Source organism: Leguminivora glycinivorella, chromosome Z (assembly GCF_023078275.1).
Source record: "Leguminivora glycinivorella isolate SPB_JAAS2020 chromosome Z, LegGlyc_1.1, whole genome shotgun sequence".
NCBI classification, from domain to species: Eukaryota; Metazoa; Arthropoda; class Insecta; order Lepidoptera; family Tortricidae; genus Leguminivora; species Leguminivora glycinivorella.
The window spans coordinates 20,135,416-20,193,575 of NC_062998.1; the positions used below are offsets into that span (position 1 = coordinate 20,135,416).

The following is a 58,160-nucleotide window of genomic DNA, read 5'->3' on the forward strand; positions in this document are numbered from 1 at the left end:
AAGCGAGCCCGCAATCGGTGTAATCAGATGGTGCGTGCAGCGAAGCGTCGGTTCATTCACCACAATGTTTCTTCTTCCTCTATGGCCGACGTTTGGAAATTCCTCAAAACACTGGGCCTAGGAAAACAAACAAAAGGATACGATGGCACTCCCTTTACACTTGATGAGCTCAATAAACACTTTTCTTCTGCTCTTTCCGTAACTGACGATATTAAGACAAATACCCTCTCATTTATTTCGTCCTTACCCTCATCTTTATCTGTTTTTTTCTCTTTTTTTCCAACTTCTCAAACAGAAATAAAAAATATTGTTCGAGCCATCAAGTCAAAAGCCGTTGGGTGTGATGATGTGAGTCGTTACATGATAGCCTCGATTCTTGATTCTGCGCTTCCTGTGATTACTCATATCATCAATTTCTCTTTAGTAAATGGCGAATTTCCTGCACTCTGGCGGAAAGCTTTTGTAATACCTCTTCCGAAAACTAATAACCCCACTCTACTTAGTAATTTTAGACCCATCTCAATTCTCCCTTTCTTGTCGAAAATCGCTGAAGCTGTTGCCCACAGACAACTTTCTGATTTTATTTTCTCCAACAAACTGTTGAGCCCGTTTCAGTCTGGTTTTCGACCAAGCCACAGTACTTGCACTGCATTAATCAAAGTTACTGAAGACATCAGACGTGGCATGGCGGATCAATTGGTCACAGTACTTGTCTTGATCGATTTCACAAATGCTTTTAATACTGTCGATCATGACATCCTCCTTGCTCTTTTGAATCACCTTAAAATATCCTCTTCAGCTCTTAGTTGGTTCTCTGCTTATCTTGGGGGCCGCAAGCAAGCGGTGCGTGTCGGTCGGACTTCGTCGGACTGGTGCGATCTGGCCACTGGTGTACCCCAAGGAGGTATTCTCTCTCCACTTCTATTCTCCACTTTTATTAACTTTATTACCCCAGAGTTTCGTTGCGCATACCATCTTTACGCCGATGATCTACAGCTCTACGACCAGTGCAAAGTGACCGATGTGTTGGCTACCATAGAGAAGTTAAACGGGGACCTCTCTCATATACAGCAATGGTCGGGAAAGTTTGGCCTGTTTGTAAATCCCGCAAAGTGCCAGGCCATTATCATCGGTAGCTCTAAACAACTTGCCAAGCTAGATCTACAGACGATAGGTCCAGTGCACTTCAATGGCACTCCTATTCCTTTCAGCTCGTGCGTTAAGGATCTGGGAGTGCACTTGGATAGCACTTTAAGCTGGAGACCGCAGATTGCCGAAATCAGTCGGAAGGTTACGGGCACTCTTCACGCACTCAACAAGCTCAAACACTTCTTGCCAGTCAAAACTAAAACACTGCTAGTTAACACCCTGATTTTACCCATTATCGACTATGGTGATGTATGCTGTCCTGACTTGAACGAGGAGCTTCTTGACAAATTGGACCGACTCCTTAACAATTGTATCCGATTCATCTTCTGTCTTCGAAAATTTGATCACGTGTCCGCATTTCGCTCACAGCTCGGCTGGCTTCCCATTCGTCAACGGCGTAATATTCGCATGCTCTGCACTCTTTATTCTATTCTTAATGATCCACACTCCCTGGATATCTAAAATCTCTTTTTAATTTTTCTGATGCTTCGCGGGTCCGTCAGTTTCGCTCTACCGGCAATCTCACTCTTTCTATTCCTCTTCACCGTACGGGCTTCATGTCATACTCTTTCGCCATTCAGGTCATCCGCCTCTGGAACGGTCTACCACCTAACATTAGGAAATTACCCAACAAATACGTTTTTAAAAAATCTGTGCGCGACTTCTTTGCTGGCAGCTTAAGGTAGAATTGAATGTTATCTTTCTGACAGGTTAGTAATATTATATATATATATATATATATATAATTTATATATATGAGTACCTATGTATTATATAACCTATCGTTATTTATGTAAAAATAGTATGTAATTGTATGTACGTTAATATATTATATGTCTAAGCTTTTGATTGATATTTCAAAATTGGTCTCTTAATGCACCGCCTACAATCTTCTCTGCTTTGCCCAAAGGTTGACTGGTAGAGAATGCCTCATGGCATTAAGTTCGCCTTTTGTACACTAAGTTGTTCTTTTGTGCAATAAAGTTTAAATAAATAAATAAATAAAGCAACTTTGAAGAGATGTATCTGGCTTCGAAGTGTTTGTGGCAAACGTACAGTTTGCCGATTTCATCTGATGCCAAACCTTCGAACAAGTTGAATACTGCTGACATAGTTTTCTTCCACATTATCACTTTTTCACTCGCTGCTGGCATTTTGTGCAGCATAACGTCCTTTCGTTTACTACTGCTATCACAGCCGGGTATACAGCACTTGCGAAGCATTTTGAAGATCAAAATGCCAAGTAGCACTGAATATCACAATTATCACGGAGAAATAAAGGTACGGAAATTAATCAACGCAAACACTTCACTACTCGACGCAAAAATTGTAATGATGAAAATTATAACGGCGAGATATTTGACACCTTTGACAGTGCTGAGTGACAAGCGGTGGGGAGAACCAATAGGAGAAGACTTTGTAAACGTCAATATCGAAATTCTCTACCACCTCAAGGTCATCGCTATGGCCACATTTCGTTCTTCGTAGATGAACGCCCGTGGGTCTACCTCTCAGACGAAGGATACTTATCCAGTATCCTTTGTTTAAGCAAATACTATGTAAACTCTACGAGTTAATACGTGCAGCTTGGTGCCAAAGTTGGCAACATGCACACTAGCGCTCCTAGCGGCATGAGTTGGTCGAAATAGTTTAGTTTCATACAGTATAAAATTAAAAAAAGTCACATATTCTTATTTTTTGTTTTATTCCGTCTAAAAATGTAAAAGTAGATCAAGTAATAGCATTTTCTATTTTAATTTACTAAAATAAAAGTCTGAACAACTACTTTGATCAACTCGTACCGCTAGATGGCGCTAGTAAAATTGTTGCCGTTCCAATGTATGGGAAACGTCAGAAGCTGCACGTATTAACTCTAGAGTTTATATAGTATTTGGTGGTCTACCTCAATGAGCTCAGACGAATGATCCTATAGACACAGTATAATAAAGAGTACTATAGACTTGACAGCTACCACTACCGAACGAGATGGTCTGTGGTTATAATAAGAGTGACAGAGAGCAAAATGTTGTTTTTTGTTTTGTCTTAGTTTCACTTTTCCGCCGCTGCCACAATCGAGTTTGTGGCAAACAAATAAGTACGTGACATGTCAAGCTTATTATCCGCCCAAATTACGTAGGTTGTTTATGGTAAACTGTCAGCCATTTTTAAAGAACTTCTTAATTTCGCTCCATTATTCTATATCTGTCCCTTACGGGTGTACGCTTACGTCAAGTCTATACAAGCCTCCCTAAATGCTCCCTAATAAAAAATCGTGTGAAACGCATATACTCATCCTTGACTTCCTTATTAGTAGTTTGTGCGCCCGCAGTTCCAGGAATTGACTGTTCGTGTTTCTATGTAATTCACACGTGCACTCTCTCACAATTAGTGGGTGCGTGGTATCCTTTTCTATCACGATGAGTAAGTAAACTTCGCAACTTCTCTTTGTCTTGGATTTTTGCTCGCTTCGAATTTTTCAACTTAAAAGTCTGGCAACTAGGATTTATGACCAATTTTTCTCAGGCAACCTTATACTACTTTATTTGTAATTAAGTAAGCCTCATTTTAAGACTAGCCCGGATTGGTTAACAAAAGGGTGCAACAACTACCATCAACTTACCTGTTTGACAGCGGCTGCCAGGTATTAGGCACTGGTCCCACGGCGAGCTAGCAAACTATGAGCTATCGGCTATTTGTGCGACAAAAGATAGTCGCTCCCGTGTAAATAAAAGTGACAGATGTATTATAGCTGAGCTATTGACTATTTTATAGTTCATCGCTCAGCTATAATACATCTCTTTCTTTTGTTTACACGGCAACGACTATCTTTTGTCGCATAAATAGCCGATAGCTCATCGCTTTACTAGCTAGTGGTGGGACCAGTGCCTTAGGGACCAAAAAAATGTAAGAGACTGAGGTGCTGCATATTGTGTATAGAGTACACTTTCTACTGGAGTTTGTTTCATTTGGTAAACACGTCGGTGAAATTAGTTAAAAATATTAATTTTTCAAAGATTTTAAAAAAATAATCTTGACTATTTTTATTGAGGTTGCCATAGTAAGACATGTTCAGAAACTTATTTTATTTAATAAAATATTACTTTCATCTGGTTAACACGTTGGTGAAGATCGAGCTTAGTACGGATCTTCGCTAGTTTCTTATCCCTTTAGCCCCACTCAAGCAAAGACGCCCCCGACAGTCGCTGCGTCTGCGATGACGGATGGCAGCGCGACAGTCATCGTCAAATTAACAAGCTAAGTGCCAAAATGTGTACACAATGTGACACTCGCGACGTCGCGGCATAAGACTATTCGGACATGTTTGGGGAATTTTTATTGTAATTTAGATACGTTCTGTACCCTCACACATACCCTTACCCGAGACGAAGACATATATAACTCCATGGTGATTACACATTTTACTTCGACAGTAACTCTCTATAATACTCGATCCTCTTTGCCCGAGATTAAGGGTCTCGCTCGACAGACGGACGGACAATCGACGGCAGGAATCCTATGAAGCGACTGCACTCGACCCGACCCTGCTTTTAATGGATACGAGTTGATGGTGCCGATGTAAGGGACCGGCCACATCAGACCGTTGCGTGTCTCGGGGCGCGCAAAGGGCGTCCGCGCCACGCCACCTGAGTGTAATTCAAAAAGCGTCTCCTCAGTACATTTTGTATAGGAAGGACGTAAGGCGCGCCGCCAAGCGGCGCGGCGCGCGCCCCGCCGCCGCCACGCCACCTGGGGCGCGTCTTACGTCTTTCCTATACAAAATGTACTGAGAGACGTTTTTTGAATTACACTGAAGCGGCGTGGCGCGGACGCCCGTTGCGCGCCCCGAGACACGCGACGGTCTGGTGTGGTCGGTCACTTACATCTATCGGAATTAGGTCATTAATACAAATCATTCTATGACAGGCTTTTATTCAGTATAAATTTAAAGAGAACTTTATATGGGTAAAACATAATTTGATTACAAATTATCATCAATCGAGTTAACATTTGTCATTAAAATACATTAGGTTGTCTTAGGCTGCATGAAAACTAAGAAATAGTATGCATCAGCAAATCATTAGATATACAAACAACGCTCGTTAAAATAGAATTACATATAATATCATGCCGTCGGCACTAAATACCTAGTCAAACCAAAATTGAAAATCTAAATTAAAAAATGTTTAAAAGGCACTTTAAAAATAAGGTGGGTGATACAATGATTAGATGATTGGTAAAATTAATAAATCCTTCGGTCCGTTGTCAATTTCTCTCGTCGCACTTCAGTTACACTTAAAATAGTAAATATTTATAATTTTATTTTATTAAAATACATATGTACACATGTTAAAATTCAACAAAGAACAGTCCATATCTAGCTACAACTATAGAAATTTCTATTGGATTCTATTATATTATTTAATCTGTATTTCAACGAATTACATCTAGGTATGATTCGCTAGTCATACACTTGAACATTATGTATGTAGCTTGTACATCCGAGCAGGAAACGTACTCCGCGCCGCGGAGCCATCGCGCGGGCGGCGACAACTAACCGATCCAAATGTTAAAATAGTGCCTCTATCACTACTGCGTTCATGCTAAATAAAACTTGGTATATAATCAATCATATGACCTATTATTGCGCCATAAAACAGTGAATTCATAAAAATGTGTTCAATACATTAAAAAATATATAAATAAAATTGATGATATGAACTCAATGCCACGAGAGAACTCTTAAAAAACTGCCCTTGATATCTATATTTAAAAAAACGTATACAAAACGTCCACTTGTTTACTGTTAATACCTCTTTGACGATATAAATTTAATTTTACATCGCAATAGAGACGTGAACGCTCCGCCGCGAGTCGTTGAAGAAGATGCCCCTTGTCACTGCACTTCAGATACCACCACGGTCAGATAACTCCACCACTCCCTAACTAAAAGGATCAACTCCTCACACCACAGAATTCATTTTATATATATATATTTACTCATTGATTCAGTCCACAAATTTGAAATAATGTCCACATTTTCACTACACGCCACATTTTGCGAGACCGCAACATGACGAGTTGGTATTTGTTTATGTTCTGTTCACTAGGCGTTACATTAATTAAACGTTCTTCCAGTTCAAAATATTATTTAGCACATTTGAATTTGTTGAAAGTCTTTCTTAGTGAAGCACTGTATAAAGTATTAAAACAATTGATACAATATATTACTGTTCCGGTTGCGATGCAACATTCGGTCACGTCTTCATAGGACAAAATCCTGATCCCTGGTTATGCACGTACGATGCATAAACCCGGCGTGTAATGCGGTACCAATTATAACTCGAGTACTACTGTCTATGGGGAGAAGCCAGTCCTCATTATGTCTCGCACATCACATACAATCAGTTGCGAGGGCGCCCCCGGCCGCGGGACCCGTCGCGCTCCTGTAACACATAAAACAAACACTTCATTTAGGAAAAATATACTTTGCAATCAAGTCGCGCCTTGTATCAAAATTTCGTTTTAGGTGGAAATTTATTTTAACAAAGAATGTTTTCTTCATACCTCTATTATCTTCGCTACCCAAAGGTTATCTCAGTTATCTGAAAGAAATGCTCTTTAGCGATAATACCACCCATTGTTTAACCCTTCGATGGTCCTGATATCGACAGAGCGGACAGAGTACCAAAGGTGTAGCTCTAACTCTACACAGACTTATCTTACTCATTTTTGTATGTCTGTCGCTAATATCAATAATATATCAGTGTGAGCTGTGCCTGTGGAATATTGTACATATTAGAAAAAGTCGCTACTATGATATGACAAATGGTAAAAAATACAATCTTTCATCGAAGCTTACGCTACATCAACTTCTTAGATTACGGTTCGTTACAACCAAGTTTTATAATACCATGTTTCTAGAATGTTGCAATGTTAAAACGGAGTAGTGGTAAAATTACAAAAATACCAATTTTCAGTAAATCAAAATGCCAAAATGAGATTGGCCTATTACATCCAATATCCGAAATGTATTAGTTTCATAATAGCCAAAATTCAAAGTGACACTGTCAGAATACCTATTTTTTTACAGTGTGTTTTATTATTTTTTCTACTCCCGAACTGTTATTCGTCATTTACAGGGTCGTGCATCTTTAAAACCCTACATAAAAGTCTATTCCCAAAGCCACCGTCCGCCGGCTTTTAGCGCATGCAGTATCGAAAAAACTGAAAACGTATTGTTTGGCTCTGTAACCATGGCAACGCATTGTTATAACGACACTGCGCGCGTGCGCGGAAATGCTTTGGGCAGCTGAGCTGACAGTGCAAACCTTTGCTCAAAATCCAGGAAACAGTGCGAATTTCACGAAAGTTATTCAAGAAAACTAAGTGCACGGTCGTAGAAAAAGTATTGTATGCAACGGTGTTTAACTGAGTCAAAAAATACACGTGGCGTCTTAATAACAATTTTCGGCTTCGCCTCAAATTGTTTCCCGCGCCACTCGTCTTTTTTGACCTCCTTTAAACGCCTGTTGCATAAAATACTATATTATTAACTTTAGTATTCATTTAGTTAAATAATGCTAACTATTTATGATAAACTGTAAAAATAAAGTTATCATGGATTCTGCATTTTAGGCATTTTGAGAAAGAAGTTTGGTTTTACCACAGAATATATAATAGTACAAGTACAGAAGGCCCACTGCTTTGATGTTCACGACTTGCCGCCTTTATAAATGCCTACAACATTCTTACAAAGAAACGAGCCGCACGTGCGCGGCGTCCGGCGATAGGGTTGCCTATTTAAAACGAATTAATACTCAGATAAAATGTTACACTATAATATTCAGGTCTTGGGTACTTTCTAGGTAATATATATTGTATTTATACATTTTTGTTTAAATTCCAACATCACAAGACTTATCGAACCTTTCCGGGGGACTTAATTAATAGTAGATCTGTGTAAAAATGTCCATGGTATATATATTATTCACGATATTCATTTAACTAAACATAATTAGCCATTACACACGCGGACACTAACCTTAAAAAACTCGCGACGTAAATTAACAATAGAAAGTGCGAACGTGCGTTCCGTGAGAATGCGCGCCACCCTTGATTAGGCCGCGAACTCGCGGCCGCCAGCATGTACTTGTAGCGCGGCGATAGAATCGCGGAGTGAGCCGCCCCTGGTTTTACGTTAATTTGACTTTTAGACATTTTGGCGCTACCAGGGGCGGCTCACTCCGCGATTCTATCGCCGCGCTACAAGTACATGCTGGCGGCCGCGAGTTCGCGGCCTAATCAGGGGTGGCGCGCGTTCGCACGGAACGCACGCTCGCACTTTCTATTGTTACTTTACATCGCGAGTCTTTTTTTAAGGTTCATATGCGATGTACGCGTGTGTAACGGCTAATAATGCTTAGTTAAATAGACATCATGAATAAAATAGGACAATCTAACACATATCTACTATTGATTAAGTCCCACGGAAAAATTCAATAAGGCTTGTAATTTTGGGACTTCAACAAATATATATAAATAGCATATATACTTAGAAAGTACCCAAAACTTGAATATAATAATATAAACAATGTTCTGAGTATTAATTCGTTTTAATCCATAGGCAACCCTATCGTCCGACGCTGCGCACGTGCGGCTCGTTTCTTTGTTAGAATTTTGTAGGCATTTAAAAATGCGGCATTTCGTGAACATAAAGCAGTGGGCCTTCTGTACGTGTACTATTATATATTCTGTGGCGCTACGGTAATTTGAGAAGTAGGTTGAAGTCATTTCAAGTCACAGACCACCCAACTGGGTGCCCTCTATTTCGCCTATCATTAATTCGCATAATATGAATTCGCATAACAAATTTGGCATAACATTGAATAAGCATAATATTAAACATGCATAATTCTTATTTCGCATAACAATGAATCTGCATAATTGAAATTTAAATCATATAAAAGTTTGAATGCGCGCTACACCGATCAGTAGCGCCTAGCGCCCAAGTATACGACCCGCTAACACTGTTCATGTCCGTTCGGAAAAAAATCTTAAATAATTAAATTTGGTTGCAAAGAATGGTCTCTTGCAGCATGAAGTGGTGTGGCAAGTCTTCTAACACTTCCACATATAAAAAAAGATGGAATAACATTCCACAGTTGTCAAATTCATTATTTTGTTGAATATTGTTTATTATCCGCGGAGTTCATTTTATTCTGGTCAATATGATTGTTACTGAGCGGCGCCGAGGTGTGTCCATCCCTTTTTGTCTAGTTAAGAATGCGATATGCTATCCCTTTCACGTAAACGACTAGGGATGGGGTCATGTTTGTTTATGTCTGTTGCGGGAACTTCGTACTACCGTTCGTACCATATGCTACCATTTTATGAAATATAAAAGAAAGCAGATTTGTAATTGAGAATAATTATCTAGAATCTGTAGTTTTATTTAGTTGATTGATTAGTTTAGAATATTTAGTTGGTACTTAATTTAACTTAGTAAGTATAAATGCATAATTTAGTTATGAAGAGAAGTAGAAAGAGTATTACTGAGGTACTATCAAAATCATCCTCCTTGCGTTATCCCGGCATCGGCATTCGCCACGGCTCATGGGAGCCTGGGGTCCGCTTTGACAACTAATCCCAAGATTTTGCGTAGGCACTAGTTTTACGAAAGAGACTGCCATCTGACCTTCCAACCCGAAGGGTAACTAGGCCTTATTGAAATTGAAGGTCATCATCATCATCATAATCAGATATTAAATTTAATCTAATTTTAGCAAGTATTCAAAGTCGGAAAAGATCACGAATGTGACATTCTCCATAACAAACGTCCATGGGCTACGATTGCCACCAATGTTTCACATGATGACCTGATGATGAACTTGGAAGAAGTGCTCAGTGTTGGTTTGTGATAGGCTTGTGTCGTTCACGAACTATGAACTGTTAGGAATAAAATCCCATCAATGACCGAAATGAACTGAATCTTACCATGGTCTGAGAATCGGTCTTTGCTCATTTAGTTCAGTATAGGATCGGCGAGCGCGAGCGGTTGGGATCGAGAACGAATGTGTGACTGCGCCGACCGAGAGCGAGAGCTACTTAGCAGAGCAACAAAAAAAGTCAAGTTTTCATATTAAACTTCGGTTACTTACAACCTTTCGGCCCGGAATGTTACTATCTGTGGACTATTCGTATCATTTTGACACTATTCGGTCCCATTCGTTCTGATCTTTCCGACCGCAGTGGTCGCTGGTCTGGCTGAACTAAATGAACAAAAGACCTAAAAGAGCGAACTAGTTCGTGGGAGCGATTGAACGAGATCGGAGCGCTCCGATCAACGAACGAAACGGCACAAGCCTAGTTTGTGATCGGCATGTGTTGTGTGGGTTTCTTAGAATCCTCTAGGTGGGCAGTTAGGTCTCCGGTTCTGAGATGGTGCTGATGATGAACTTGGAAGAAGTGCGAGGGAGTTCAGTGATGGTTTGTGATCGGCATAATATATGTTGAGTGGGTGTTTTAGAATCCTCTAGGTGGGCAGTTAGGTCTCCGGTTCTGAGATGGTGCTGATGTGATGGTTTGTAATCGGCATAATATATGTTGTGTGGGTGTTTTAGAATCCTCTAGAGTCTAGGTGGGCAGTTTGGTCTCCGGTCATGAGATGGCGCTGATTCTGATGATGAACTTGAAAGAAGTGCGAGGGAACTCAGTGTTGGTTTGTGATCGGCATATGTTGTGTGGGTTTTTAGAATTCTCTATTGTCCCGGATTTGTAAGTTCACATTTTTGACACATTTGTTTTGAAGTATGTTGCGATGTGGCTTAGACGTATCGTTTGCCAAATCTAACGATTAATTTCGAATTGGTTGAATCGATTAGGCCCTATTATGTATAAGGAGGCGCTTAAACAAATATACGATTTCTATCAACTTACTGAAATGTCATTTGAATCGAAATACAGACTCTGCCACAGCACTAGTTTAAAAATAAAAATGAATGATAAATGACATTATAACACAGAATATATAATAGTACAAGTACAGAAGGCCCACTGCTTTGATGTTCACGAAATGCCGCCTTTTAAATGCCTACAAAATTCTAACAAAGAAACGAGCCGCACGTGCGCAGCGTCGGACGATAGGGTTGCCTATGGATTAAAATGAATTAATACTCAGATAAAATGTTATACTATTATATTCCAGTCTTGGGTATATATACAGTATTTATATATTTTTGTGTAAGTCCCAACATCACAAGCCTTATTGAACTTTTCCGTGGGACTTAATCAATAGTAAATCTGTGTAAGATTGACCTATTTTATTCATGATGTCTATTTAACTAAGCATTATTAGCCATTCATACGTGGACATCGCATATAAAACCAGGGGCGGCTCACTCCGCGATTCCATGGCCGCGCTACAAGTACATGCGGGCGGCCGCGAGTTCGCGGCCTAATCAGGGGTGGCTCGCATTTTCACGGAACGCTTGTTCGCACTTTCTATTGTTACTATACGTCGCGAGTTTTTTTAAAGGTTAATATAGGCTAATAACGCTTAGTTAAACAAACATTATGAATAAAATAGGACAATCTTACACAGATCTACTATTGATTATGTCCCACGGAAACGTTCAATCAGGCTTGTGACGTTGGGATTTAAACAAAATACTGTATATACCTAGAAAGTACCCAAGACTTGAATATAATACCATAACATTTTATCTGAGTATAATTTTTTTTTAATACATAGGCAACCCTAGCGTCCGACGCTGCGCACGTGCGGTTCGTTTCTTTGTAATCATTTTGTAAGTATTTAAAAAGGCGGCATTTCGTGAACTTCAAAGCAGTGGGCCTTCTGTACTTGTACTATTATATATTCTGTGATAAAACTTTAAAAAAACTCGCGACGTAAAGTAACAATAGAAAGTGCAAACGTGTGTTCTATGAGAACGCGCGCCACCCCTGATTAGGCCGCGAACTCGCGGCCGTCAGCGTGTACTTGTAGCGCGGCGATAGAATGGCGGAATGAGCCGCCCCTGATAATAAGTAAATCCTGCGTGATAAATTAATATCGTAAAATACTCACTAACGAAGATCCGCAAAAATGTAACATGTGTTAGATTAAAAAAAAAACTACAAACTAAAACTAAAATCTAAACTTATAAATAAACTATAAATAAAAGACTTGCCCCAAATCGCCGTCCACTGGCAACGTGCCCAGAAGGCTGGCAGCATTGCCACGTTGTATGGCAATGCTGATCCGCTGTGCCAGATATGACCCAGCCCTCTGGTCACGTGTCAATTCCACAAGCTTGCGGCTGCATTCTTTGAAGACCCTGTGGGCGCCTTCCCCCCAGGGCCCCAGGGTCTCAACCCCAAACGGCTCAAATATGCAACCACTATTAATGGTTGCATACTTGCGCCGCTTGAGGAGTTCGGCCGAATTGGCCGCCGAGCCAGCCTTTAAAGCGGTGCGATGGAGATGGGACAGCGCCAGAGTATCAGCACAAGTGGCATCCCAAACTAAGGGCTGTCCCATTTTCCATGGCACGAGCGTCATGCCGTCGGGCCTCTTTCCGTCATCGCGAGCGAGACCGGTCGGTTCTAATACGGCCGGTACTCCCGCACTGGCTAAGGCCCGACGGATGACGTCGTTGAGGCTCGCCGCAGGATAAGCCATGGTGGCCCAGCTGATCAACTGGGTCACCACAGCGACAGCGATGCGGGGTAACACAATTCACTCCCAGGCGGAGAGCGACCGAGATGCGGAAAGTGGAGTCGTCCAAAAAGGTACCAATTGCCACGGACGGCAGAGCCTGAAGCCACTGCCCAGACTCCCACTCGAAAGCGGCAAGGAGACGAGCACGCTCTTGAGGGCTGGTTGCCGTTTGATACAGGTTATTGCGTACCAGCCTACAAAGCGGCTCGTGTTAGATTATGTTTAAAGTAAGCGGAATATTGTTTTTAAGTACTTGATTTTGTTAAATATTATTAAAGGATTTTATTTAAAATTTCATTAGGTTGCGCGAGTTTACGTTTTGTGGACGCTGTCATGTGTCAAAAAGAGGTTCTTACAACTCTGGGACAATAAGTGGGCAGTTAGGTCTCCGGTCATGAGATGGAGCTGATGATGAACTTCGAAGAAGTGCGAGGGAACTCAGTGTTGGTTTGTCATCGGTATATGATGTGTGGATTTATTAAAGTCCTAGAAGGAAGAAGTGTCAGACGGAACTCGTTGATTTGTAATAGGCATATTTTTATGTTTAGTGGTACAAGATAGATTTGTGATTGAACGCCCACGAACTGTGAAATACATAATTATGTGTGTGACTATATGTTTTTTTTTTGTGCTAACCTAATTTTACACATGTGCTGGAATCATAATCAAATCGTTGCGCTGATTGACTTGTTAATTGTAGGTACTGTGATACTTCATACACCGTGATTTTTTTTGTTTTCCTTTAAATTCGGCACGTCGTATGGTTCATTTATATTAACCGCTTGGTATATCGCTTTATTAAATAAATAAATTGATAAATTAATTACTAATAATTGATAAAGAATATACTTACATTGCAAGTTAAATAAAAGCTTGTAAAAACGCCTAACTTGCGCATTTCTTACCATTACTTGTAGAAATAATACTTATAACTAAAGAAATATAAATAAGTTTGAAAAACTGCCATAGTATTTTATTTGTTGCAAAACAAATTCTCCACAGTACTGGTACCGGTACCATTGTCTATAATAGACGTGTCCCATCCCTACGGCTACGCGTGAAGGCGCGCCATTATTTGAAACGACCAATGGCAGCACCGTGCGCTCCCGCCTCGCCCCGCAAGGTTTGGTTTGGTGATTTGCGTCTCGATTAGTCTCGAACAATATCGCTTGCATTAGGCTTCTAGTGGGTGTTCTGTGTTTCAAGTTTTAGACATTATGAGACTTAATCTGTTTTGGAATTGTGACGTTTTAGGAATATGGTATTATAAAATTTGGTTGTAACGAACCATAATCACTTGGTACAGTAGAGTTCATAAATATACATATATTTAACCAAAAGACCAAAATCAGGATCTGGCCACTTTCCTCCTACCAGAGGAGCTTCGAAGCAGCGCTCGTTCAGAGCATACCTGCAGCTATCTTTAATCATACAAGTTGTCAAACACTTTTAGAGTTTTTTTCACAATACTAATATCTATTTGAGCTAAATACTTAGGTACTTAGATCTTTTCACTTATTTACAGGTAGGTACAACAATGGCTCGGCAACCCCCTACCACGTACTGAATGAGGATGGGCCAGACGCGACGATAGCATCTCAAAAGCCAGTGACAATAAACGGCCCCACGGCACCTGACTCTATTCTGCCGATGCAAGACTGGGTGTGGGTGCGACGCGGCTGCCGAAAAACAGAAATTGCCTGCTCCAGTGTCTGTGGTGTATGCTGGTGTGTGCACTAACGGAGCTCCCTTCGAAGCTACCGTCGACGACGATGATGATGAGAGTGTTTTAGAGATAGAAGATAGGTAATTAGGAATTTTATTTAGAGGAATAAACCTTCCGTACACAAACAAATGTATTTATTTTTTTATTGTCCATCTTTTCCTCTCCATTTTTGTAGAGAATTTTATGAAGATTACTTGTTTCTTAGAACATCTTTTGCTACGTGACACAGTTTAAGAGGTATTCACGAATAACTAAAAAAAGGTACCTTTACACCCCCCTCCACCCGTTATCTCCACCCCCACCCCCGAGTACTTTGAGTATGTGAATTAAGAGACCATTCCCTACAACTATGCCAAAATTCGCTTATACACGAATTATTTCCCCCGACAGGCAGTTAAGTGTTCGTTGGGCGTGCTATAAAGCGTGAGTGAGTACTTAGTAAATAACTGCATTATAACATACCTTGTGATGAGGTCTGTAATTATTCGCGTCGCGGTCACGAAAACCATGATCACGATTGTCTCTTCCATCGCGGTCATCCCTCGGCTCGCGATGGTCGCGGTGATCGCGGTGATCACGGTGGTCTCGATGATCCCGGTGATCACGCTGATCACGGTGATCGCGTTGATCTCGATGATCGCGGTGGTCCCGTGGGTCCCGATGATCGCGAGGATCACGTGGCTCACGATGATCCCGTTGATCACGATGTTCGCGCATGTCTCTTTGGTCGCGAATCTCGCGGCCGTCACGCCCGTCGCGAGGATCGCGACCGTCTCTACCGTATTCGCGATAGTTCCGGAAACCACGGTTCGCTTCTTGCTCATCGCGAGTATTCTCTTGATTATTATGATGGAGTGGCACTTTACGCGAGTCTTCTTCCTCTTGGCGTCTCTCATAGTGAATGAAATCATCAAAAATAGACGTCGAATGGCAATAACTATGCATTATTCTCAGTACTTGCAAGCCCTTCGCGTGGGGCACCTCTTGGGTGTCGCGAGAGTTCGTCACGGGCTTGTTCTCATTATTTTCTAATTTGATATGACGAAGTTGCACGTTTGGAACGTCTTTAACATAGACCCACCTGACACGAAACTGCCCTTTCCACTTGTCTTGAGACCACACGCTAGAATTGGAATTATAGTCGACAGCGCTTATCATGCGCGCCATACCACAAAAATGGCCACTACCATTCACAGAAAAAAACAAGTACACTAAACCACCCTCCCGTTCTCGCTCACGGAACGCTGAATCCAGGCGCTTGTTGCCATGCTCAGTACTACACCATATCTCATATTTGATACTGCGATGAATATCATCCTCCGAATAAGATTTTATTACGAAAAACCTAGCTTGAGGCGCGCTCAAGTCGAATTCTTTTGGATTGTAGTCATTCTTGACCTTTAACTCATCCAGCACCGGATGCGGGATCACCGCAGTCTGAGGCGCAACGGGAGGAGCAGCCTGAGGCACAGACATGGCGGGCCTCGCCTGGTGCTGCGGCGGCGGCGGCGGGCCGCGGGGCGCCTGTGCCCACACCGGCGGCGGCTGGTGCTGGGGCGGGGGGCCCCTCTGTAGTGGCGCCGCGGCCGGTATTGGAGCAGGCGCCGACGAAGGGGCTGGGGCGGCGGCGGGCACCGCAGGCACTGGCACCACAGGCATCGGCATCGGCATCGATGGTGGAACCACCGGCGCCTGTTGAGGAGGCGGAGGCGGTGCCGTCACGACTGAGGCGGTTTTACCCGCGTCCCAGGTTCCAATATCCATGTTGTGTTTGCCCGGCACGATCGGCGGTGGGGGCATGCCGGGGCCCTTCTTCTTGAGGCCCGTAGTCTGGGAAGTCGGGGCAGGTTTAGCCGGTTGGCTGGCGATTGAAGCCCATGTCATCTTTTTGGGTTGCGATCCTCCAGACGTGTCCTTGAGCTCCACCCCGCGCTCCTTGTCCACCTTGTGTTCGCCGAGCGACAGAGTCTGCACGCCCGACTCCACCGCCTTGACGCCGTCTGGCACGTAAAGGCCGTCCGCTCTGTAGTAGTCGTCATATTGTTTAGCACGACCTATTTGGCCCCAAGTAGAATAATCACCATTACCATGAAAGTAGTTAAATGAGGAAGCGGGCTGTCCGAATGCCGCCGTGGAAAAAGGCGTCGTTGACGGCCCAAACACGCCTGAAATTGTACAAAAGTATGCGTAAAATTTGTGGATAAAAGCAGCTAACCATTCGAACGTCAAGTGATAACTTCGCGATGTGACGTTGACGATACATCATAGGAGAAAACCAACAATCATCTACAATAATTGTTAAAATTTGTCTTTGCCGTTCAATAGGTTAAAATACGTAATTTTATGTTGTCGTCTTGGGTCGTCGAGTTCGTTTTTCGTCACGCTCCTAAATTTGTCCGATTCTGCTTTCGTCAGCCATTCTTTATTCGTCACGATCGTCGATGGTCTTTCTCAACTACAGTCAATTTCGTTATTCATATAAATCTTAATCCGTCTCGTTCTTCACTCGTCATAATCTTCTTTCGGCATGTTAGCTGTTAAATCTATGTTTTTCGTGTTTTTTCGCAGTCTTAGGTCGGTACCAACTTAGAATATGACCAAATACGAAATGACGAAAAACGATTGAGTCGAAATAAGAAAAAAACCAACAATTCATTATGGTCAAAGACGATAATGACTGCAGGCTAATTTGACGAATGAAGAATGACTGATGAAAGCAGAATCGGACAAATTTAGTAATGTGACGAAAAAGGAACGAGTCGACCCAAGAGTATACCATTTTATGATTGAAGTTTTCGTTGTAACGTAGAAAAAGCTCATATCAGAGAATACTAGAGGTAAAAGGACAAATTAATCAGATGTTTTTTTTATACACGGTGTAACATGAGGGAACCGAAAGATTTTTACTACGCATTTCAGAGGGCAAAATAAATATAAAATGTTATACATATAACGTCAAGCAAACTTCGCCAAACAAAATTTTTTTGTGTAATTTTTATTTTAGTTTTTTTTTATGTATTTTCACATAAAAAGTATATTTTATTCATAAAACTGGGACTTTAAATAAAAATTTACATTTATTTTCTAAACAAATACTTTTTTGCAATGAGTAGATATGTCGAAAAATAACCCATCAACGAGGATAGTTAGATTATGTCCGATATTGTCATCATCGCCATCAAAATAGCGTTTTGTTCTGAGAAATTATAAGTAGTTGTTATTTTTTTAAATGCTTATACAATACGATTAGCATCAGTTAACGATTCGGTTTTAAATCTATCTTGCTCGCAGTTATGCGATCCCGATAAGAGCCGAAACCGAATCGTTAGCTGATTTAAATCGCACTGTTGCTGTAACTCTGAAAGTATGCGAAATCCAGAAAAGTTTATATGACATTTTACTCTTCAAATACGCTGTTTAAATTATTCAGTTTCCTCATGTTACACCGTGTATATCTCTTCAAACCTCTGATATTTGCCAGCCCCATTGGACAAGTGGTGTTTAAAACATGCCACTTGAATGATTATACATATTTAATCATTTAAGTGGCATACGCATACTATACAGGGTGTATTTTGATAGCGGGTCAGTAAGGGCAGCTATGAGATGCCGTAGTCCTACGTGAAAATGGTCTAAGGGGACCATCCATCGATTTCAAATTGATGAAAAATGGCATTTACAGATTTTGGAAAAAACATACAGGTTGCGAGAAAAAGGGCATTTTAGACAAACTTTTTTTGACGCCAATCGATCCCATTCCTATTAAGGATCAAAAGCTTGTATGGGACCAAAAAAAAACTTCCGCCTAGAAAAGTCACAAATCGCGAAAAACTTTTCCCATACAATTTGTATGAATTTTTTTTCCACATGGTGTTTTTATGATGCTAATCGATTCCATTCCTATTCAGTATCGATAGTTTCTTTAGGCTCAACTTGCGGTAATGTACTAAAGAGCCACAAATTTAAGAAAACTTTTTCGATATTTTCCCCAAATGTAGCCATCCATCAATTTGAAATCAATGGATGGTCCCCTTAGATCATTTTTACTGAGCCGCTATCAAAATAGATATAGTAAGTGGTGACTTATAATGTAAATCGAATAGGTACTAGCTACCATCCATTCCATAAGAATCGTGAGGATTGTATCCTCCAAGAAAAGTCATCGGTTCTGTTCCATTGGTAGACCATGTCCCATCCCCGACTCCAAAAGCTTGATAAGGAAGAGCTGTTGTACCATAATAACCTGAAAATAACAAAAGTCATTTCAGCACTCCACCCGAGTTTCTAGTCGATTGAGTAGTCTATGTTTATAGGGTGGAAAATTAAAATAGGTTAATAAAAGCAGCAAAATATGCAAGTAGCTAACAATATGTTTCTGATCATACGAGTACCTACTGGTGTCATCTGCCTGTAATAACCATAACTTTCCATCCTGTAAATGCATATTTTATAATCTAAGGCATGACTGACTGTCAACAATAAATTTTATTGTCTAGCTAAAAGCCAATTTAAAAAATAGTGACTTTATTTTCTAAACAAATCAGTTATTGGGCGTCTCTGCGAAATTAATTTAGATAGCATTTTGGTTATGTTGCTGCAAAACACCTACAGCTCGTGTGCATGTGCATTGAGTGAGCACCTTCCGAAAATAAATAAAAAATATGCTGATCATTTAGTAAAAGTTCTAAAACAATTGACAACGTTTCAAAATTTTCAATGTCCCTAAATCGAAAACCATTTTGAGATATACGCTTGTAGATCACATAAATCATTTTTTAATTTTTTTTCCGCATTTTTAGTATAAAAAATCTTAAAAATAGTTTAAAGGGGAAGTGACGTCAAATAGCTGATTTAGAGCTGCCACTATATCAAAAAAATCTTCCAGTTGGGATGTCACTTGAGTTTGACAGTGAAACTTATCACAGTTCGTAGCAAAGATATTAAAAAAATCATGGCTTAGTCTATGATTCGTAGTCATTCACTAGTGGTTGACAGTGACACTTGACAGTCAGACATACCGGACTGTTTAAGAGGACTTCCGGTTGGGGACTTCCGGTTGGGACGCCATCTTAGCGGTTTCGTGTCGTGAATAATTTATTTTTCTTTTACTCATTAATGTTGTTTAAAGTGTAATATTGATAGCTTATTATGCAGTAAACTAATGGTGTAGTGAGAAGCTGATGAAGAATTGTTCTCGAAACGCGTTTAGCCTCTTTTTTGTCGTAAACGGCCGGTAGTCCACGTGCTCTTGTAAAATCTAGCTATCAATTTACAAGTGCTAAGTCACCGTACAATGTCGTATTTACCGTACAAAAATTACTAATATGTGACAATCCATCACAGAAAGGCCCTTATGGCAGGTATTGAGTTAGGCACAGATCCTAAATCTGCATTAAATAAGCTATCTAATACAAAAAAAATCATGGCCCTAGGCCACGTACTTTTTTTTTTAAAAATCATCAAGCATACACATGCTAAGTATTGCACTTTTGAGAAAACGTGAAAAGAAGTTTGAAACTCACTTTAAGGGTGTTCCCATTGGAAGTTACATAGATGACGATTGATTGTGTATCTCAAGGTACATTTCTTTGAGAATCAGTTGTGATTGTGTTTCATCGACTTCCAGATCATGAAAAATCGAGCTTTGATTAGGGCAAGTCGCTTATAAGAAAAAAATTAGGAAAACATATTTTTTTGGCTTTTCTTCTAATATGTTGCTATCTGAACTATAGTACATAGTTATATATGTTTCAACTTACATTTAAGGATAGAAATAAAATCCCAATATGTATATTTTAATCAGAATATCACAATTAGAATATTTAACATCTGCTCCTATAATAATAATAATTTTCGTATAGAGACTTCTAAATTATATTTAATCAGTCTACACATTTATAACTAAAGTGTCAGAATTATTCTGCATGTCTTATTTTTTTATTTATAAATTTTTAAAGTTACATAAAAATCACAAATTATTGACTCCCATACATTTGGGAAAAGGGCCCTTATGACCATCACAGATAAAAATTACTCATTGCTAATGTATTTTATTATTTTAGTTACTTATCTTGTATTATAACAGAATACCAAAGAAAAAATGTTATATGAAGTAAACTTAAAATCTTGATCATTAATCAGTAATTCTCATAAAACGTTTATTATAATTATTAATTCACACAGTACCTACCAGATCGATTTGTAATTCTTAATATTTGTTTTTTAATTATTTAAGACACTTAGTATATCGGAAGAAAACACATCTTACCACCGATAATGTCACCAATAAGGGACCATTCATAAACTACGTACCGTCAACTGCTGCAACATTGCCACGTGGCATCAACTGTGCCTATAATTGCATTTATAAATAAAGTGTTTGTTTCCTTAAGTTGAAGCCACGAGGCAATGTTGCAGCAGTTTACGGTAAGAATAAACTTTTTTTATTTTAAAGTGACGACTAGGTACCTAAATCGGGTAATTTTAAATTAGGTATCAAAGTACTTCATTGAATCGTACCTATATAACATAAACTAACTTATAAACAAAAGTTGTAAGTAATTACAACATTTTTTAACAACAGTTTTCATATTTTCGAACGCGCTCTGGCATAAGGGCCCTTTTCTACTAAACTTTGAGCTGAATTTTAATATAGAAATACTTAACGGACACTACTGAAACCAAGCTACAATTGCACGTCTATTCGTATATTTTACTATTTTGCATAAATTCAAAAATCGATAATTTCGAACGATTTTACAAAAACGTCGATATCTCCGTAACTAGAAACCGCCATAAGGGCCCTTTTCTTATGGATTGTCACATATTAGCTCATATCACCTTGACACTGGCGAAATAGTCCCAATGGACTGAAGCCATTTAATTTTAAAAACTGAACTGAACTGACTTCCGGTTGGGACGCCATCTTAGCGGTTTCGTGTCGTGAATAATTTATTTTTCTTTTACTCAATAATGTTGTTTAAAGTGTAATATTGATAGCTTATTATGCAGTAAACTAATGGTGTAGTGAGAAGCTGATGAAGAATTGTTCTCGAAACGCGTTTAGCCTCTTTTTTGTCGTAAACGGCCGGTAGTCCACGTGCTCTTGTAAAATCTAGCTATCAATTTACAAGTGCTAAGTCACCGTACAATGTCGTACTTACTGTACAAAAATTACTAATATTAGCTCATATCACCTTGACACTGGCGAAATAGTCCCAATGGACTGAAGCCATTTAATTTTAAAAACTGAACTGAACTGACTGTTTAAGATGACTGTTAAAACTTTTTTTTTAGGAATGATTTTGTCGTTTTCTTAGGTGTATGCAAAGAGGATCGAGTATTAAAGAGAGTTACTGTCAAAGTAAAATGTGTAATCACAGTGCATAGACTGCCATCTCTCGACACAGGCTTAAAACTTTTGAACCTCAGTTTTGACAATTTGGCCCATATTCTTAGCTTGATATGTTTTAAAATGTCAAATATTAATATTAGCGCCATCTAGCCGAGCGTACCCCAAAGGTGTATCGCCATCTAGCTCACCGTACCTTTTTCTGTATGGTTTTGGGGTACGTTTTTTTCTTAAACTTTATCGGTCTATACGAAGTTATATAGGTCTTTGGGTGTATGAAACAACACATGTGACGTCACGTCGTTTGTAACTTACGCTCTTTCTGCTCGAAGCAGTAATAAAAAGGGAATTTCTCATTAAAATAGCAGTTTTTGGAAAAATAAAAAAATACGTGTATCTTTTAGTATTGAGTTCTTTCAAACCAAACAATAAAAAGTAGTACTCAAAAATATGAAATGTCAATTGTAAAATGAATCTCTGAATTTGTAAAAAGATAAATCAAAAGATACATTCATTAATGGCCGCGGGAGGTGCGAGATAGATCACGTCTTTGTCTAATTGTATTAATGACATAAGGACAGTCTATCTCATACTCCCGCGGCCATCATGTGCTAGGCCTGCTGGTGCTCACTCAGTTCTCACAAACTACCATCGAAAACAGTGATTGTATCCATTTAACATATAATATTTATATTATATAGTAACATTTAGTTAAAAATATGCCAACTTATAAATTGTCACCTGGGCCATTTTTTTTAAAGTTGTCCACCCCACTTTTTTTGTAACATGGGTATTTTTTACGCGATTCATACTCAGAATCGCGAGGTCTTTCTATCCTGATAGGAGAAAAAAAATGTCCCAAGATTTCCATACATTTTTCAGATCTTCCATTCCATTACAACCATATGAACCATACAAAATGTATGAAAAAATGATAACGGAATGGGAAAAAACCTTGGGACACTTTTTTTTTCTATTAGGATTGAAAGAGCTCGCGATTCTGAGTGGAAATAACATAAAAAAATCCAAATCCAAAAAAAAGTAAGGTGGACTATTTGAAAAAAAATGACCTAGTGACGTATTTCATTTTTTACAAATAGTTTCTTATGCTCACTCAATCCTCGCACTTTTGAAAACCCGAATTTTGATGAAAAACATAAGATTTAGACCGCTATGATATATGTATCGTTTAGTAAAAGTAATATAGGAAGTAATAGTAAAAGTAACCTGACACGTTAGTAGTTCGTTTTGTATTTTACAAATTCCCATATTACTTTTACTAAACTATACACACATAATAGCGGTCAAAATTTTATGTTTTTCATCAAAATTCGGGTCTTCAAAAGTGTGAGGAAAGAGTGAGCATAAGAAACTATTTGTAAAAAATTAAATGCGTCACTAGGTGATCTACAATTTATAGAGGTAAGTTGGCATATTTTTTACTAAATGTTAGAATATAAATATTATATGTTAAATGAATACATTCGCTGTTTTCGTTGGTAGTTTGTAAAAACTGAGTGTGCACCTGTTAACGAGTGTATCTTTTGATTTATCTTTTTAAAAATTCAGAGATTCATTTTACAATTGTTTTAGAACTTACTAAATGATCAGCATGTTTTCTTTTTTTTCGGAGGGTGCTCACTCAATCCACACGCACACCTACAGATCTGCTGGCCTATACTAAAAATTCGATTGCTCCATGCATGTCAATTCTCGGCAAGCCTCAACTCAAGCCTCCAGAATGAGCGAGCAACATTGGTATCTTATTCTGCTGCATAGCTGCGTACCCTGTCGAAACTTGCCACGTTTATAAACCAGGCATAATAGCAACATTTTGAGCGCGGTTTTTCCTTTCAGTATTCTACTCAATTTCTTTCTGATTTCTTCTGGGTATAGTTTCTTTAAATCTATACGCTACATTCAAGCTCCGTACATGAAAGTAGATTTTCAAAGACAAGTCCATGTAAGAGACTCTACTATAAAGGATAGTTCCCGCAGTATGGCAGTATATCTGAAGAGAAGAGGACTTGGTCTTTCTTAATCACTCCCTATCCCAATCTACCTTTTACTTCGGCCGTTAAAGGCCACAAACATATTAGGATTATAGTTGTCAATGATTTTTATGGAGTGGACGCCAGCTTAACCTATAGTACAGACTTCATTTAAGTCACGGAAAAGTGACGCAAATGAGACATTCTCTGGGAGGTTAGGGTGAGCATCCACCAGAGCTAGGAATTATGGAATGGTGCAAATATCACATTCTTGTTGTTGTATCTCGGCTCCGCTACCTCAACTATAATAAATGCTCACCCTTAAAAATAAATGTCAGTGGCATATAAAGACTATAGCACAAAAGTATGTACCTACCTGCCGCGCTGTAGTGATCGGCCGCTGACGAGATGGGTGGTGCGTAGGACGGTTGTTGCTGATGGCGCCATGACACCTCCGCTAACTCGTCGCCTCCAGATTCTAACTGTTGCTCTTTCGGTGCATTTGTCACTATAATGTTAACAATTTACATGAATTAATGCAACAAATCGTAGGAAAATTGTCAAAATATGTATACAGATATACATGTGTCATCAATATCATCAGTGAAAACATAGTGATAGTAAAGATAATAAAAAAAAAAAGTTCGATCGCTTTTGGCAGATTTGTACAAAGTGGGAGACCAATATGAGTAAGCAAGATTGGTGATAATGAGTGTCCAATGAAGATAGTAAAATTAAATGTCAATACAACACTTTCAATTTAGAATAGAAGGCGACAAGGCCTAGCAAAACAGATAATTTTAATTAGTATTGCTGTGATTGATATGTTTTACCTAAAAATATATGTATTTTATGTTGCGTTGCATAATTTTCATTCATTTTCATTCGACTGTTAGTTTGTTTCCTCACTTGTATAAATACCTAACAGACAGAGTGTTTGGCACATGAACCAACAATGCCACGGTTCTGGAGATACAACATTTTTATTTTTCTTCCTAAATCATATTGTCTCTAGTTAAATGTCTCACTTTGTTGGTTAACAAGATATGTAATGAAACTTAAGGTAAAAGTACCAGTGCTCAAAATGCAGATGCCCAATAGATTTATTGACAATAACTAAGATTGAATGTGGCATCCTCAGGTACACTGTCGAGCACTGGTACTTTTATGTTACTTGTATCTTTATACAAATAACTTGTGTTGTGAAACATTCTTAAGGCAAGAGACAAAGTGAGACTGTACATTCGCAAAGGCAATATTATAATAAAATGTTGATAAACCTAACTGCATCCCAATGCATGCACAAAATATCTTGACTTTATTTATTAGTATTTATATAAAAGTATACATGGTATAAACATAAATAGTCATTCTAACAGGAAATATATATCTCTTACTACACCGTCATGCATGAATTCATAAGTTTCATAACAAATACAAACAAAATATGACTGTGCATCTCAACAAGTATTTCAATACAGCAAAAAACATGTGTTTGATATTTTTGTAAATAAGAATTTGTAGACATGAGTTTTTATAAAATAAAAAAATTATAATAATATGGACTAGCAGTCTGGCCTAGTTGATATTGACTCTACTTTAAAAACTGATGGTCTTTTGATTTAATCCCAGCAAGAAGGTATAATATTCATAATAATATTGAAATAAAATAAAATGCTCACTCAAGTGTAAGAGATGCACAGTCCCTTGCATACAAATAACTAGCTAAATATGCCAATGCTTAGCCTGCTAACTCAGCAGGGCAAAACTATACAAAATAAACATTCAAATCTTAAAATAAACTATAACATATTTAAATAACAGCTAAAGGAATTAAAGGAACACTGAAGAAGTACACTAACACCAAAATATATACTATTATCACATTACTAAATATAAGCTTAGTGGCATCTTTTGCTTTGGTTTTAATATAAAGTATAAAATTATGATAACAATCTACCAGAATCAGAGGTTATACAGACAAGATTATTGTCTTGAAGATACTGTCTATAATTCTTTATACTAGGGAAAAAGACCGCTTAGAGGCTTGTTAAATTGAGCAAAAGAGCTTAACCTCATGAATTAATTTCTACATAAAACAGATTTGATTTCAATATCACTACTAATGACTATTCAATTAAATTACATTATTTTATTTTTAGCCAAAGATCTGAAAACATTGAAGAGTACTGTAAAATGAAAAGAATTCTGCTCTTCAGTGGCAACTTTACCACATACCACTGATTATTGAAGTTTCAATATTAGAATAATGGGTTATTAACTAAGAAAATTACCTAATGAGATTAAACGACTATGCAGTTAATCTAGCTTTATAATTTGAATTTCTATGTAATGCCTTCATTGATGAAGTACATAACTATTTATTTATTCTGATTGATCATGTTTTATGATAAAATATAATTGCTAATAAATATGGTGAAAGCTCAAGATTAAGACGCCAATGACGTGCTCACAATGACGAACACCGGACACAAAGCCGACCGGTGAGAGACTCCTACGGAGAAAACAGATGCAACGTCATACTGATACTATCTTTACCTTGATTCCCTTGGCCTTTCATCCGCTTTATAGGCGAATAACATGAAACAAAAGACATATACAAACATAAGTATATTGATAACAGTTTCGGTAAATAATTCAACGAGAAAATATCGTAACGCTAAATACCTGATCTGACACGCCTGCTGACATTGGCCACGATTTTACTTATTTCGAGCACTTATCTAGTCTTTCCTCACAACAATATCAAAATAAATCACATGAGTTTCACTACACAGAGTCTGATGCGCTCAAGAGTCAATAAAGAGCTTATATTGTCTGTAAAAATAAAATCCTACCGATGGTTTGGATTCCGGAAAGCGGATTCAGGCATCCAGCGGATGGGCAATTAGCAATGGCCGCCGAGTTAGGGTTGCCTACATCAATATTTGAATAATAAATAAATTCTTTATTTGCAAAAGTTTGCTTTTGTATGTTATAATGTGGTTATAATCGATGTACGAGTGAAAGATTTAAGTAAATGCAACTAAATTCTCGTCCTTATTATACGCAACAACTTTTCGAAAAATTGGTTGTCTGTAAAGTCGTTTACGGACGGTAGTTTAACGTGATAACGTCAAACATTACAGTAGTATAGACAGGGGCGGTCCAAGGGGCGGTCAGAGTATAGCAAAAGGGGCCCGTTCTGGGACTTTTTTCACGATTTTTTATTTATTTATTAAAAATACACAAAAGTTAACAGTATTTCACCAAAGCACTTATGTGGTAATATAATTATGTACATGTTAAATTGACATAAATAAAAGCAAACACACTTAAAAGTTAAACTATGGTTATTACATTAATTACCTAAGGAGTGTAGAGTCTATGAACCTTAAGAGTTTTCTGTAAAACACACCAACACTATCAGCAAATATGTCAATATCGTCTGTCTCTAACATGATGCGGTTAAGAGCAGCTCGGGCTCGAGCGGTGCGCCGGCCGCCGCGAACAGGCGCCGCCGCCGCCGCGCCGGCACCGCGCCCGGCATGCCAACCACCACATTCGCTCTTGGCACTTGCAGCCCCATTCTCTCAAGCACGGATGCGTCATCTACTCTATGGTGAAACAGTTGGCGGTAATGCATAATATGCAGCAGTTTCCGTCTGGTTTCTAGAGTTTGAAGACCAACCATTCCTGTTACGAATAGAGATGGATACATATATGGGTAATATCCGTACAGTCGTTTGTAAATAAATCCTCTGCAAGTGTTTTGTTTTAGAAAAATGCATTAAAATAGCTCATGGTTATATATTTTTATAAATTAGCAAAAATTTTATAATAACATCAATTGCGGTAAAGTTATTGTTTATTGAGTTAGACGCATTTTTTCTAGTACTTGTGCAAATTTTTTAAAAACCTACTAATTTAGGAGTTAGAGTGGTGCAAAGTTGCAAAATTTTCCCGTAGCATTACTAAGGCGCCAGAGACAGAAAGCGATAAGGCGCCAGAGACAGAAATCGACGGAGCCCCGCTTATTACAGAAACTGCACAGAATAGGAGCCTTCGGCCGTTTGAAGATACCTAACGAACCTAACCTATACCTATATAAAAATCGTCATTTTGTATCCTAGACCGTTTGCGAGACACGCGTTAATTTTATTAAAGTGCTAGTGCCATTTACTAATCTTAGAACCCTAATATCTCAGTAAATATTAATGGAGAAGAAAAAGTTTATATAACAAAACATCCTTATTTAAACGTGTTCTATATGATTTATCAATATTAACATAGGTCATATTGGTAAAAAAAATCATCGTAAATTTATTAAGTCTCTGGCGCCTTAGTAAATACTATGGGAAAATTCGCAACTTCGTACTGCTCTAACTCCTAAATAAGTAAGTTTTTCAAACAACTTCATTCTATAAAAGATGCTAATTTTAATGCAATCTTTCATGTTTTTAAATTACAAACACTCAAAAATAATAAACACGGGCGCGCTATCTGTCGCAGCTGTGGTGCTTTACTCAGGCCACACGCTACAACCATACCGGCTCAGCCACGACATTGGTCTAAGCGCGACAGCGGCGAGCGGCGGCCATACATTGAAGCGAGACACAGCGATGGGACTTTTCATTCGCACGTATGGCTGCCGCTCGCCGCTGCCGCGCTTAGACCAATGTCGTGGCTGGGCCGTACCGAGCGCATCGATCAGCCGCTTAGTTCCAACGCGCGCCAATAGATGGCGCTTAATCTCCTGAGTCCCCGCGTACTTGTACAAGTACAAATTAAATTCGAGTTTTGAACTCTTAAACAAATAAAAGAAAGTTCCAAATTCAAAATCGGAAAAATTGGCCCGGGACTCAGGAGGTTAAGCTATATTGGGAAACGGGACAATGACGTCATCTTTTTCGTGCATGCTGCCCGTAGTAACGAGTTATTAGACGTTATCACGTCAAAAGTACCTAATCAACTAAATTTAAAGAATCCATAAAATTATAGACAAAATATCAAAATTTCATGATACAGTGATCCTGCAGGTCCTGCAGGCCCTGCAGCTATAATAACATATGTAGTATCTTCTTAGAGAGCGCGCACACGGGCAACTGTTGCCGGCGACTTTTTGGTCGCGACCATGGCCTAGTCTGAAAGTGCGCACACGAGGCGACGCAACTTTTCATACAAATACGAAAGTCGCCGAGCAAGAGCAACTGTTGCCCCCGTGGGCGCGCACCCTTAGTAGTCTGTGATAACATCGTAACAACATTATTTCGTCAGCAATTAGAGAGCGCGCACACGGGCAACTGTTGCGGGCAGCTGTTGTCGCGACCATGGCCTAGTATGAAAGGGCGCACACGAGGCGACGCAACTTTTCATACAAATACGAAAGTCGCTGACAACTAGGAGCTTGCTGCTGCTTGCTGGTCGCCGAGCAACTGTTGCCCCGGCGACCGGCGACTTTTCGAAGCGACTTTTTTGTTGCGACCATGGGCTAGTATGAAAGTGCGCTCACGAAGCGACGCAACTTTTCATACAAATACGCAAATGTAAAACGCAGTGATTCAATGCTCTTTGCAAATACGTAAGTCGTCGAGCAACTTTGTCGCCCGTGGGAGCGCACCCTTATTTGAGCCAAACTGCAGGATTCCACAGCAATGTCAATGTCAAGTCTTGTCAAAGTCATTTAATTAAAGGCGTCAAATACATGTCAAATAGTCCTAATAGGCGGGAACGGCCGGAAGGCAGAAGGCACGAAACAAAAGCGTCGGGAACCTCGGGAAGCGAATTCGCAAGCTGTACGTGGTGCAAAATAGCTTAGAGTTTTACTTGGAATAGTGAATTAAATAAATAACGTGTTTGTAAGACTTAAACATTTAGTTTTATCAATAATTTACTATTGAATATGACGCGATCTCATAAGAAAAACAACACGTCAAGTACGACCGATGAATCCAACAAAGAGACAGCTAAAAAACGTGTTGATAATTCCTGGTTACTCTTAGCTCCAGGTAAGTTGTATTATGTATGCAAACACACAAACAAAACTTGGTACCTACGTTAAAGAATCATAAAGGAAAATTACGTATTCTACCGGTATTTGACTATTGATTGAATACGATAAAGATGAACCATTTAGGTTGCTGTATTTGCTAATAGATTATCTTGTAATTTTTAGACGTTTTATTACAAAATTCTGAGTTTGTAATTGTAACTCTACCACACCCAGCCAGCAGAAAGCCTAGCAAGTATTGTTTGGACGAAACTAACAAGAAAATATATGAAGTCGTTACATTTAATGAGCCCCACCGATGCTGGTTCACTGGCCAAACTGTCAAGTCTGATGCTAGCATGTTTATGTTGACTCCCATAAATCCTATATTCCTGGGTAAGTTTTAAATATGCATGTATATAATATTAATAATATAACATTTCATTAATCTTCACTAAAGTTGATACAAGATAGCCAGATTAGTGTAATTACTAGGAATTGCAGTAAATCTGTTTATATTATGTCTTTGGATTGAATGCTAGACTAAATCAATATATGGTCAATTATTTGACTGTTGGTTTGGATTTTAGGGTCCCCCCACACCTAGCGTTTCGCGAGCGTAGCGTCGGGCCAACTGTATGAAAAAAGACCACGACGACACAGCCGCGAAGATGTCGCGCCGACGCGGCGTCAGGCTTTGCCATACTTGACCCGATGCTACGCTCGCGAGACGCTGGATGTGGGGGGACTCTTAGCCAGCAACAGCTGGTACAGGCCTAAGTAAACTTGCATAAAAAATGATTGCTTGCACATATTTTAGTACCATACTAGGTCTACCAGACCATTGAACTGCCATTTAAGATTTTGTTGTGATTACTAACTTTTTTATATGCAGGATATTTTGATACACATGTTATTTAGTTGTCAATAATATATAAAGTGATTTTAACACATTGACAGAGACAATAAATGGTGCACTATTCCAGAAACTAGTCATTGTCTAGTCTATAACTGTTATCTTGTATTGTGACCACCTACTCAGCAAAGTTCACAAACACCCACCAGGTGGGTTCCTGGCAGTTAATTTGTGTTACCAATAAAGTTAACAGATAATTTATTTTCAGTTTTGCCGCATGTAAGGGAGCAATGCCAGAGCAAAGCAATACCCATTGAAGATTTGCTATCAGAAAAAGGACTTAGCAAGCTTTTTGCCTTCATTGCTGGTATTGACAATATTGCAGATCTAAAGGTGATATTTCTTTCTGGTACTAGTATGCTATATGATGACTGAATAATGATATGATTAAACAATAACATCTTGGTTATAGGTTATGGTGACCATTTTCCATCAGGTGGACCATATACCTGTTTGGCACCATGGTATAAAAAAAAATCTTGGGTTGTCCCATTAATATTTTGGCAAGACAATAGACATCTGTCCCATTTTGCTTTCTTCATCAATTCTCAATGATATTTTGCTTGTTTGCAGGGCCCTGAAGATTTACAAGCTTACAAGTATAATGAAAGTAAAACTTTGTCATGGCTTGAAAGTAAGGTGAAGAAATTGGCTAAAGTATTGAGAGCCAAGAAAATTCACGTTCGGTCAGGTGCTGCCTCTGCTACATTTGTAGCTAGTACTGCCAATGATGATACTGTGGATGACGGTATGTAATCTGCCTAACAAAAGTTATCTTTACAGACTAGTTTATTATTACTCCTGAAAATACTGCAGTTTATAGCTGAATTATAATGTAGCGTTGAATACAAAACACCATTTTTTTCCAAAATTTTGCTATATCATATTATATTACACCCTAGAGGGTGATATATATGGATCTATGTGTACTAATTTCAAAAAATAAACATACTGAACATGGTGTTGGTAATTCATGTGTGTAATTTTCAATATTTCAGACTTTTTCCTGAAGTATGCTCTAGGCATAATAGGTGAATATCTTGAAGAGGACATAGTGGACATATTGGAAAAGAAGTTTGATTTTAAGCCTGACATGATTGAATCTTTAGGACAGAAACGAAAATCCGAAGTTGCAGAAAGTAACAACAAAAGAGTAAAAAGTGAAAATACTGAAGACAGTAAGCTGATGACTGCTCTTTCACCACTTCCAAATAATGTAACCAAACAGAAACCATTAACTGCCAAAGAAAAAGCTCGACAGAAGGCTGCAAGTGGTACAAAAACCATATCAGCTTTCTTTACTAAAAAATAGCATTATCTTGCTTGAATAAAGTAATCACCATTTTAGTTTGCTTATTGTGCTTTAACAAGAAACTGGTAAGTACTCAATATCTTATGCCTTTAAACAAGAAGAGTGTACATACATTCCACAACACTTCTCTTTCCAAACTGACTATATGTATGTATATTAGTATATTACCTACTAGGTTCTCAGAAACGACTAGCTGAAATTTGTCTCCTAGATATTTTCTGTTATATGTTTTACAACCCTTACATACATTACATACCCTCACCTTAAAATATACATATTTCTCAATGTAAATTCAACAATACAAGAACCCAGCGAAAAACCGGTATTTGTGGTATTCCTTTTATTAAATAAACATAATTGACTCATACAATAAATAACTTAAATTTCAGCTTCATATTCTCTACGCTCTACATGCACATTTTGGAAAATTGGTCACACAACTCCTTGTGTTTCGGCCACTGTTGCACCTGACATTCCCTGGAATAATAGAAAAGTTTATCGTAAACTACCTGGCGAGGCCAGATAATGTACAAATGAATGTGGCTTTCCACTACAGAATGGAGATTATGATTCAAGTGCAATAATGACCTTCGTACCTTAGTCTGAAATGCTGATGAAATCAGTATTATTGCATATGAAGCATAAGGACCATTTTTAGAAAAGTTTGGAAATCCAATTCATGCCAAAAGGTATGGATATCAACAAATGATTTTTATACTAACTACTTCTAGTCGTTAGGTATATAAGTTACCCCACCGCGAACATTTCTTGCTGGCAGACTCGCAGCACATGGCCAGCGAACTCGCGTCACGTTATCGTGTGAGTTCAGTTGCTAGTTATTATTAATTACTAAAGGAGATAGTCAGTTCAAGAGGATCAGTTGGCCTCGGCTGGGCGGAGCTGGAGCCGCGAATAAAGGAAATCCCTTCTGAGAGCCCTATGTCCCTGATGGGGGATAACAGGATATTATCATCATCATCATCATCAATGGAGATAGTTACCGGCCGCAGTACCACTCGGTCTTGCACCGCGAGCACTTCTTGCTGGCGGCCTCCCCGCACTTGGCGCACTTGGCGCCGCCGCCGTCCAAGGCCAGTGCGGCGTCGCTGGTGTACGAGTCGAGGAGCTGCTTGGCCATTTTGCGCGACTCGTCGCTGCCGTCCATGTCGAAGAGACGGAGCTGCTGCTTGGCCATCGTTTTGGTGCGTTTGTGCACTTGGCGCATGTACGAGTCTTTTATCTGAAGAAGAAAAAAGATTGTACTAGAATTAGTGATATTTTTCAAGATCCCATGTCTGCCAGGCCCAATCAAAACAATAGAAATTAGTGCCATAGTTCGAGTGACGTGAATCAAATCTGCGCTACGCGTCGCTCTTTTAAGCATGTTATCCGCAGTAGGTGTATCAGCAGCGCCGGCCCGTGCACTCGATCAGGGTAGAGCGGGTTTGAGTTTCGGCGCCCTTGGGAAGAAGTTATTTTCATAGTATTGCCGTAATTTGAAGATTAACGCAATACCTACAGAATTTATGGATTTCATCATACAGAGTACGAAAGGGACAATGGTTGAAATTTCGCAGTCGCACCCTAGTATGGTTGTGGGGCTGAACGTGGATATCATGTACATAAAATAACGAACAAAATGGAGTACTATAGTGGCCAAGTCAGGAAAGCAGACTTGAAATGAAAACGCGAGCGCGGAATTTTTCCTAAGTAACTAAAAGAGAACTGATATAAATAGTGAGCGCGAGCGAAGCGAGCGCGATTTTTTTTTTTCCTATTGACGCAATTTATTAAGACTCAACCCGCTAGCGGGGAAGCAGCGAGCTTTCAAGCTTTGATCAACTGCAGACCTGCGGTCTTTGGCATATTTTAGGGTATTTTGACTTCACAGCGCCTATGTTCCCGACTTTTAGGCCTTATATTTCGCCATCAATATTATAATTAAGACATTAACTGCGAACTCGATCGTCACCGTCGGGATGCCCATTTCGGTATTTTGCCACTAAGTGCCCTTCGGGATCTTAGTCCTTTGAAGTTCGCTCATCATCTCCTGTGATTCACAAAATTGCGCCTCTCTGAGACGTTTTGCGCCTTTGGCTTTATGAGGAACTCCGCTATGGACTATCGGATAGACTCATAATTTTGCATTTGGATAACGTAACTTTGTCGTTGTGCCGCACAAAAATGTGGTTCGTCAAGGGCTAAAATTCTCCTTTTACGGCGCCCTAGCAACAGCGCCCTTATGAATGTTGGTATATGTTGACAACTTTCCACAACCTGAATTACAAATCTAGATTTTTAATAGCTGGATAATTCCCGACTCCTCTCGCCGGTTTGTGATATGTGTACGCCCACGCAATGTATTTTTCTTTGTATGGATTTTTCCATATTCTCGATTTTGGCGCCCCCTTACCATGTGGCGCCTAGAGCGGCCGCTCCACTCGCTCTACCCTTAATCCGGCCCTGGGTGTATGCACGTTTTTAGGGTTCCGTACCAAAAAGGTACAACAGGAACCCTTATGGTGCGACTCTGTCCGTCTGTCTGTCCGTCTGTCACATTGTTAAATATCTCGAGAATTACTTATGCTATCGATATGAAATTTGGAATAGTTATAAACATTGTGAACCTCTACAAGTTGAAATTTTTTTTTTTTATTAATTAATATAAATGATAGAAAATGGCCAAAATGAAAGGGGGGCAAACTGAAAATTTCAAGTAACTAGGTCAAGTGGGGTATCGTTAGAAAGAGCTCAAACTGTACATATCAAAACAATTTTTTATAATTTTTTGGTTTTGGAAAAAAAATGTTTTTTGAAGGAAAATTAAAAAAAAAATACCGTTCCCCCCCCTTATCTCCGAAGTTTACCAACATAAATTTATGAAATTTTCACCAAACATGGCTATTATAATGAACATTACAGGAAAAATAAAATCGTACACGTATCTTGAAAACTTTTTTTTTAATTCATAAAAAACCTTTCAGATTTACATTTTCAATTTCAACACCCTTGCGGGTGTTTATTGTACCTGTGTTTTTTAACAAAATAACAATGAAATTACCTGCTTTCAAATAGAGGAAAAATGGTTAAAATCGGTTCACGCAATAAACAATTATTTCATAAAAATCATCCTCCATACTAGCTCGCACGCATTAGTTTACTCAATTTGCCGATAGATGTCGCTGTACGTTGAACGCTCATTTCCTACATCGCGTTTTTCCTGATATAATGAGGTCGGTTCAGGAGCGTCCTTGCGACATGTCGTAAGTCGTAAACTATTGAAGTCGAATAGTCTTGATTTTATTTGGACGTTGTCTAACAATAAAATTGTATATTAAAATATTACTTGTTATGTGGGAAATTGAGTCTTGAGGGATTTAGTCAAATCTGTAGAGTTCTATGAATAACATTTTGATGATTCAACTATTGAAAGTTTGTACGGAACCCTCGGTGAGCGAGTCCGACTCGCACTTGACCGGTTTTTTTTTATTTGTTTATACGATTCTACTAGTTATGACATTACTAAAAATAAATATAACACATCAAAAATATAAACTAAGAAACTAGAAAAAAAAATAAAGCCACTGTCATATACGGGCAATTTAAACGCGATCATTTTGGCGCGCTCGATCGAGTGTTATCTGACGTCCCACGTACGCCGTATTGGAAGCGAGAAAAGAATAACTCTTTCTCATTCCTACTTACAGACGATAAGAGTAACATGACGTCACGTTGCGTTTTGAGAATTTGTGCGGGAGTTTAAAAAAGCCGCTTTTTGAAAATTTAATTTCACTATTAAATTACGATAAATTTCAAAAGTATTTTGTATACGTATGTTGTTTAGCGATAAAGATTACAAATAAAAATATTTTGGCTATTTGGAGTTACGTGCATATTCCCTATTATATGTATTAGGGCCATACCTGTGGCACGACCTCTATGAGTGTGCAGCCCGGATTCTTGACGTTGGTGCGACCGTTAATGTTAGAGTAATCACCCACGGAGAGGCGACACAGGAACTGCTTCAGATCGCCCAGCGGCGGCACTTGGTCCAACATGTTCTCAGTGAGCCGCGCTTGCAGCTGGGAAGACAAACAAAAATAAGTGGACTATTTAGGTTTCTGAATTCTACATCCCAGCATAGATTAAATATAAGAAGATCATACCATCCCATACATTAAAATGCGACCGCCTAAGAACGCGCACGAAGACTTTTTATGTGGCGCCATCTATGTGGTGTAGTGTATGCGCGTTCTTAGGCGGTCGCATTTTAATATATGGGATGGTATGATCTTATATTTAATCTATGATCCCAGTGTCTACCTAATACCTATAGGTAGTAATAGATATGCAAGTATCTACATAATGATCGAATAGATTACTGAATATAATGGTTTTATTAACTTCGGTGAATCTGATGAGAATGTTCAGCTTGCAAAGCAATCTGCTTTCTGATAGCTGATGCTGGAGTCGCACAGCACGCAAGCACATCAACCCTCGCTATTCTTGCTGCGTGCCGCGCCCGTCCCAGCCTCACCCGACAGAAGGCGGTGCGGCGGCACTCGTCGACGGTGTACTGGTGCGCCAGCCGCGGCTCCAGCAGCAGCTGACGCAGGCACAGCCAGAGCTGCACCTCGGTGCGGTGCATCTGCAGTCGCTCATCATCAGACGGCTTCGCCCACCGGCCGACTGAAACAAGGCAGTTTTAAATAAACGCAATACCGATTATTTCATCATGATTCTCAACATGTTGCCCAATGTTGGTTAATTTTTGTTAGGACCTTTGATATCATTATCACTAAAAAATATTTTCTTAAAAACTTGATCAAGCTATTCAAAAATTACGACAAAAAATAGACAATATGTAATAGTCACAGTTGAAAGTCTGAAGCTCGCCGGCCTCAGTGGTCCTGCGCCACGGTTCCTCGTGCAGCAGATGAGCCAGGATGGAAGGCACGTCGTTCGTCTTGTAAAGGCCCGTAGCAATGGAGGCGCCCACACCGGCTCCCTCCATGTGTTCCGCTATGTACCTATACAAGAACCAACGCTGTCAACGTACTTTATGAGAAAAATATAGATTTCGTGTACACATCGCCAAGAACGTTTGTACCTAGTTGTTAAGATTAGCGTTCATCAGCATTCGCGTTCTTCCGAATACATGAATATCGTCCCACTTGGGTGACAATTTTGGTGTACTAGGGGTTAGTTTACTACGTACCTTAGGGATTTGGTACTGACCGCACGATAGTGATGCAACGCATGCTGATATCAAACTGCAGGTCTCTCTGCCGGCGCTCGAGCTCTTCCGGGGCAGTCTCACATTCCAGCTCCTTCGCGCTCTGGGGCTTCAAATATCCGTTACTGTAAATATTGTATGCGACATGATCATGTCTCGAAAGTGCGAAATAAGTCAGTATTACACGTATTTAATAATAAGTATTTTGCGGCGTACGAAGTCTTAGACAAGTTAATAATGTATGGTTATGAACCGGTCACAAGTCTCACTTGAGAAGCGCCAGCAACGCCGTCAGCTGCTCCACGGTGTACCCCAGCAGGTCGACGATCACGTCGCTCAGGCACCGGGCGCCGTCCTCGTGGTACAGGACCGTCTCCAGGAGCCCGACACACGCTGCTTCATGGTACAGCTGCTCCAGAACAGAAGGCAAAGTATACTTGTAAGTATGTATATCGGTAAGCAGGAATTTGTCACACCCTGTGTAAGGACTGTAAGGCAGCTACAGTCCAGCCGGCGTAGACGCCAGACGCCGACAGATACGCAGACTGTCGCGCCAATACGCAAGAGCGATAGAGATAGATAGCTACGCATTTGGTTACGTACTCTTAACCGCAGATTACTACTTTGCATTTTAAAGGTAGAATTCCACCAAATTTCTGGTATACTAAGGGCTACTGAGCTAGTTTCCGCCCATTTGAATTTGACAAAATTCGAATATAAAACCGTACAGGGCTGCACTGATAAGAATCCTAATTGTTTTGAATTAGGTAACAAAAACTTAAATTTCACAACAGGCATTATTAAAAATGTAATACTTATATAATTTTGCTATTTCGAATGTATTTATTACAAATTATTATATTTGCCAGGAGTGGCACTGAAACCTGAGTAGTTTCATGTGCTCTGCCTACCCCTTCATGGGACACAGGCGTGATTGTATGTATGTATGTATTTCGAATGTTGAAAACTTATCGTAAGGGGACGGGAACTACCTAGCATAATAATCCAACCCCCAACCTACATAGTACCAGGCATCATATAGCTTGGTAATAAGTACGAGAGTATCAGAGAGTACCTACTTACTAGGAGGAAGTGGCCTTCTACTTGGACAAAATCATGGGCTGTAACGAAGTGATAACTTACCACCATGTAAATACCAAACGTACAAGAGGGTGCTGGCTCCAGTTTCAGTATTTGAGGGTAAACTTTATACCGCCATATTTGGATACATATCGCTTCTTGGACTAGAATTGGTAACTGAAATGATAAAGTAGCTGTCGGTTTCTTGCCTCATAATGAATTGTTTCATAAAACGTATATTGTATGTTTAAGTAAGTTTCCAAGTTCATTACCTTTCCAGAGGAAATCAATGTCTCTTTAGTAAGTTCTTCTTGCATAGATGTCGCTTCTAACACTGCTTGCTGATTTAGTTTCTGAAGTCGGATGTGCCAGTCAATCCACCTATAAGTTGAAGATGGCTTGAATGTATTCGAACATGGTGATTCAATCAATCTGCACTGTCGCTAGCATAGAAGTAGGTCGCTAGTGAAATATTTTACTTACACTTGATTTCCTATGCTATCGATACGGGATGGTTCAATACTGTCCACGAACATATCTAGTTCACCTATTTCCAATGCACTAAGCTGAGGATCCTTATCAACCATTTTGCAATCTTTTACTATGGTTTTTTTAGGATAACGATCTACACTTCAGTAATAGATCAAGTAGAAAACTTGATTAATAATCAAATTCAAGGTTCCCTTGTAAAATTAAGTAACTATAGCAACGTTTGCTCGATAATTCAAAATACGCGCCACCGGAAGTGCACAATACAAGTGTTAAGTAAGTATTACACCACACGATGTACCGGGTCCGATTGATCAATTCATCCGGTGCATATCCGTCTCGACTTACACCGGTCAAATCTTACATGAAAATCGGCTAAAAAAACAAAGTGTGATGTAAAGCTGGATTTTTGATATGTTATTTGGAGTCCTTGGGGGAATGTAAAACTATATTTTGCAAGCAAAAAAAAAGTGTGCTAACTTCGTAATTTAAAAAAAAAAGTAAAAAAATCGGACTTTTTTTGGTTTTTATTTTTTTATTAAAAAGCTATGCGTTTTTGGCCAAAAGTTGCTATGTAATGTTGAAAGCGCATTAAATTTCAAACAGTTTGACATCTTTTTTATCAATGTCCGTCAAATAGTTTTCGAGATATGAAGCGTCAAAAAAGGTTAATTTTTGACGCATTTATAAAATGTAGCGTTTTGCCAATATTTTTAGACAAATATCTGCAAAATACTTCATGATATGATATATATTGCAATATAACATTGTATAAAATTTATTTTGCTTTAGTTTTAGTGCAAATAAAGGTCAGTAAGACGAATAGTTACTTTGGTAAACAAAAAAAAATCTATAAACAGAGAAGCCAAGAGTCTGGTAGATTGGTTAAGGTAAAATAGTTTACGCTAAAAATTTTAGGTTGAAAGTGCTACCTATTCGATCTTACTTTCTTTGATATCCGTTTATCTGAAAAAATTGTCTAAGCTAACTTTGCATCGATTTGACTATTACTAATGAAGAAATAAAATACAGTAAAATTTTGAAGTTTAGTAAATTAGAAAAATAAAACAGAATTAGTTACATTTTCCTGGTTCTGCATCTTGATGGCACAACTCCTGTAGTGATAGAAAGTCCACTTGAGTGGTATTTGACCACCAATTGCTGTGGAATAAACTACGGGAACGGAAAGCGCCCACGCCAATTATTAAGATACTGGAGAAGTGGTATTCCCAGCAGAAGAACGTAGTAAGATGGAAGTCAACTCTGTCCACAGCCAGCGGGCTGTTTAGTGTGGCGTGAGACAAGGAGGCAGTATGTCTCCGGCTCTCTTCAGCGTGTACATGGATGGGCTGTCGCAGGCTTTGACCAGTACCGAGGTTGGCTGCTCCATCAATGGGCAAATGATAAATCACATCGCATATGCAGACGATATGGTCCTACTAGCACCATCTGTGGGAGCTATGCGTAAGTTACTTGCAGAATGCGAGAATACGCCAGCCAGCATAACATGAGATACAATCCGGACAAGTCTGAATTTATGCTCATGGAGGCAGCACATATGCCCACACATGTACCACCTCTTTTGCTTGATGGAGTTCAATTGCGGAGAGTACACGAAGTCAAATATCTTGGCCACATCTTGTTCTCCAGTTTAAAAGACCAGGAGGACATAGAAAGGCAGAGGCGAGCCACCGCAGTAAGGCCAAACATGTTGGCTAGAAGATTCGCCAAATGTAGTGACAGCTTAAAAAGACAGCTATTCCTCATTTTTTGTACAAGCGTGTATACTGTCGAGTTATGGTCCGACTACACCTGCGCGGCGGTGAGAGACCTGCGCGTGCAATACAACACATACTATGTACTGATATTTCGTTAAACGGAGAATACTATGATTCAGCCACGTCCACGACAACGCTCGTGAGATTGCATCGATGTTATTGACCCTCAGTGATATGCTTTAAAAACCAGTCCGTACAAGAACAATTTCGGAACAATATGATTCAATTAATGAGGGTTTTCTACTCGTAAATATTTTGTTCCGCCAAGCGGCGATCCTGAGCTCTTTCTGACCGTAAACTTAACTTACTAAATAAATGTTGATTTGATATACGCAAATATGTGTCTGAGTAATACTTGAACAGCCCCCAAATAATAATAATTCGTTCTCCGCTACGCCTCCTTTAAATATATGTAAACTATCCCATTTGGCCATTACCATCCACCGATTATTTCTGACCCAGTCATACTAGACTTATGATATAATCCTATTTTTTTAAATAACTGGCACCCTTTTGGTCTTATTGAAATTTTCTACATTTTTATTTTACAATTTATGTAATAGCCTGAGTTGTTTTGCTGATATATGTCTCAAAATATTAGCAAAACGAATATTTTCATAGAAAGGGGAAAAATGCTCTTTTTTTGACGCTTCATATCTCAAAAAATATTTGACGGACACTGATAAAAAAAATGTCAAACTGTTTGGAATTTAATGCGCTTTCAACATTACAAAGCAACTTTTGACCAAAAATGCATAGTTTTTTAATAAAACGTCAAAAACCAAAAAAAGTCTGATTTTTTTACTTTTTTTTTTAAATTACGAAGTTAGCACACCATTTTTTTGCTTGCAAAATATAGTCCTACATTCCCCCAAGGACCCCAAATAACATACCAAAAATGCAGCTTTACATCACACTTTGTTTTTTTATTTCTCTTTTTGACCAGTGTAACTAGCCATAAAGCAAATAAAGTCTCTTAACATAGGCAAAGTGATGTACAGTGCGCAAGCGCCGTAACTGACAAACTAGTATTACCATATCAAATAATTTTTAACTGACAGCTGTCATCACTTTTTGTGTCAAGTCAAAAATTGAAGTGAATTTCGGCAAAGTGCCGCGCATTCCTTACATTGCATTGTTTTCCTATAGAATCTGAATATAATTTACTAAACTTGTATTTTAGAAAAATGCAGGCCTTTCTTAAAACTGGAAAAATATCAGCCTCAGCTAAGCCGTCGCCGTCCGGCACCAAGCCGACAAAGAAAAAACCGCCGGCACCATGGGTCGAAAAATAGTAAAGTTTTTCCTTTGTACACTAAAATTTCATAGTTGTGATATTTGCTATATACGTTAATAATTTTGTGTCTTTTCAGCCGCCCAAAAACTATCGACGACATCGTAGATCAGGGAGAGGTGGTTCAAGTGTTGAGAGAATGTCTGTCGGGCGGTGATCTGCCGCACCTGTTGTTCTACGGGCCGCCGGGCACGGGCAAGACGAGCGCTATCCTGGCAGCGGCGCGGCAGCTGTTCGGCGACATCTCGCGCGACCGCGTGCTGGAGCTAAACGCGTCCGACGAGCGCGGCATACAGGTCATCCGGGACAAAGTCAAGTCGTTTGCACAGCTCACAGTCAGCAGCACTAGACCAGAGTAAGATATCAAAATCAGAGTCAATATTCTATATTCAAATAGGTTTATACAAGATATTGCATTTCAGGCATGTTGTATGCCAAGCTAGTTACAATTGCTGTAATGACATTTGGAAAGTAATACAATGGTTTATCATTATTTGAATAAGCAAGTACATACATAGTAATTAATTGCTTATATAACTCAGTTTTGTGGCAATACAGTATCGCAGAGGCCATTTCTACTAGGGATGTTACGAATATTTGCATTCGCATTCGCATATGTGAATGATTCGCATTCTTTTAAACATTTGCATTGACATTCGCATTCGCTTCAAACGATGCGAATGTTTTGCGAATGCGAATGTGTGCAAGTCGCAGCTTGTTCCTCGCCCGCGCCGGCCGCTCCAATTGCTACTTGTCGACTGTCGACTCGCGCATGTGCAGATAGGTCAAATTCGTACGGCGTGAAGTTCGTACTTGGCATTTTGACCAATAGTAAGCATTTTAATTTTTTTACCTAGCGGGTTGTTGGTGATTGCTTGGTTTTTATTTTGTTTTTTTATGAAATTCAGCGATATTCGCATTCGCATTCGCACATTCGCATTCTGAATATTCGCATTCGCGAATGTGACACATGCGACATTCGTGACATCCCTAATTTCTACTTTAATCTCTTGACAAGCATGTTTCAAAATTTGCAAGCAAGTTAAAACCTTTGCTGCAGTAGTTTAACCATACTTCATATTATAAGTTCTTTCAACCTGGTACTGCTGCAAATGTACTAAACTCTGTCAATTTAATTAAAAAAGAATCACATTTTATTATGTAGTTTGTAGGTTCTCAGGAGGTTAGAGCTCTACATCCTTAAGTTAATAATTATTCACCTTTTGAACTCCTTGAAAGCCTAAAGTCATCATTACTTATTGTGTCTGCACACAAAGTACATCTATAGACAATATGTAACACACTGTTACTACTTCTGAGTAAGGTTTACAGTTGCCCTTTTGCACATGCCAGTTGTGTGTGCGGTTTATGAGAAAAAGTAATTTAATAATAGGTGGTCAACAGTAATCAAACCAAATAATAACCACAACATTCAAAAGTAACCTTTCAAATGATTTGTCAGACAGTTTAGATTAGATTGTAATTTACAAACCAATGTACAAATAAAAATAAAATACATTGGATTTTAATTTGAATCATAATGGCAATAATCTCCTGAACTCAGAAGAGGATACCACTGCATAATAAAATTAAACAAAAAAAGTTTTTAAACAATAAATCCCAAGATTTTGTGTAGGACTAGTTTTTACGAAAATAACAGCCATGTGACCTTCCAACCAAAAGGTACCTAGGTCTTATTGGAATTTGTCTGATTTCCTTACAATATTTTCCTTCAAAAAAAAACGCTATTGAAAGGACTTTCTCATTAAAAATTCATTGAACACTGACATAAATATTGTTATGATTTTCCAGTGGGCGGCCCTGTCCTCCTTACAAGCTGGTGATACTGGACGAGGCGGACTCCATGACGACAGCGGCGCAGGCGGCGCTGCGGCGCACCATGGAGCGCGAGACGCGCACCACGCGCTTCTGCCTCATCTGCAACTACGTGTCCAGGATCATCCCGCCTATCACCAGCCGCTGCTCCAAGTTCCGATTCAAGCCGCTGGCAAGAGAAAATGTTATCATGAGGTATGAAATTTGAACTATGAGATTTTTATGTTCAGCTTGCTGCCTCATACTGCACTTATTAGAAGTTGTGTTCTTTATTTCCTGATAAGTTATAGTTGTGCTGATGGAATTTATTTAGCAACTAGCTTTTGCCCGCGGCTTCGCTCGCGTTAGAAAGAGACAAAAAGTAGCCTATGTCACTCTCGATCTCTTCAACTATCTACACTTTAAAAATCACGTCAATTCGTAGCTCTGTTTTGCCGTGAAAGACGGACAAACAAACAGACAAATACACTTACCCATTTATAATATTAGTATGGATAAGGCCACCTGTTGTCGCCTTTTCAATGATTTTATCCAAGAGAGCTGTGTGCACATTATTAACCCTTCGGGTGGCAGCACGGATACGTCAAATAGCTGTCAGGTGGCGGCGCCATGTTGCGCGAAAATGCTCAAGTGCCAGAGGGTCTGAAGTTGGTCTGAACGGTGATCAGCGAGATATTGGCGGGAGATACAAATTTAATGATTGTTTCTTATTTTTGTATGAAAGTTGTATATAAAAAGTTTGACGCTATAATGTGCATAAAATAGGCTTTTTAATTACACTGACAAACATTTGCTGTCGATATGTAAGAAATTAGCAAATCCTCATTTTAACCTAAGCCAAGGAAAAATAATCCGGATTCTTGTATAAAACAGACTAAAAAATACAGAAAAAAGCACTACTCTTAAGAAAAACACTTTTTTTACAAACATATACATCAGAAAAGGTAATAAAATTACACTTTTGCATTAAGATTTTACATATTAAAAGCGTATTAAAATTGGGTATGAAATACGTCTCGTAAAAAAACTGAGGTAACTTTGAAATCTGGTTTTGTTATTATTTATCAATTATATGTTTGAAATTATATACTCGTTTTGTAGCGCGTCTTAAGATATATGTATTATCACAGGCTTAAGTAACAAAAGTTCTGATTTTCAAAAATAAATGAGTTGAAAAATAAGGCGTGCGAAAGCTAAAGTAGATAGATGACCTTCGTACATTTTTTCATAATACCAAGTTCTTAAAGTGGTTTTATTAAAATTTTGGGGGTTTCAAAGCTACATTAAATAACAATGTCTTAGTAGTGACATATTTTAATAGAAAACGACATACAAATGGGACAAAATTCGTCTAAATTATTACGCACATTTTATCCACATCGAAAATTGAATAAAATGGCCACGGTCGTGACGTTGAATATTGTGTCTCGGTGATGAAAAATTATCGAGTTTTCAGTATAAAGATTATAAACTTTGGTTATCAAATAGTTAACCTAACGATTAAGGTGTTTTTTTAGGTTATTAGTACTAGATATATCTAAATAAACGCCTAATTCCTCGAGCCAAACCTATTCATCACTCGATTATTTGAAATAAAATGCCAAATCAATAAGTAAAAACAATCAAATTTACGATTAAACTATTGTAAACTGTTTAGTACTTACCCAGGCACATTATATTTAAATCCGTATACAATTTTGTATAGAAATACACACATAAAAACACAATTTGTTTAACATCAAATTTTTAGCAAAGGCCCTGTTGCCTGGCGCTTTTAAAATAAGGATTTTCTAATAATATTTATATTACAGGTAATTATTTTTGATGCGACAATTAATAATTGTGTTTTCCGCTATCTATTGTTAAAGTTTTTGTAGCTTAGGTGCGCGCGCAAACGTTTAATTTTCCCGCCAAATACGCAATGACCATTCGGTCGACTCCCGGCGCCATGGCACTTGCGGACATTTCAAATCGGCCGGGAGTCGACCGCTCAGCACTCGGGGACTTTTGAAATCGGCCGGGAGTCGACCGCTCAGCACTCCAGTGTTTAATGATGTATAATCATCACAATTCCCTGTTCAATTCTGTAAAACACTTTCGCAATTCCCCCAGCCACCTGGTGGTGCTGTTATTGTCATGTCATGGGGTTTTGAAAATGGAAGGTTTTGTGTTTGACATTCTAAGAAGCGAAAAATTGTGCTGTGGTTTTAGAAACTTCTTTATTCCCATTGTAGTTCAAAATACGGATTTCTGTTCTATAATTAAAAATTCAACAAATATCAAGCCAAGCTTAACTGATACAATGGTTCTGACTAAATCGATTTAAACAAATGCATGTTAATATGGTGTTACAGGCTGCGAGAGATCTGCGAGTCGGAGGGCGTGGAGATTGGCGACGGGTCGGTGCTGGAGCAGGCTGTGGGCACGTGCGAGGGCGACCTGCGGCGCGCGCTCACCGCGCTGCAGTGCTGCCAGCGGCTGCTGGGAGAGGTCACGGCTGAAGGGCTCGTGGAGGTGGGTGTCAGGTGACTCCAGCGGCAGAGCGTTGTAACAGACGGTGGGCACGTGCGAGGGCGACCTGCGGCGCGCGATCATGGCGCTGAAGTGTTGCCAACGACTGCTGGGCGAGGGGTTTGTGAAGGCGTGCTGCGGGGTGCTGAAAAAGGATCAATGCCTTTTGTTGTTTTACAAGATTTATTAAAATGATATTAACTAATTTAGAAAACCCACTAAGTTGTAAGGTCAGTGAGGGCAAGATCGGCATAGTTTATTTGAAATAAAGTTTGAGTGGATAAAACTCTATAATCAATGTAGTCTGGCGTAATACGCATGGTCCTATGAGATAGCAAATATTATATTTTACAAAGCTTTTATAATATTTTGGTGAAATAAGGTACTTTTAAGTCATAAAAATCACATTTTATAAGGCTCGGCGGGTTGACCGTCCTCCCACGATGGGTACAGAAAGACCGTCTAGTGCTTGTTGTCGCGTAATTTCATATGAGACTAGGTTCCAAAATCATGATCATTGTTATTTTACGTATTAACAGGGCAGAATGTGCTAGATAATTAATAAAATAATGTTAAAATTTTGAACATATAAGCATTTTTCTATTTATAAGGCAAGACCGGCATAAGTCCCGTAGATGGGGTTCATAACCTTTTCTTTTCAGGTCCAGATATTGCATAATACTGTTTTTACAACGAACACCTGCGATACAATTTAGTCACGATATTACAGACTCATATAAATCCAACTACTTATCTGTTTTTGAAACTTTTTTATTAAGAAAAGGTAATAGGATATTAAGATGTCGTGAATTGGTTTGGTAACATTTCTTAGCAATGCTTGGTTTTTCTATAGTTACTACCAGAGTTACCACCTACCTGAGCTACCACCCCCGAAAACCTATTGACGACACCCATGACGACTTTTTGTCAAAGTGACAGCCAGCAATATCAATTAACGGTCGGGTAGCCGTAAAATAGTCGGTCAAAAGTGTCAAAACCGTTTTAAAGGGTCACGGTCCCTGTTGGGTACTGCTGATTATAAAAATAATAACCAACTTGTAACCCTACTCTCTTTTGAAATATTTGTCGCCGCATGTTGTACAATCTAAATATACTTAAACAAAAATAATAAAAAACGGTTAGGGCTTACGATAATTCTACCAACTTAAATTTGACGATGAATAATGCAGTGTAGGCTTACTTCTGTTCACCTCTTATCATTCTTCACAACCATGTCATATATATTTTATTTTTACTTAATACTTTCGAATGATTTTAGTAACACCATACGAATCATTATCAAAACTGTATTTCGAAGTTAAAATCAAAAATGGTACAACTATCATAAGCCAAAAACGTACCTATATATTGATATTGTTTAGACTCGACTTATTTCCAATAAAGCCTAAAAAAGGTTGGCAACTCCTTGTTTATCATATGCCGGTCTTGCCTTTCTCTTTTATGCCGGACTTTCTGACTAGGCACAATTTCTAAGTTACATATTTCAGAACATAAAACTAGAAATTGAGCGCGTTTTGAGTAGAATAATAGTACTAGTCTGAAATAACGGTTATTAAATGACTGCGTTACATACATGATATACAAATATTCCGACTGCTTCTATTTTATTTTATTTTTTTGCGGAACCATGTTGAACTTGATGTTCGAGTTCGAAACGAGAAACAAGTTTATTGTTAACTAGTGTTCGTCCTAGGGATATGTATTGAAAACCAATGGATTAAGGATGAAAAACTGCTATACCTCCAGAGGTGTGAGAGGCGTAGATATATAAACAAAAAAGTTATAGTCAATAGACGGTCTTTCCGGGTAGACGGTCTTCCCCACACTGACCTTAAAGGCTCTTTTTATTCATCATCATATATGTTCAACGTAGCTTTCCTCTACAAAGGGTGAAAATCCTGGGATTAACAACGAGCGTACCGCTACGATAACGTGCGGCGTTTGCGTTAATGATGTGACTCATTATATCATTAATTCATTAGGTACAGTCGAGTTCATTAATATTTGTACACTTCTTCACCTTAACTCGTAGCAATAGGGTGAAAAAATGTACACATATTTATGAACTTAGTACATAGAAATCCATCATCATGCTGAAAACGCATACTATTATAAGATTCATAAATATTTTGTGATCATTAGGTTTAGTTAAACACATTCTATTGTTGCAATTTAATAATGGCATTGCTAGAATTTAACAATAGAGATGTACTTCATGTACTTATCTATTTACTGATTTCTATTTACGTCTTCTTCTTTGTAAATTAACATGTAAGTTCAACTTTCAACTAGATTTTTTTTAACTAAACAGTGTGTCCACTGTTCACATATGGCACGCGTGTTCAGTGGAACATGGATAATATCTCGATTAAGTTTTAATTACCCGCCTGTCGTAATTGTGCCTTAATCTTATGAAATATATGTATCCTACACTGAAGTTATTCATACATGCGTAGAATATGTTCGGAAAGGGAAGAGCAGTATTTCTTCTTTCTTTCTTTCTGTGTCTATTTATATTGCTGTTTATTTGTAAGTACGGTACGAGTAGTATTCTGAGAATCTTTTATTTGCTAATAAGCTTCAACACAAAAACAATACCTCACTCTTTAACACTTTGAGTATTACTTAATGGTCAAGCAATTAAGATTATGTTATTCAAGAGGTGCCAGGTACCTGAATTTTTAAAAAGTTTATGGCTCAAGCGAAAAGGTAAATAATACAATAACCCTTTCAGAAATACCAGGCTGTGGTGTTTTTGGTAAATGCGTGTTATTTTAACGTAGGTAGAATTCATGCTAAAGATTATCCCATTTTAAAAATTAACACGTTCACTGCCGGCTCAGAATTGTAAAGATTACGGCTTTGTTATACCTAACGCTTTCCGTGACCCATATGTGCGGCACTGGACAATAAAAGTGTTAAGTTTAGGGAGGTACATAATTTGTTATTAATATTAATGGGAACTGGCCTCTAAATGGAATTTGTTTTGTTTCAGGTGACTGGTTTGGTGCCGGAGAAACTTGTCAACGAGTACCTGGCTATCAAGAACTATGGGGAACTGGAACAGTTTGTTGAGAAGTAAGTAATCATCGCTTTACCTTCATAACTAATGTACCCACCTTTTTAGAAAAATATGCCATGTGGTGTATAGTGTGGTGATTAATACATAATAGGCCATATTAATAATTAGAGGCGTTGGGAGATTGGATTCTCAAATAGCTGGTTTCTTCATCCTTAAAGACGTAATTTAACATAATACATTGCTGTAGGGTATCTAATTTGATATTTAGAGTACACCACCATTATGATCAAAATGTGTTTAAGTTTATACTTTATCGATTACTATAAGGACGAGGTTTAATTGTATCTTTATAATACACATAACCTGTCAGAGCGCCCTTATGACAAGCAACAAAGTACTTTTAGATAAATAGAACCAGTTCAATCACGAATATTCAGTAAGGAATAAAATATACTAAGGTACATACAAAGGGGCAAATCTCGACTCGGGGGCAAATGTAACTGGTCCATTTTTTCCATGTTTAATGTTTGCATTAAACCATCAGTTATACTCGTATATAGTAGGCGTGTTCAGTGGATACATGTAGAACTCAACATCATAGTGTAATAATGGAAACAATGGATTAGTTACAATTGCCCCCCAGTCGAGATTTGCCCCGCTGTACCTTATGCACATTTCAAGTTAGTTACTAAAAGCCTGCGTCGCGGATGAATTTTCAACTGGGAATAGTGTTAATATTTTAATGTCGGAAGTGCGTAATTTTAGGGTTCCGTACCTCAGAAAGGAAAAACGGAACCCTTATAGGATCACTCGTGTGTCTGTCTGTCCGTCGTCACAGCCAATTTTCTCCGAAACTACCGAACTGAATAACTTGAAATTTGGCACACATATGTAAACTATGACCCAAAGACGGACATGTAATTTATGGTTTTGGGGGGTAAAAGTGAAAATTTAAAATCAAAGTATCTAGAACTATATTGTGTTACATATCAAATGAAAGAGCTTTTTATAAGTATTTCAAATATTTTTTTTTAAATAATTTTTAGTAAAGTAATTTTCAAGTAATTTAAGAAAATAGGCAAAAAATTACCATTCCCCCCTTATCTCCAAAACTACTAAGCGTAAAATTTTCAAAAAAATACACGAGATAGTTTTCAATCTATAGATTACAGGAAAACCTATTAGAAATCTACAGTAAAGCGTAGCGTGTCGGACTTAAAAGAAAAAAAAAACTAATTACGAATTTCACTCACTGCCGCTGCGAAGTTACCAAATCTCTTGAAATTGTGTGAGCGCGTTTGAATATTACATATAAACTCATTTCTGTTTCGTTTTGTTCAAAATATCGATTATTTGCAAAAATGACTTAAGTTCCTACTAAAAAGGAGGCGCTTAAGCCCTTCTTGTAGTGTACGGAACCCTTACAACGCGAGTACAACTCGCACTTGACCGGTTTTTTGTATATTACTATTTGATACCTAATAAATAAAAAATATTTAAAGATACTAAAAGAGTTTTAAATGTTTCAGTTTCCTAATGGAAGCGTACTCGGCGTCGCAGTTGCTAGAGCAGGCGTCGGCGGCGGTGGTGAGCGGCGGGCACCTCACCAACCGGCAGAAGGTGCGCATCAGCGAGAAGCTGGCCGGCTGCGCGCACCGCCTGCAGGACGGCGGCGCCGAGGCCATGCAGCTCACGGACCTGGGCTGCGCCATCATCATGGCCAACAACGACCCTTGATACACCCCTCTCTCCACTTCTTAGGCCGATAGTCCACTATCATATGTTTATTATAGGTCTGTATGCTTCCCTTTTTCTCCACCGTGAAGAAAAAGGACGGCATGTTGCCTATAATCATATTTCCATGATAAACATATGATAGTGGACTATAGGCCTTAGTGTCACACGTGTGAGCGATCTCCACCGGACTAATATCTAGTACGTTCAGGGAGCGTTTTAGAGTAAAGCGGACGACAAGTCGTGCGGATCGCTGCGCGTGACACTAAACCAGCCTTAGGGTCAGCTCCAGTCGACCAAAAATTGTACGTTACTCGCTAGTATGAAAACGCTTACGCGTCGTCACCGTTGAACGCGTACGCATGGTCATACTAACGAGCGATTTTTGGTCGGCGAAAGCCAATGCCGCGTCAATATGTTTAGGGAGACTACTGTTATCTCATAACCGTCTTAACTGCCTATTTGTGACGTTCTCAAGGTAAGGGACTTCTAATCGCGCCGTATTTTAGCTGCAAGATGTTGACAACTATTGGTGTCTTTCTCTAATATGAGAGTCCCTTAAAGCCTGACAGGACGCACCAGCAGGAGGCGCGTGACAGGACGCGCCATGTTGCGGAATTTCATTACAACTATTTTCTTCATACTATACTGAACTGCATCAAAATAAAAGCGCCCTCTTGACAATAGTCATATATTTCTGCTCAGGCTTTACCTTGAAACGTTACAAATAGGCAGTGGTCCGTTGAAAAACCCTTTTAAAGTATTCGTGATACATCCATATAGGCCTAAGTAAAAATCCACGTATTTGGCCTAAAGAATTGGTGAGCTCGTAAAATTAGAAGCTTGGGTCTGCATAAGATGCTTTATTACTTTTAGGCAACATATTATTTTAAACTGTTTTTGGTGGGCTATTACAATACAAAGACGAAATTTGTTCTTATTATCTGTATACTGTATGGATCCGGTATCAGAAATACCTTTTGCTTAGTTTTAATTTTATTACTACTAAGGACGATTTTTAAATTCTACCACTCGATTTCTTGTATTTCGACAATAATATCTACACTACTAGGCATTATAATCTTACTTAAAACATTGCAACCGGTTATTAATCGTGAGAAATACCATCAGATTCTCAATTTCTATCGCTCGTATTTTGACAGCATTCCGCTGTTTTATTTAGATATTCCAATGACAAAATCTAGCGCTAAATATTAAAATTACGTGTCTCTTGCTATCACATAATCATGTTTTTTTTTAGTATACATACCTCGTAAGTTGTAACAGTACCTGTGTACCCACAGATCGGAATGAACACTAGCAACTGACAAAGATGTAAGGATGCCAAATCACATTGAAACTGTATCACAACTTCTTGCAACTTCATAACATTTAAGCTGCCGTGAGTGTTGCGGTACACGTGCGACTATTATGCCATGAGTTTTTATAACCAAGCAGTGTCATTTACAATTTGAGAAGTGCATATTAGAACTATTCATACAATCGTAATCATAACATCTATGTACGTCTTTTTAAATATAAATATGACAACTAAAATCAACAAAGATATCAAGTGATAATGAAATAAACAAATCGTACGAATATTGTGATATTACAGCGTGGCCCAAAATTACGTTGACAAAGAATAGGGAAATGTTGAAATAAACCAAAATATCGAAGTTACCGAAAATATTTTTTGGGCCTATACATATTGTATATTTCTACATTCACCATGGATATTTGAACAGCATTCATGTCCATTTTACAAGGTTTGCAATGTAGACCAACTAAACTTAAAACTATAAATTATAGTTTGTAATCAATCTTAAAACCCTAGCCCGTATTTTAATAACAAAAATTACGATATTTTACAAGCTATACTTGCAATAAGTTATACGAAAGTTATACTAGAGATACAACGTCATATCGTTATTTTTTTGTTCTAATATTTGCGTTTGTAGTTCAAAGCCAAAGGAGGATATTTTGAAGACGATTCGATTTATTTGGTGAAAAATTATTAAGGTTTCCCATTTTAATTTGTGTAAGGACAGAAAATAGTTATTTGGTTTACAAGGGGGCAAAGTAGTTGTTTAACGCACTATATTGATACCCGAGCAAGCGAAAGATTCCAATATTGAACCGCGAGCGTAGCGAGTGGTTCAAAAAGTGGAATATTGAGCGCGAGGGTTTCAAGGCACTAAGGTTAAACAAACTTTGTCACCGAGTGAAACACAAAATTTTTCACCACACCAACACGAAGAAAATACTAACTAACTATAAAACATCAAACTAAATCAAATCCATCGATTTATTTAATATTTATGATTCAAAATCATCATTTATAGGTAAATTCTATTAGATAGCTTAAGACATCAAGTTAAAATTTGTATGAAATTACTTTGCACTCTTGTGGATAAAATGCAATTTTGTTATCTGTTTTCGATTAGCAAGGAAAGCTTTTAGCCGTTGGTGTAGTGAAAATAATTATACAAACGTTTGTCAACGTATTTTTGCCACCCTGTATCATATTCTTGTGATATATGAATTTACTTCTTAAAAACTTCCGATTGTATCCGTTTATGAACGGTACTCTACTAGTCTATTTTCCAACTATCGATCCTCTACCCGACCGAATCGTGACAAATAAGTTAAATAACATTTTTGTATCATGTTATCAAATTATTTGTCAAAGACAGGCCGAAATAAAAGCCATCATCGTATCACCCCATAAATATGTCTGGTCTTATAGTAATCTAGTGCCTTTGTTTTTTGTAAAAAGTAATCATTACAGATCCGTAGTGTCTAAGTCATGGGTTATTTTATATGTGCTAATGCATTTTTTATAATAAATAATTAAGTGATTTTAATAACACAAGTTTGCTTTTTTTCTACTATCCCAGACGAACACCTGCAGTAGGTTTTGACAACCTGACTACAGGTGTCCATCTAATAAAGTGTGTCATCACTTTCAGGGTACTCTTTCCGTTGGCGTATCTTTAAATGGTCTCTAACCAGCGGTTTTCAACACGTACATGTCTGAAGAAAGGGCGTTTAAACAGACTATGTAGGACCTATATTCTAAGCCCTTTACTAAACAAAACGTAGGCACGGGCTTAAATTAGTTATACATATAAGTTATGTTACGAGTATATTGTGTATCTCATACACAAGTCAATGTAACACAAAGACAAATGATTAAGAATTAGCTTCAGGCTTATAAAGAGTTATGAATAACGCCATATGTGTTTCTGAGAACCATGGTAAAAGTACAAGTCAAGGGTATATCATGCTATACAAAACAAATAATAGTTATTTGTTATACAAGGGGGCAAAGTTGTATTTTAACGCCGAGTGTGAAATTTCATATTTTAAACGTAACACAAAACTTTTCCCCTCACTATAGCGAGGAAACTACAACGCAAAAAAAATGAATTTATCTCAGGTGGTAAATCATCTTTATTTAATCTACTTTTATCAATTTTAAAGCAGTCACATTTTATTGTATATCATGCTGGTATTACAAAACAAATAAAAAAATAAATAGGGTACTGCGCCAATGTTTAAAGAGGAATGAATTTTGTAGTACAATTTATAAAGGTGGGTAGAATTTGCATTAAAATACCTTGACGTGTATTAGTGCTCGATAATAACACAATTAGACGAATTGTGCGACCATGAGAAAATCTTTGCGGAGTCATAAGGTAAATTAACATAATTTAATAAAATTTCTTAGAATTCAACCAAAGAAAGCAGTGCCCTGTATGGGAATGATAATATTCTATCTTTCAATGCAATATTTTTGTGTCGGATACGTTGTAGTTACGTTTTATTGTCATATTTCCAACACGGTTTAGTATACTTTACGTTGCCAACACTCCTGTGAATGAAGTCTGATTTGTTCCGTATGGCATACTATACGTTGCGACTACGACTCTAAATAACTTTAAAACTGTTTAGAGTGTTATTAGACTTATTAATACCTATGTTTAATTGCAAACCCAGGCAAAACTGCATTTTAATGGCCTCAATACAAAGAGCCCATCATTTTATGAGAATTTGCCTATTCTCGTAGGCTACAAAATGGATTCCCGGTTTGTAGCCGGTTACGAACTGGGCCAGCGTGGTACCGTTTGGTTACTAATTTTTCTAACTGGCTACAGAACGGGAATATAGAATTCCCTGTTTGTAGCTGGTTACGTATTGGGCCCGAGTTAGGTACTGATCGGACTTTCTACCAAATAAAAGCTAAGACGGTGTAGATACGGACAGACGAACAGAGCGAAACTATAAGGGTTCCTATAGTCAACCTAGTTGACTACGAAACCCTAAAAAATTACTCAATGTCCGCATTATTTGAATAAATCATGTAGGTATTCATGACGGTAAAAAAAGTCCCATTTTGTAACCATTTTTTTCCGTTTGGAAGCTGGTTACCAACCATGGCTATACGAATCGGTAATGATTTAGTCTCATTTTGTAACCAGTTTCAACACGGGATGCTTTTTCCCGTTTCGAAGCTGGTTACCAAACGTGGTTACAAATAGGTAACGGGAAAGTCCTAATTTGAAGCCAGTTACGATTTGGGATTCTTTTCCCGTTTCCCGGTTACCAATTTTTAGTCACGAAACGGTACTAAAGGACAAACTGTTCGTCATTCATTACAATCGCCACGGGAGGGGTGGATCTCGCAGCTATGCTGATAGCATTGTATAGTACCGAAATTAATTTCCATGCGTTGGTTGTACTTAAATATTTTTTTTTCAAATTATTGATATAGTTACGTGTATCAATAACGCATGGCTTCTGAGACGACGTCACTATAAACTGGCTAATATAAAGAAACAAAATGACCGCCTGAAAAAAATCCGTTATGAACGGTCAGGCAAGTACAAAATGCACGAAATGTGATGTGCATTTGTGCTACGTGAAGATAAGAAACTGCTTTGTTACTTACCATCGCATTGCATAGGAAGTATAGTATTGCTTAGAATAGTATACATATACCCAGGATCGTTTTTTGTTGAGTTGTTGACAACGTATATTATTCTATACGTAGATTATTTAGGTATTTACAAGTTATAGATTTTTTTTTGTATTTTTTACACTTACTTTGTCACTATAATAAATCTAAAAAAACATTTAAAAACTGCTTTACATTAAAAAAAATGTTGCGACTCTAAGGGTTAAAGCGGTTTGTGTGAAGTTTGGATTGCCTTTCATGTACTTGCTCTTTGGAAAGCACTTATTGGTGAAGTTTACCTGCTGACGTATATCATAGTAATGATGATAGGACTGTTTTCTGAAGGTGAAATATTAAGTATGTATCTTAAATAAGTTTCATGGTGATACATTTTCGTTCGTTAGAGAAGTGGGTAGTTTGTAAAACGGTAGTACCGGTCGTGTGTTTTAAAATATGTTCGTTACGAAATTCGTTGCATTTAAATACAAAAAAATAGGTTGATATTGATGTATAGGTATCGATACTGTGTAACTCATGCATTGTATTAAATAAGTGTAGAATATGAATAATTGAATAGTGTAGTTAAACTGTGGTTTTAAAATATAAATGTATTTCAATTCAAGGTACATTTTGTAAAAATCTACCATAACATGAAATTAAGTGGGTAGTTCAGTAGTATAGTGGAGATACTCCTGTTAATTACATGATTGTGTACACTTAAAAGACTGCAACGGAATAGAAACTTAACCGAGCTCTACCTAAACAATAATCGACTGCGTAACTTTTAAACGTCTAGACATTGCAAGGAAATAAACCAAAAAGGGTAGTTTCATATGAAACGTTTCACTTTCACGGTTAGTTGTTAGTTCGAAGCAACTGGTAATTATCAGACAGGTGCAAAGCTCTGGCTATAGCCGAGTTACAATTATGGCTGGTTTTAAGTAACTCTGGCGGAGTCTCCTGGAAATGTACAAGCTGTTACTGTTAATAAGGTTAAAGGTATTGAGGTACCGTGGCGGGTACGTAAAGGAAATCAAGCAAATCGTTTTTCATAGGTAACGTTTTTAACATTTTCTATTGAAGTTTTACTTTGTTTTATGCCAGTCCACATAGCTTGCCGTTCAATAGCAGGTACCAAAGTGATTAAGATCTTATGGGAAGTTGGCAGATAAGTGTAATAAATATGAGTCTCGGTAGGTGCCTATCTATCTAATAGTTTTAGTGTTTGAAACAACGGTTTTAAATCTATGTTAATTTTATGGGTAGCGTATGTAAGAAAGAAAATAATGTTCTTATAGAAAAGATAATATCGGGCGTCAGTTGGCGGAGGCCGGGTGCCGCGCTGGCGGCGCGGCGGAGGGCGCGGAGCCCCCTCCACGGGCCCGTTTGCGCGCGCTCACACGCCATTGGTCTCCAGCGGTCGCCGCATCCCCACTTGCGGCGGACGCGCAGCGTCTAGATACTCAGATTTCAAATCTCGACCGTTTATTTCGTATCGAGTCACCGGAGTGTGCGGTCGTGTCCACTTACCGGCGGCGGGTCGGGTCACAAGTCTCGTTAAATACTCGGCAAACGCGCTGCAGCTCGTTTCCATTCGGTTTGGTGTTACAACGTGTCTTCGCTAACGAAAAGTGCGTGAAGTGCGTCGCCGGCGGCTGCGGAACTACGGCGGTTATTGAAGAAGTAAATTTCTTTCGATGAGTGGAGGTTTAGTGCATGTTTTTCCACATCATGACTAGATCCACACTCATCAATGGAAGTTGCGATATTCGTCTTAAAGAAAGGGGAACGCCTCGGGATCCGTTAGCGCGGCCGATCCTGCAGAGAAGAGCCCGCCATCGGCAGGTACGCCGCCGGAGGTAACGCCGCGCTTACCTGGCGGTGGCGACGTGCCGCCCAAAATTCACCTTTAGATACGCTTCGCAACGCTAAGCTGTTGTTTATTTCTCGCCTATTAGGTTTTTACTGTACTTTTTATGACGCTGCGGAAGACGAACGTTTTTTCTTTTTTTATTGACTCATGCCATGTTCATTTAGAAACTATTT

At 38.6% G+C, this 58,160-nt stretch overlaps 4 protein-coding genes across 8 annotated transcripts; 2 read left to right on the forward strand and 2 right to left on the reverse strand.

Moving 5' to 3' along the window:
* Window positions 1–5,062: 5,062 nt before the first annotated feature.
* Window positions 5,063–26,837, reverse strand: LOC125240889 (YTH domain-containing family protein 3). Of its 4 annotated transcripts, none has more exons than XM_048149040.1 (6): window positions 26,625–26,837; window positions 26,496–26,520; window positions 24,313–24,444; window positions 18,829–18,837; window positions 15,057–16,759; window positions 5,063–6,593 (listed from the first exon to the last, which is right to left on the reverse strand). In XM_048149040.1, the coding sequence occupies exons 1-6, from the start codon at window positions 26,646–26,648 to the stop codon at window positions 6,552–6,554; spliced, it is 1,935 nt and encodes a 644-aa protein (XP_048004997.1). In that variant the 5' UTR covers window positions 26,649–26,837; the 3' UTR covers window positions 5,063–6,551. The 4 variants fall into 4 exon arrangements, with proteins under 4 accessions (XP_048004997.1, XP_048004996.1, XP_048004995.1 ...); XM_048149039.1 differs by having other exon boundaries at window positions 18,709–18,837; XM_048149038.1 differs by having other exon boundaries at window positions 18,706–18,837.
* A 2,830-nt stretch (window positions 26,838–29,667) lies between these two features.
* Window positions 29,668–32,520, forward strand: LOC125241155 (ribonuclease H2 subunit B). Of its 2 annotated transcripts, none has more exons than XM_048149494.1 (5): window positions 29,668–29,944; window positions 30,112–30,321; window positions 31,050–31,174; window positions 31,415–31,589; window positions 31,840–32,520. In XM_048149494.1, exons 1-5 carry the CDS (start codon window positions 29,839–29,841, stop codon window positions 32,151–32,153), a joined length of 930 nt encoding a protein of 309 aa, XP_048005451.1. In that variant the 5' UTR covers window positions 29,668–29,838; the 3' UTR covers window positions 32,154–32,520. The 2 variants fall into 2 exon arrangements, with proteins under 2 accessions (XP_048005451.1, XP_048005452.1); XM_048149495.1 differs by having other exon boundaries at window positions 30,163–30,321.
* LOC125241154 (zinc finger MYND domain-containing protein 10-like) lies at window positions 32,513–39,141 on the reverse strand. Its single transcript, XM_048149493.1, has 10 exons — window positions 38,953–39,141; window positions 38,742–38,850; window positions 38,533–38,646; window positions 37,659–37,798; window positions 37,392–37,514; window positions 37,029–37,183; window positions 36,691–36,842; window positions 36,077–36,235; window positions 33,155–33,393; window positions 32,513–32,630 (listed from the first exon to the last, which is right to left on the reverse strand). Exons 1-10 carry the CDS (start codon window positions 39,054–39,056, stop codon window positions 32,561–32,563), a joined length of 1,365 nt encoding a protein of 454 aa, XP_048005450.1. The 5' UTR covers window positions 39,057–39,141; the 3' UTR covers window positions 32,513–32,560.
* A 2,687-nt stretch (window positions 39,142–41,828) lies between these two features.
* LOC125241575 (replication factor C subunit 4) lies at window positions 41,829–53,289 on the forward strand. The gene is made up of 6 exons (XM_048150122.1): window positions 41,829–42,030; window positions 42,110–42,385; window positions 43,843–44,061; window positions 46,221–46,380; window positions 49,394–49,476; window positions 50,950–53,289. Exons 1-6 carry the CDS (start codon window positions 41,924–41,926, stop codon window positions 51,155–51,157), a joined length of 1,053 nt encoding a protein of 350 aa, XP_048006079.1. The 5' UTR covers window positions 41,829–41,923; the 3' UTR covers window positions 51,158–53,289.
* The last annotated feature ends 4,871 nt before the right edge of the window (window positions 53,290–58,160 follow it).

Coding starts and splice junctions, on each gene's coding strand:
- LOC125240889 (XM_048149038.1), bottom strand. CDS start 26,648: ATGTCAGCAGGCGTGTCAGATCAG. Junction 16,760..18,705: donor TTCTTATGGAATGGATGGTA/GCTAGTACCTAT, acceptor GTACAATTTCAG/GCGTGTTTGGGCCGTCAACG. Junction 6,594..15,056: donor ATTACAGACCTCATCACAAG/GTATGTTATAAT, acceptor TATGTGTTACAG/GAGCGCGACGGGTCCCGCGG.
- LOC125241155 (XM_048149494.1), top strand. CDS start 29,839: ATGACGCGATCTCATAAGAAAAACAACACGTCAAGTACGACCGATGAA. Junction 29,945..30,111: donor CTGGTTACTCTTAGCTCCAG/GTAAGTTGTATT, acceptor TGTAATTTTTAG/ACGTTTTATTACAAAATTCT. Junction 31,590..31,839: donor TGATGATACTGTGGATGACG/GTATGTAATCTG, acceptor TCAATATTTCAG/ACTTTTTCCTGAAGTATGCT.
- LOC125241154 (XM_048149493.1), bottom strand. CDS start 39,056: ATGGTTGATAAGGATCCTCAGCTTAGTGCATTGGAAATAGGTGAACTA. Junction 36,843..37,028: donor CGAGCTTCAGACTTTCAACT/GTGACTATTACA, acceptor GCCTTGTTTCAG/TCGGCCGGTGGGCGAAGCCG. Junction 36,236..36,690: donor GCCGCACCGCCTTCTGTCGG/GTGAGGCTGGGA, acceptor TTGTCTTCCCAG/CTGCAAGCGCGGCTCACTGA.
- LOC125241575 (XM_048150122.1), top strand. CDS start 41,924: ATGCAGGCCTTTCTTAAAACTGGAAAAATATCAGCCTCAGCTAAGCCG. Junction 42,031..42,109: donor GCACCATGGGTCGAAAAATA/GTAAAGTTTTTC, acceptor GTGTCTTTTCAG/CCGCCCAAAAACTATCGACG. Junction 42,386..43,842: donor GTCAGCAGCACTAGACCAGA/GTAAGATATCAA, acceptor ATGATTTTCCAG/TGGGCGGCCCTGTCCTCCTT.